The 72,089-nt window shown below is 35.4% G+C and overlaps 1 long non-coding RNA gene across 1 annotated transcript; it reads right to left on the bottom strand.

The window, feature by feature from the left end:
• Window positions 1-19,572: 19,572 nt before the first annotated feature.
• On the bottom strand, window positions 19,573-20,614 carry LOC142835913 (uncharacterized). Its single transcript, XR_012907956.1, has 2 exons — window positions 20,413-20,614; window positions 19,573-20,292 (listed from the first exon to the last, which is right to left on the bottom strand). It is a non-coding gene; the product is annotated as an uncharacterized LOC142835913 (long non-coding RNA).
• Between the last annotated feature and the right edge of the window lie 51,475 nt (window positions 20,615-72,089).

Genomic DNA, 72,089 nt, shown 5'->3' with positions numbered 1-72,089 from the left:
AGTAATAACCAGGTATGTCTTTTGGTTAAAAACTAGAAAAATCTTGTACTTTGATATACAATTTTTTTTATACTTTCAAATATATAGTCATTTCTATTATCAAAATAATTCGTTTTAAACATGTTTTGATACATGAGTTCATATGCTATTTATAAAATTATTGTTTTATGTTCTAATATTATTTTTATTCATTGACTTGAGTTTCTTTCTAATACATTTTAGGTCTGTTTCATGTTATTGAGGATTTAGATGAAGTTTAAAATGCAGGCCTATTCAAGATGTCATTATTTTTCTCACTGTTTAGTACTCTAATGTATAAATGTGCCATATTTTTTTAATTCATTCTTTGATTGAAGGACATCTAGGTTTTTTTTTTCGGGGTTCTGTTTATTACAAATAATGCTGCTATGAACATAGTTGAACAAATCCCTTTATAATATGATTGAACATCTTTTGGGTATATGCACAAGAGTGGTATTGCTGGATCCTGAGGTAGGTTGATTCACAATTTTCTGAGAAACTGTCATACATATTTCCAATGTGGTTGTACAAGTTTGCATTCCCAACAGCAATGGACATCTTGAATTTTTCATACAAATGGATGGAATTAGAAAATACTATCCTGAGTGAGGTAAATCAGACCCAAAAAGATTAATATGGTATATACTCACTCAGAAGTAGATACTGGCTATAAACAAAAGATTTTGAACCTGCTGCGCACCGCACCCCAGTGTCTGTGTTCGGTGCGCTTGAACACAGTTCGCGAGCTTCGGGCAAGAGGGCTCGAGGTTAAAATACACAAACACACAAAGACAGAGAGACAGAGACATGGGTCATCCTTAAATTCCCCTAGAATGCCCCCTTTATTGTGTGCAGAGGCAGATTATATAGGGATAGCCACGCCCCAGCCAAACCCACGAGAAACCACTCTCCTGCCATCAGGAACTCCTGAAGGTCTCGTGCTCAGAGCAGCTGTAGGCACTCAAGATCATGGGAAAACAAGTTGTTTACAAGAAATTCAGGATCTGGGGTCTGACTGCTCCCAACAGAACCCAAAGAACATAAATAATAAGGTAAACCCTAAGAAAAACATATATAGATTCACCTGGAAAATTGAAACAGACTTGATCGCCTGAAAAAATTGGGCATATGTGGATGGGGTAAGAACGGAGGGTGGAAGGGGAAGAGGAGGGGAGAAGGAGAGGAGTGATAAGAACATGAGGGAATGGGATAGTCGAGAAGGAGGGAGGACAGAGATGAGAGCAAAGAAAGAAATATCTTGATTGAGGGAGCCATTATAGAGCTAGACAGAAACCTGGCTCTAGAGAAATTCCCACAAATCCACAAGAATGAATCCAGCTAAGACCCTAAGCAATAGAGAAGAGGGGGCCTGATCTTGACTTACCCTATCTTCAGACTGATGAATATCTTAAATATCACCACAGAACCTTCATCCAGCAACTGATGGAAACAGAGACTGAGACCCGCATTGGAGTTCTGGATTGAGCTCCCAAAGTAAAGTTTAAGTGTGGAAGAAATGAGAATATAAGCAAAGAGGTCAAAACCATGATGGGTTTATCCACTGAAACAGTCTACCTGAGCTAATGGGAACTCACCGACTCCAGCTGGACTGGGAAGGAACAAGCGTAGGACCAATTAGCCCATCATTTTGTGGTTGACAGTTGCAAGGCTGGGGCAGACTGGGGGGGGAGGCACTCACAGTGGAACTAGGAATTATGCCTATAGCATGTACTGGCCTTTTGGGAACCTATTCTTTTAGGATGATACCTTGCTCAGCCTGTAAACATTAAGGAGGACCTTGGATCATCCCCAAAGCAATGTACCTTACCCTTCTGAGGATTGCGTGGGGTGTGGTGGGAGGGTATATGGAAGGAATGGAAGGAGGGGATGGAGTGGGAACTTGTATTGTTATGTATAATGAAAAAAGATAGTTTGTTTTTTTAAAAAATAAATATAAAAAACAATAAAATCATAAAATAAAAAGTGAGCTTAAATCCTTGAGTGATCTCTATACAGTAAATCTAGATTTAATAAGTTGCTAATATTTATTAACTAAATGACCCAAAAGATTCTTTAGATTTCAAACCTTAGATTATCGGATTATCTCACCAATAACATTTGCATTAGAAAGTACAAACTTTACAGAGGTTTATGAGGAAAACAATTTTCATTATGTTATCAAACGATAAATGTTATTCTGGGTTGTGAACATGCTGAATATTGCATTGACAAGTGGACAGTCATCAGAAAATTATATGTAAAATTTGATTTCTGACCATGGCCAACCATAGTTGCTCACTAAACCAATTGCTTGCCCAGAAGAAAAATTTTGCAAATCCACCGTAAAGTAAAAACCTGCATAAAGACAAATGCTTTCTCTAGTAATAGCACAAGATAAATGATTTTGGGGCATTTGATGTAAAGTAACCATGACTTGATTAGCAACTGACTGCTTTCCTAACATTTTCTCTTCTGGTTTCGTCAGCCTACTGCCAACCTCCCCCAGCAACCATCTCCACCTTAGCCACACCTTTACCCTCCATCTGTTCTCACTGTTCTGGACTCTCCCACTTGACTTTTTGAGTCTTTGCTACAACGCAGGTAAAAATGACTGGCTTGCTTTCAAACCAAATAAATCACCTTGACATTTTTTATTCATTTATTTTATTCATTTAGTTTATTTTATTCATTTGTGCTTTACACAATAGTAAACATTCTTGACCTTGTTGCTTTATGCAGCATATCACAAGGTGCAATGCACGTGTCAGGAAAAGAAACATTTTTGCATATGTAATTCAGTTCTGTGAAACATGCTTATTGCCTTACCAGCTTTTTTGTGTATAATTACCAGTACGTATCTTACATATCACAACACTTGACTCTAGATAAGCACCATATTGTCCTGCTCTTACCCTGTCTTATATTCAGAAGTTCAAGTTGATTCTTTTACTAGTACAAAACAATCAAATTTAAAGAAGTTGTACATGATTTCCTTATTTAGAATTCAGATCCAGAGGGATATATGCATGCATTCCCTCTACCTTTACTTCTATCTTTGAGTAAGTTCAATCGCACTTTTGAAAAATTTTTGCTATAGTGTTGTTAATCATTATCCTAGATACTTAGGATTGTCAAAAATACATAACAGATTTTAATGCTTTTGTAATTTATCTAAGGAAATGATACAAGTAATATTTAGTAAAAATAAAACATTTTAAATAAATTACTTAATGTAGCATAATAAGATATTGTTGTCCTATGAAAGGTCCTCAGAGTAAGGAATATAGACTATATCTAAGAAAGATGATGATGTTTTACCTAGAATAATCGGGCACATCTCGTACAGAAAGTGATATCTGAGCAACTACTGAACATATACTACACTCAGTCATACATCTGGCAAAAGATGATGCTTCAGAAGTTAAAAGCAAAACTCTGAGATGTGTATAGGCTGAACTGAGCACAATGGAATACAGAGGCCATCATGGCTGGAGTAAGAAGATTATGGTGAGAACAAACTCAAGAAAGTTTACATATATATGGCCAAACTAAATATTTTTAAAATAATTTTATAGAGGAAATATCTCATGTATCCAACAAGAATGATATCATTGTTCCAAAATGACATATGTTATTAAGTTAAAATCTCAGTGCTAGTTAACAGGTTACTTCTTTATGAGTTATTAGCTAGAGAGACCCCCAGGGATTCCTAACGAAACACAGGATTCTGCCCACCACAAGTAGATGTTAAGAACCTTTTGCAGCTGGGCCGTGGTGGCCCACAGCTTTAATCTCAGCACTCAGGAGACAGAGGCAGTCGAGACCAGCCTGGGTTACAAGAGCTAATTTTAGGACAGGCTCCAAAGCTATAGAAAAACCCTGTCTCAAAAACAACAACAACAACAAAAATATTTAGTTTATAAGCCAGGCAGTGGTGTTGTACGTGGTGGATCTATGTGAGTTTGAGGCCAGCCTGGTCTAAACCAGGACAGCTAGGACTGTTATACAGAGAAACCCTGTCAAAAAAAAAAAAAAGCAAAAAATTAGTTTGTCTTTTTATATAAAGTGTAAAATATAAAGTGTAAAATTTCATTACTTCAGATTTTTGGTTTGTCTTAAATTAAAATAGAATTATATCATTTTCCATCTGTATTCTCTCTCTATTCTCTCCCAGGTATCCTCTCTTCAAACCTTTGTTTTTCCTCCCAAATAACAAGTTGACAGCATCCATACCTTTGATTTTTATTTTTATGTGTGTACTAACAAATATGCAAATTTAGATTTGTTTTTGTTATCTGTGTATATTTATTTTCAGGGCTGATTACTCCCCATATAATAACAAGTAATATGGCTCATTCAGATAAAAATTAATCCTCCTCTAAGTAAGTCAAAAGTGTTTGTAGTTCTTTGCATAGGTGTTGGATCCTGCAAAAATTTTCTCTTTCTACCTTAATATATCCTCTGGTATTGCCATTGTTCTGTCCTTACTTATATAACAATTTCTAGGATATTTTATCACCACAGACTTCCTAGTATTTTGGCTTCTACAATCTATTGGTTCTGCCTAACACAATGCTTCTTACACATATACAAAGAAACTGTGAAACAGTTGTATCCTTTCAGGCTGGGCTTCCCAGAACCTGTTGTCATCATTTTGTCCAATTGTGGTTTTCTAGGATGGTCTTTGTTCTAAAGGACTTTTTTGATGTTGGATGATTGCTACACTTCTCTGTAGATATAACAATGATGTTTAAAAAATATTAAGGAATTATGAACTGGAAAATGTCAGTAATATATTCTTTTCTAATATCTATGATATCACTAGCTTGGGGAATCTGGATAAGATTTCAGTATCAGGAATGATTTCTCTCCTGTTGAGTGGGTCTTAAATTCTATTAGATATCCACTGGCCCGCATTAGCATGTTTGTGGATTTCCAAATATCTTGCTATGCTGATAATTGTTGTAGTTCATACATGTTGAGGTTTGTCAGAACTGTTTAAATGATTCCTTTCTTTGTTGTTTTACATAGTATTTTCTAGTAACATGGAAGCTACTATCCAGGCATGTCACTTTCAAGTCAGATCCATCTCAACATATGTAAGTCTTGTGTCCCAAGTGTTCTCTGTTATCAGCAATAACAGTCCACCATTGACTCCTGGTAAGAACTATTTGAAAAGAATCAGTGATGAGATTAGAGAGAAAAAAAACCAGTTGCAGTTGTGATGTATTGATAGTATCTGGCAGATATTGGCAGAGGTCAGAATTGATAGAGGTTTGAATATATAAAGAAAACAACCAAGGAAGAGACTTATGAGGAAAAAGAGAAATGCCAGGTGTGGGAAAGATTGGCAACATTTCAAATTCATGAAATGACTACATGATTATAAAGGGGTATCATTATATAATTTGTAAAAAATAATAATTGAATAATGATATTACAGTGGTCTACAGCTCTTATTATTCTGGTGACTAGAATTAACTGAATATTTCAGACACTTGTGAAATTATAAAACCATTTAAGAACTTTTTGCACAAGATAAATAATGATATTACATATAATTATATAAATGTATATGACTACTTTAATGTATATATATTCTATATCTATACTGATTACTGGAGCACTGTATATGGAACAGAAAATAAGATTCTAAAAAATCCTCCACATTTTTCCCCTGCAATAACAATAGTGGAGTTATAATCGCTGGTGTGCGGAAATATTAATTAAATAAATATAGAGTATCTAATGGAAGTTCAGGGACTGTTTATATTCAGTACTTAAGTATATGATTTAGAATATGTTATGAGCTTTTCAAAAATTCTCCTTGGTCATTGAAGTTATTATTGGTAGGAAACAAATAGCAACTCAACAGAAAAATAAATTTAGAAAAAAGAAAAGAGATTGAACACTGTCAGCTTAAGAAAGCTAGTGGTGTTACTTTTGACCTTGAAAAATAAGGGATCTTTTCACAAATTGACCTATATTAGGTAAGATTAACTTCACATATGTGGGATCACATTATATATTTATTAGTAGATACCTCAAAAGATGAGAAAATATGATATATTTTGATTGACTTTTTGTATCATTTTTCTATTGAATATCTTGTACAGATGGGTTGCATGAGAATACCCCCCACACACACACACATAGTGGGCTCATATTTCTTTATATTTGTTTATCCAGTTGTGAAACTGTTTAGAAAGATCTAGGAGGTGTGGAATTGAAAGAGACGTGACACTAGTGAAGGTTATGAGTTTTCAGAAGACTTTTGTCATTTTCAGTATGCTCTCTGCTTCCTGTTTGGGGATCAAATGTGAGCTCTCAGGTGTTTTTGCCTCCCTGTCTATCTTTGACCAGCAAGTACTGTGACCTTCTGAAACTGCAAGCACTATTGTACTCTTTTTTTGTTATAATAAATTGTCTTGGTAATGCTGTTTTGTCAAAGCAATTAAAAAGTAACTAATACAATTTCACACAAAAGCAGGCACATCTGTCTTCCAGATATAATGCATATTACACCAAATGGGATTTACTACTTGAGATATGGTTGATGACAAGATTGTGCTGTTTCTTGCTAGTGTACACTTGTGAACTTTCCAGATACTGAAGTAAAAATCTGCCAGCATCCCCCATAATTTGAAGAACAAAATGAAAGAGAGAAATAGGAGTCCTGACAGTTAATTACTGTCTTGGATCATGCATGTCACAACAACTGTGACATTTTCTCAGACTTACGCATGAAGAAGAGAGAAAATGATTTCCTGTGTCATAGAATATATTAGTTTTCTCCTTATTTTCCCACTTGAAGTGGAAACAGCTGGAGCAAACATAGGACTAAACCAAATATCATCTCTTTTACCACACAAGAGTAAAGAAAAGTAAATATTAGGAAGAAAATCTATGTTATCAGTGAAGTGAAGCATATATGTTGTTTAATTGGCCACAGAAGCAAGTCAGCAAAGGCAAAAGAATTGGGGAAAGCGATAGATATCGGGAAAAGGCACACATGGGGAACTTAAAATCAAATTCTGTTGTCTGTTTAAAAGAAGACATAGAGGAAGAATAATACATGAATAAATGTATGTTCAAAATAAACGTATTTTCAAAATGTCTGGAGGAATCTAGTATTTTTCAACACTTATTTACAAACTGACTCAGAAAGACAGAATTAATCTTGTATCTTTTAATTCTTGTGTTGATACTCCATTTAACACCACCAAAACTATTATTAATCAAGTTCATCCACAGTGATCCAAAACCGGTTCTTCCTCTGCTCACCAATAGAATTTATATTGTTCTTGAAATTCTTTCCAAGTAATTTGGCAAACTAAAATTCAAAGTACATTTATTTTAGTTTAGAAACACAAAGCTGAATAATTACATTTGAGCTTTATTGTTGTAGTATCTGAATTATCTTTGCAAAAACTTACAATAGCAAAGCTATTGATGTCATAAATTCTGCTCAGGCGTTGACTTTATTTACATTCCAGCTTAATAAAATCTACATTAAAATAAGAAAAAAATCATGAGAACATGTGCTTCCCTGCTAGGTTCCTCAAAACCTGAAAATCTATATAAAAATGTAATCCTATACCTCCAAGAAGCCAGTCAAATTCACACCTCCCAAACAATGGTAACCAACCAAGCAGGAAAATTAACTTTAAATCATAAACAAATGCACTTAATCAGTTCACTCTTCCAGAAGATACTTGGTTGGTTCCCTGCATCATTGCAAGGCCACTCAAAATAACCTGGCTCCACCCCAAATGAGAGGGCTCACTCTTCTGCCATCTATCGTTACTTCATTCTTTTACACAAACACACACAGCTGTACATATCCTTGTGATTAAAACTAAAATTAAATATTTAAAAAACTGTATATTGAAGAAATAAATGATACAGAACTATACTGATATTGATATACTTTTTAAAAATATTGCTTAAATAAGGAATACAAGCCTGTGCTTGAGCCTCTAGCCTCTTGATCACAGTATGGCTAGAAAAGAAGTTAAATGAAGTTAAATATTTCATTAACTTAGCATTTTATTAAATTGTTAGTTAAATAATGGAGATGAGTTTATAGAGATATTCTCATTATTTAGTCCAAATTATATATTAGTTCTCTACATATTATTGAAGAATACTGATTAGTCATTAAATTATTTAACAGTAGATGTAGTTGGTTTTGTCTGCCTCAAGGTGATTAAAACAAGGAGGAGGGCACCTGAAACTCCCTGGGAAGGGGAATAGAATAAAATTTTCAGGTGAACTGAGGATGGATAGAGATTAGAGCAGGAGGGGTCAGGTGTTGAGGGAAGGTATGGAGGGAGAGAATGGGAGCTGAGGCAGCTGGAACTGAGGTCTTCCAGTAGTAGGACTTAGTTGTTGGGTTATGTGGTCATATGTGGATCCATAGACAACCAAGACTGATTCTAGACATAAGGGTTCTCTCTGAAAACTGAACGGACAGCCCTATTTTGGAACATAACATCCACACAATTCCCTGAGTGTAAGGATGTTGAGTTGGTGTCTGCATGGATCTTTCACACCTACTATACCGTAGTCCCTTTGGTGTGGGAGGATACATTACAGGCTACAGGAAGAGAAATCTGGACAGCAACCCAGCCACAGAACTTTCAACCTACATACAGTCAGTCTTTCCTATAACATGTGGTGGGGCAACGGTTGCACAGAACTTGTGAGAGTGGCCAGCCACACTCTGTAGAAGTATCAAAGAGTTCCACAAGAGCCCAGAATGGAGTATAACAAAGGTTTACTTATTTGGGGATAAACTCAAGATATGGGTAGCAATCCTCTGTGCAAACTGGGAACTGGGAACTAAATCCAGCAGCAAAAAAAAAATGGGGAAGTGCATTTTAGCTTGCATTGTTAGTACAAGAGATCATGCCCAAAGTGGACTGATATCTTAAAGGTTATTGGTGAAGGATTTCCCACAAGACTCTGGCTTGAGTACAAATCTATAAAAAGTCCATGCCAGATACTGACTGAATGGTTAGGAACCAGAGACTGGATAGTTCAGAACCTAGAGTAGAATCAAACACAACTGGAAAAAAAAAAGATGGTGATAAACTTCAAAAACTGAACATAAAAGTGCAAGGGTTCACTAGCATTTATTCACATCACAAAATTGAAAGTTTTCTATTCAAATCAATGAAAATGTTTTTAATGATATTCTGTTATATTCATAGATGAATGTCTTGTTTATTCATCATCACAGAGGCTTTTTCCAGAAGCAGATGGAAATGGATGTAGAGAACCAATGCCAGGCATTATGTAGAGGAGAGTCTAAATTGTAGGTCTCGTGGGTGGAGAATGGGTTTCTGTTTCCCCTGAATTGTTCTTTTCTTTGTTGTTGTGAGGAGGAACCACTTTAGGAATCAATAAAAATTCCAGGAACGAAACACACCTTGCATGGAACTATAACAAAACTGATTAATTGATTAGGAATTCAACGACTGTACAGAGGTTATAAAGGTAACCTTATCCTTCTCATTCACCAGTCACTGCTCACTTCTACATTCAGTTGTGATTGGAAGGCAGAGAACATGCCTTTTTTGTTCAAACATGGAAACATTTCCTTCTGTTATTTCCTTTTATAAATAGTCCAGTTTATAAGACTACCTGGTATGCAATCAACTTTACAATGTTTAAGGGCAAAACTAACAGGTTTGAGATTAGACAGTATCATAATGATGCTTGCCTTGCCTATATTTGTCAGGGGCTGGAATTCACAAAACAGAATATTGAATTAACCTTTAAACATAGAAATAAAGAAAAGCTAGTTCTCCAGGGTTTCTCTCTGAGCTACTATATAACTATGAGATGTTGCTATCACATCTCCTACTGTGAGATATGTATGTGTGGTAGGAACAAGCAGTGTCCAGATTTTACTCTGTAAGTAAATCTACATGCTTCCATGCTTAAACATTCAAGGATTTTTTTTCTGTAAAACTAAAGTAAAAAATGTAACTTTGAGATTAAAGCAATAGAGACATGTCACTAATTGTACTCAGTGACGTTGTGATAAATCATATTTGAATAGGAGTATCTCTCATTAAAAAGTTCCAAGTAGGTTGTAACAGCTAAACTTTTTGAAAATTAAAATCCAAATATCAAAGGAAATGAACCTCAGAACCACTTTGTATAAAACTTGAGTTTTATTAAATAGAGTCCAAAAGAATACTACACAATTTCTTGATTAGCTTGTACCCAGTTGGAGGTTTCAGGAATCCTGAAAGGAACTGGAACTATCAACTGGTGCAGCTGGCCTGAATGCCACATTCTATCTTGCAAGCATTGTCTTTTAAAACTCGTGTGGATAATACAGTTGAATGGAATTTGCATTAATTTGATTTGAAATCCCTTAGTTGCCTCTATGTTATATAGTTCAAAACCTTAATAAGACATCATAACTTATCCCTTTAGGCAGAGAATGAAGATACCCTGAGGTTTCAAAGGAAATTCAAATTTCAATCCAATGATAATTATCTCACGTATCACTATACTTATAAATCTAGTATTTAGCATCTTTAGATCCCATAGAAGAAAATATATGCTATTAATTATACGAGGAAGCCAGATGGTCTGAACATACTTTGCAGAAATCAGGGCTTGTGTACTAAGATGAATTGAGATATCATTGAGCAAGATGCTAATTTTGGTATTTGAATATGTTTATTTAATTCATATTTTTACTACCCATTTGCTATAAGCTAATGTCTTAACACAACACATATTCATAATGATTCTGTGTTATCAGATTTAAGTGAAGCATAGTTCAAAATCAAAATATCTCAAATGAGAGAGAGGGGTGGAGAGCTGGAGTTTTTAAGTGAATATATTATTTTTCTAGATGAAAAGCTTCTCTATCTGTAAGCTTCTTTTGAATATTTCTTTCAGATTCTGATTGAACTGACCTTTTCTTTCATATATGAAGCTCATTGGGTTGCATAGTGCCTATTAGACAATCTTTTTTTTTACTGTTCCCACAAGAGAATACAATATAATAATATAATCAAAGTTGTTAACATATAGATGACATAGTATGCATTTCTAGCTTTGGGATGGGGGCTTCATTAGAGACTCTCATTGTATACACCTCTGTTTCATATGAGATGTATCTATGTACCCTCAGTACACATAAAACATACAAAGTAAAATGTAAATTGAAGTGGTTGTTAGAGGTACCAGGAATATGAGATATCTACAAAGAAAAATGTCAGCCCTGACTGTAGTAATCCCAATTTAAAAAAAAAAAGTGATCTGCAAATGATGAAAGGATGGGATAGATGAGATTGAGGAAGGTCAGATATGAGAACAAGGAAAGAGATATTTTCATTGAGGGAGCCATTATGAAGCTAGCAAAAAACTGGACACTAGAGAAATTCTCAGGAATCCACAAGGAAAACCAGCTATGACCCAAGCAATAGAAGAGAGTATGCCCGAACTGGCCTTACCCTTTAGTTAGATTGTATAGTATCTTAAATGTCACCATAAAACCTTCATCCAGCAACTAATATAAACAGCAGCAGAGACTGGCATCAGAGCACTGAGCTGAGCTCCCAAAGTACAGTTGAAGAATGAGAATATGAGCAAAGAGGTCAAGACCATGATGGGGACACCCACTGAAACAGTTTACCTGAGCTAATGGGAGCTCACCAACTCCAGCCTGACAGGGAAGGAACCAGCATAGGACCAAACTAGTCCCTCTTAATGGGGGTGACAATTGTATGGCTGGGCAGACCATTTCCCAGAGTTGGTAATATTGAAAACTTTGGGAGAAAAAGGTAACATTCCCCAATCAGGGCAGTAATAGATTTTCTTTTTGTTCACAACTCCATGTTCAGTGCTCTGAAACTGATTTCAGACACACTGGATGCACATAAATTGTATGAGAATCCCATATTATAGTCATACAGATTATGCTAGCCCAGAAACATACATACATACATGCACACATATATACATATTTTCATTCAAAAACAGAAGGAATTGAAACTAAGCAATAGTAAATCATTCATCACAACTCTGACCATGTTTTCTAGTCCTTAAGTAGGACTCTGAATTCCTTTCTTACCATATAAGTTTTGCTCTAAGCTGTCTAACCACTGACTCATTTATACTCTTGTGTAGTATTTTCTGTCTGTCCTTCTTGTAGAAGGGTGGCTCTTTTTATTTTTCTCTATCACTAAGCCCTTTTGGGGAAAACTGTTACACAGATGTGGCATAGTATTCATAAGAACCTTACTGGTTTTAGTCCATTAAACATAATCGTCACAAAATATATTTAATTACCTTTCATTGTGCTATTCAGACAGTCATTAGCTTTCAGGGAAACATGCTAAAAATTCTAAGAAAACTTTTTCTATTCTGTCCTTTCTAAGATGAAGTGTTAAATCTTTCCATAATTTAAGATAGTCTTTGAGCCGAAAATTAGAATCATTTGCCGAGAACTGTGTTGTCATTTTAAAAACATTTTTCTGTCAAAATATATGATGAGTAAGACATAATTTTGTTTTCAAATGCTTCATCCTTCATTCCATATTTCTTTTAAATTGTGCTTGAAAACTAGACACTCTCCTTCATAGCTCATTTCTCTGTCCATGTCTCATTATGTTGACTAAAGGAATTGGTCAGCACTTCTGAAGTTGTAACTGAAATGTCCTTAGGAAAATACATTGCATCCTGGTATGCTTACTATACTATCCTCTGGGAAAGGATAGGCCTAAGCACTGCTGACCAATGTGCCTCTTTACTGTTCTTCTTAGCATAGCATTCACAGGTTACTCGATCTCAGAACTCTGAGCCACACAGTATTCTAATGAGTCTATTTGAGGATGGACACCTTTATTCAATTAATCTAAAATTTCCCAAATAATCTTTCATCAATTAAATTTTAAACAAGTTAAATGCATAGTCAATGGAAGTACATTCATTGTCTGTTTAGTAAATGCTAAAGGAGTGGCTCAGAAGCTGGAGTACCTTTGCTTCTTTTTATCTGGGACCTTGTAACAAGCATGGTACCTGAAGCAGAGAATTCTGCACTTGTTCAGTGCAAGTCTTCAATAGCTCACATACATGAGTAATTCAGAGCTTCACAATTATGAAACCCACTTGTATCTCTGCAAAAGAAAAATTGGTGCTTCATTTATTTCCCTTAAGTCACAGAGGAGATTTTTGATACTCTTTGTCTAATTTTTTTTTTGTTTAATTTTTAGAGTACATGATCAAGTTTAGGTAGGGAAGGAAGGGCTAGGGTATATATCTTTATTTATGCAATTTAAACATTCTATTAGAAAAATTTCAAAGAAAATAAGTAAGCATTGGTATTCAACATGGATGGAATTTGTAGAGATAATATATATTTTTCAAAAACTAAATCTAGTCTTTTCTGGCTAGTACAATTATAAAATTTTACTTTTGTAAGAAAGTATATTTTTGAGTTATTATTTTCCTTTATCTGCTTCTTTACATAAATGTTATTTAGGCTTAAATTAATTATATATCCATCATGAAGTACTTATATATATCCAATTGCTCTTTAAGAAATTTTACAGTATCAATTTAAGTGCTGTTAACATACAAAGGGGGTAAAATAAGTGTATCCATGAGAAAGATAATGAAAATGAGGAACAAGTAGAGCTTGATAAACATTTTATATATGTGCAAAGATAATATGGGCTATATGGAAAATTTTATTAATCTTTGCACAGGCTGCAGTTTTTGCAGAGACCCCTCCCCCAATACCTAATCTCCTATGTTACGGAGACCCTATTCCATTCTGTGGAAGATTTTAGTTAGTTATATACAGAAGCAGAAATACTTTAGATTCATCTCAATTTAGAATAGCTTACATGATAGTGTATAAGACTCAGACAACATTACAAGTCATGAATAAATCTGTGATGCCTTGAATGGTTGAGTGTATTTGTTGTTGTTTGTTTGTTTGTTTGTTTGTTTCAAGACAAGGTTTCTTTGTAGCTTTGAAGCTTGTCCTGGAAACAAGCTCTTCTAGACCGGGTTGGCCTTGAATTCGTAGAGATCCACCTGCCTCTGCCTCCCAAGTACTGGGATTAAAGGCCCAGAGTGTGCCACCAATTGAATTCTTGCAGAAATGACAAGTACTATGGTCAAGTTAAGTGTGCTTGTTTTGTGAGACAGTTTAGAAAAAATGTTCACACAGAGAAGAGACTGGTGATCAGTATATATCAGTTTTACATTTTATGCAACATTCAGGCCCAAGACACTCTATTTAGTAGTAATTTTCTTTTAGATTTAATCCTAAATAAGGTAAGAATAAAAATTAATAGGTAGTTCCATTTCGTGGAAATGGCTTGTGTTTACAAACAGAATAAAATGACAGCAAATATATTATTATATACATAACATGGAAGAATAAAATATTTAAATAGACCATCTGAGACATTTATTTCTTTTATACAATATTTTCTAGCTTAATATGCTTTATTATATTGATAATAGAATTGTGTTACCAATTGTGTTACCAATTGTGTTAATCATTGCTATTTTTAAATGTATATGTATATATTCCTAATAAACTACATTTTTGTATGCAAGTATGTAAGTAGATCCAAGAATCTATTAGAACCATCAGTTCTTTCAGTGAGATTGCTTATTTTCATAATTATTTTGAATTTTTGAGGAAGTTAAGAAAAAGAGTATATTGCCAGGTGGTGGTTGTTCACGACATTTATCCCAGAACTTGGGAGGCAGAGTCAGGCAGATCTCTGTGAGTCTGAGGCCAGCCTGGTCTTCAAGAGCTAGTTCCAGGACAGTTCCAAAGCTACAGAGAAAGGCTGTCTCAAAAAAACAAACAAAGCAAAACAAAAAACAACAACAACCAAAAATGTTACCACTTACAGTAATTGATACTTATCCTAATCAAGATCCTACTACAAAAATATAGAGTACTACTTTAAAAATATGGCTCATACACACATATACACACACTCATACATTTTCACCAGCTCTGTTGTATATTACTTGAGAGTGTTTCCACAGAACATTCCTAACTACCAATGTCCTGATCTTAATCATTCCCCTTACATCTAAATAAGGATAATGGATTTTGAAGAAGTCATGGTGGTGAAGTAATAATGATGGATATATTTTGGAGGTAACTTTTAATGTATGAACACCTGAACAGTATGAAATCATACAGAGAGAGGGAGAGGGAGAGGGAGAGGCTTTAGAGAGTTGAATCCTTAGAAGACAGCAGACTGAGGCTCAAAGTCATGTAAGCAGGCTGCCTTTTTTATAGGAATACACTTAGTAATAATAACACCCATCTTTAGGGAAAAAATGTTAGGCCTTGACTGATAGGAAACAAAAATTGTGGCAGTTGCACAGGAAAATGTAAAGTAATAATCAGTTCTTAGTGGAAGTGATAATCCCTCCTCCTTTTCCCTTCTAAAACAATACTGATGAGGTACTTGCCACAGGGTACCCTCAGGCAATGTGCAAAAGCTTTCCCAAGAGGAAAGTTCTTAAGAAAAGGGAATTTATTTGGAGGGACTTACCTGGGACTTGTTAGAAAGCAATACAGAGGAGAAGTACATGTTGACACATTTAGATTCAGGGAAGGACCACCGCTTGTCAATTCGTGAAAGACATTTTGTGCTCCAGTTACTGTGAATGTTTTCAGTAGATAACCAGCCAGCATAAGCTCTTTCACAGCAACCCGTACAGTTCCAGAGGTCTCCAATAATTGAATGCTGGGAGAAGTGAAAATATTTCCAGTAAAAGATAGAAAACAGTCCATTTGGCTCTGGAACATTTTGTGCAGTAAACAAAGCCTCAGAGATTACTTTCCAAATTAATTTCTGCCTTTGCTCAACTGGGTGTTTTTCTCCCTTTTACTTTTGTATTGGCTAAAAGGTGTGTCCTTAGAAAACATCCTGTTTCTAAAAATACATATCAAACTTTGCTTTCTTAAAAATCCAGCAAAAGTCAAAATCAATGCCAAAAGATCAGGATTTTGAAAGAGATTGTGGCCCATCATATTTTGTTAGGTTATGTTGTACTGTGTTGTATTATATATACAAAAATCCCTTTTTAATAATGCTTTTAATCACAAGTTATCTCTGAGATTGAGGTACTAGTAACAGCTATCAAAGCATGAAGAGATGTTGGTATAGATATTTTGGCATACACATGCTCTAATGTTTCAATGCATTAAGTGTTTGAAAACTTTATAGTAAAGGGCAGTATGCAAACTGAAGTAGATAAAGTATTAAACTAGATCTGCACACTGTGTGCCTCAAATCCTTGCATTATCCTTGAATGTGAGTGAGACCTGCAATATGTTCTTAATCAGTAGAATGGAGTAAAGACATAATCTTTATGTTTACAAGCATGTCATAATGCTATGTTATTTTTTATTTTTTGTTTATTTTATTTTTTTTAGTTGTTGCAAAAAAAATTTCCCATTTCCCTCCACCTCCTCGCACATATCGCCCCCTCCCCCCTCTCCCTTCCCTCTCTCCCCGTCCCACCCACTCCATTCTCCCTGCCTCTCGAGAATGAAGAGCAGTTCAGATTCCCTGCCCTGCGGGAAGTCCAAGGTCCTCCCACTTCTATCCAGGACCAGGAAGGTGAGCATCCAAACAGGCTGGGCTCCCACAAAGCCAGTTCATGTATTAGGATCGAAACCTAGTGCCATTGTCCTTGGCTTCTCATCAGCCTTCATTGTCCGCCACATTCAGAAAATCCGGTTTCATCCCATGCTTATTCAGTCCCAGTCCCGCTGGCCTTGGTGAGCTCCCAATAGATCAGTTCCACTGTCACAGTGGGTGGGTGCACCCCTCGTGGTCCTGACTTTCTTGCTCATGTTTTCCCTCTTTCTGCTCCTCATTTGGATCTTAAAAGCTCAGTCCGGTGCTCCTATTTGGGTCTCTGTCTCTATCTCGATCCATCGCCAGATGAAGGTTCTAAGGTGATATGCAAGATATTCGTCAGTATGGCTATAGGATAGGGTCATTTCAGGTTCCCTCTCCTCAGTTGCTCAAGGTACTAGCTGGGGACATCTCCCTGGACACCTGCAAGCCCCTCTAGAGTCCAGTCTCTTGCCAATCCTAAGATGGCTCCCTTAATTAGGCTATATATTTCTCTGCTCCTGTGTCCACCCTTCCTTTATCCCAACCATCCCATTCCCCCAAGCTCCCCCCATTCTCCCCTTTTCACGTTTCTCACCCCATTTCCCCTTAGCCCCATGCCACCTCATCCCCAAGTTCCCAGGTTTTGCCCTGTAATCTTGTCTACTTCCCATATCCAGGCAGATGACTATATGTTTTTCTTTGGGTTTACCTTCTTATTTAGCTTCTCTAGGATCACAAATTATATCCTCAATGTCCTTTATTTATGGCTAGGAACCAATTATGAGTGAGTACATCCCATGTTCATCCTTTTGGCACTGGGATACCTCACTCAGGATAGTGTTTTCTATTTCCATCCATTTGCATGCAAAATTCGAGAAGTCATTGTTTTTTACCGCAGCATAGTACTCTAATGTGTAGATATTCCACACTTTCTTCATCCATTCTTCCATTGAAGGGCATCTAGGTTGTTTCCAGGTTCTGGCTATTACAAATAATGCTGCTATGAACATAGTTGAACAAATGATTTTGTCATATGATAGGGCATCTCTTGGGTATATTCCCAAGAGTAGTATTCCTGGATCTTGGGGTAGGTTGATCTCGAATTTCCTTAGAAACTGCCACACTGCTTTCCAAAGTGGTTGCACAAGTTTGCATTCCCACCAGCAATGGATATAATGCTATGTTATTAAGATTATACCTCTTTTGTTAGAGATTTCTAGATGAGGAAGAAAGAGCTTAGGTTAATAATCTCATATGACAAAGTGAACAGATGACTTTTAGGAACAGAAAATATCTTCCTCCCAGAAGATTAATATGTAACAGCGTTCAGCACTACAGATACAAAAATACCTGAATGTTAATAATTTACATGAAATTGGAGATGACAACATATAACTCAATCATCTAGTTGAGGATGGATATAGGACTGTACTCTGATTAGTATTCTTAAAATACACTAATGAGTTAGACAATGAAGATTTACTTGAACACCTGAGAGAAACAAACTGTAATGCCAGAAGGGTTTTTGGTTTAAATTGCTTGTTAAGTTTGTGCTCATATTGTTATAAAAAACAGTGACTAACATGGGATACATGATGAAAAGGCTATTGCAAAACTAGTTCTCCAACATAGGGAAAGACAACACAGGCCTGAAAGAGCTGAGCAGACAGAGACAAGTAAACCCACCCCTCTGTTGTTTAGAAGGACATTGGAAATGATGTGAAAATCAATTAAAAGAAACCATTATGCATAAAGAAAAATTTAGGAACCTAACTTAATATATCAAAGTCAAAGTTCTGGAATAGAAGGACTATTATCCTGAGAGCAGATGGACTCCTGCGATTCACAACTCAAAATTCTTACATATTTTTAAAACTTCCTTAAGTTTCTGAATCAGTTAACAAAGAATACCACTTAATAAGAAACAGAATTTTAACTTTACTTGAACCTAAGAGGAGTTGTGTAGAGCAACATCTAAAGATCAAAGACTTAGTACCTAATTATCTACTTAGAGAATAATGCAGACTGTGTCAGATAGCTCCATGAAACCTCCAGACACCAAATGTTCCATGTGCTTATCATGGTTAAAGTCTCAGAAATTCTGATAGTGTGAAATGAGATTAAAGACAAGGAGGCTAAAACTGTAATCCATATGAAAATGTGAAACACACCAGACATTTCCCTGGTAATGTGCTGAGGATTTCCTAAGACATCCTGCTTGTTTGGTGGGAGAAGTGTCAATCTTCAATGGTAAGTTCAGTGATTCTTTGGCTGTAAAGAAATCTGGCACAGTCCCCAACTCAAGAATTAAAGTAGAGATCTTGTTTCCTCCCTGTGTTTCCATTTCTCTAGAATTGATCACTGGAACCTTGGCAGAACGTACATTAATGTTTTATTTTCCGTTGCAGATTAAGGTTAGCCTCCACTGATGTTTCTCATTAGAAAATGTAATATTCTTATTAAGCTACTGACTTATGGGGGGTGGGTGAAATTATGGCATTTGCATTGTAAGAGTTTATAAATATATTTAATTCATACTTAAAGACCCACAGTTTTTCTGCCTTCTGTACATTTATTTTTTACATTCTATTTTCTGTTTTCTATTTCTTTACTGGTTTGCCTTCCTCATATTTTAAGCTTAAGTTTCATGAACTAAAATAGCGGCTTATACGGCACATATTCATGGTATTGCATCTCTGGCAAAGAACCCATGATTAGGGATTTTGCAAGCGTCAAGGATAAATCTGCCACTACTATTTTGCTAAAATGGACATAGAATCAAATCATTTTCTCAATTATTACCTTTCTACTAAAAAATTAATAAAGATTTTGTAGCCCATAAAAGAAGATACTTAGTGAAATGGATGGAGGTTTAAAACTCACATTTTCGTGGATGGCTTTCATCTGATTTTATTTTTCCTTATATTTCATTTTTTTCCTTTAGAATTATTTTATTAAATCATAAATGTACAACAGCTTCTTAACTCTACACACGCACTTAAATTTTTAAAAGGAAAAACGTTATGTCTTATTACACCATGATCCTGGCTAATAGCTTTTCAAAACTTTTGAGAAAAATCTTAAAAAAGGTTTCACATGTCACCTGAAACTTACAAATTTAACATTATCAAAGAAGGAATGCTTCTACACTCTTACAAAGACCACTAGAAAGAAACAACAATTAAAAAGCTAAGAAACTGTCTCAAAGGCATTTTTTACAATCCTTACTCCACAGTAAGGTAATGTTATTAAATAATCCAATCCATTCACAAAATGGCTCTCTGCATCTGCTCTGGTGTCTTCTGCCATATCACTGCATATTTATGCATGACTGAGATAAGAGTTTCCTTAACATTGTTATTTCGATAACCTGAAGCTGTTCTGTTACCTCTGGGCTCTCATCCTCTCCTATTTATACAGTGAAGCCCATGGTAAGAAGAAGCTCAGTATTGGCTCCTCCCACCATAGCCCCCACTTCCTCCACTTCCTCCAGGACCATAGTTTCCTCCACCATATGGTCCTCCCATGTTCCTGCTACCACCAAAGTTTCCACTCTTCATTGGGCCATAGTTAGAAGGTTGCTGGTTATAATTTCCGAAATCATTGTAATTTCCACTTCCATAATTTCCTCCTCCATAGTTGTCATAACCACCTCCGTAGCCCCCACCCTGGTTGCCATATCCAGGTCCTCCACCACCATATCCTCCTCTTCCTCCTCCATAACCAGGGCTACCTCCAAAATTGCCACCTCCAGGTCCTCCTCCATACCCATTATAGCCATCTCCAAATCCTCGTCCACTTCCATATCCATCAGATCCCCCCCTAAAGTTGCTTCCTGGTCCTGGTCCAAAATTGCCACCACCACCACCACGAGAATCTCCAAATCCGAAGTTTCCTCCTCTTCCACTCCTGGAACTTTGGACTTCTTGCATTTCTTGTCTAGACAATGCCTTTCATTTTTATCCATAGTATGTTACTCTATTTATTATCATTTTTGTACATTCTTACTTTATTTGTATGTATGTAAGTATATTGTGTGCATGTCAAGTGGTCACTGAGGCCCAAAAGCCTCCACATGGTTGATGGAAAATGGATCTTAAAAGCCTTACAAAAGCAGCAAGTTCACTTAAACATCGAGCCATCTCTTTATTCCAGGCTTTCACTCTTGTTTGATATGACATAAGATTCAATACTGAGCCGGGCGGTGTTGGCGCACGCCTTTAATCCCAGCACTCGGGAGGCAGAGGCAGGTGGATCTCTGTGAGTTCGAGACCAGCCTGGTCTACAAGAGCTAGTTCCAGGACAGGCTCCAAAACCACAGAGAAACCCTGTCTCGAAACCCCCCCCCAAAAAGGATTCAATACTGAGAGCTCTTAAAAGCACTTTTGAAAATTCTATTTTTGAAATATGGAGATAGTCTAAATAATCTCTATATAATATTTATTATTTGATGCATGATGTCCTATATTTATGTCATGTTTTTATCAAATCTTTAATCATTGTTTCTTTCCAACTTCATATCCTCTTTTAAAACCCACTGAGTCTCCCTAATTCTTCCAGTATGTATGTGAATATTGGGTCACATCTTGGAGTATGGGTTATTACTCCTTACAAATCTGTCTCTCTCTTCTGCAGTAGCCAAAGCTCTTCAAGTAGGGTAGGACTTCATGAATCCCTTCCTCATCCATGTTGGAATTATGATGTTTAGATTGTGGGCAGGTCTTGTACACAAAGACACGGTTCCTATGAAGCCTTGTTTGTATTACACATTTATGTCCAGAAAATTGTTTTGCAATAGTAATTCACTACCACTAGCTATTTGAATCAATTCACCTCTTCTTCTGTGATGGTCCTTAAGATTTAGAGAAGAATATTATTGATATCCTGCCCAGTCCCACAGCCATTCAGTCCTAAAGAAACACATAGCGGTCTACATTTATTATAATCTGGTTGGCCTATTAGTTCAGGCTTTTTATTAACTTTTCAACTTACCCTAACCCATAATTATTGTCTGTGTTAGCCACATGGCTTGGTAGGTTTATCAGTGAAGCGTTCTCTGCTTGTTTCCTCTGCCTCTGGGTAACAACTGCAGACTCAGCCTTTCCTCTTCCCAGAATTCTCCTGTTCTCCTCGCCCTGCCTATTTCTTCTGCCTAGTCACTCTGCCAATACTTCCTGCTTAGCTACTGGCTCACTGACAAACCTTTATAGGGTAAAGGACCATTGTCCCACATCAGAGCATGAAATAGATATTTTGTTTTTACAGCATGTTTAGACATTCTATACTAGAATCTGTTTCTGTGTATTTAGTCTTCCTTATAGGAACATTTAGTGGATCAATGAATGGCTACTATTTTTCATGTCCTGTACATTTCGTGATTTTTGGGGGGGCTGGGGAGTGATACTAGTTATTTTCTGTGCATACTCCATTATCAGAGCACTCTTCTCTTTATAATACCAAAGCTACATTACAGAGAAACACCTGAAAAGTTGTGGTTTCTGAAACAAATAATCATATCATGACTTCTTGTGTACCTTCGACTCTGTAAGATGTCTCAACTATACTCTTTTGTCCCTGGCTCCTGGAGATTATTTGGTGTCCTACCACATTTTCAGAAAATACCCATTTCGTTTTCCATGAATATTAAGTTCCTAGGTAGATGTAATGTAGAGGGTATAAGGTAATAAATATCAGATATAAATGTCAAGGAGGGTTGGATTAACAAACATACACAGACATACACATAAGACATAAAGTAAGCCTCTTCTGCTCTCTGAGAACGAGACAAAGAAGTTCTGCTCTGGGAATTGTAGCATATGTCAGCATGGCTGTAGATATGCCAGAAAGGAAACTCGGGTGAACCAAGAAACATTAAAGAAACAACTAGGTTCATGCTAATTTTCATCTTTTATTTTATTATTGATTTTGTGTTCATTTTCTTGCTGAAATGTGATGGCTGCTTTCCAGAATTCTGGAAATGTTGAAGGTGACAAATTTCTCTTTTAGTGTATATCTGGAATGTGGCGCTTCCAATTCTACCAATATGAATACACAATCAGTATATTTTCAAAAACAACAAAGATTGTTTATTTTTGCCAACATTAATTAAAGCTTTAGCTGTCAGCATTTTCCTACTTTCTTAAGCCATTTTCTATCATATTTTCAGACTTTACTTGCTGTTGATTGATTTCAAATTTTTTTCTAAAGTTAACTGACAGATGATTTTGCTAGTAGTATGCTGTTTTGATCTGATTTTGCAGTGCTAACGATCAAATCTGAGCTTGACATCTGCTGGCAAAATACTTTGGATTGATCCTCAGCCTGATGGCTTTACTAAAAGATTTTCTGTTACTTTTAAGTTCCTGTTCATAATTTATTAGCAAAGACGGCTCTGCATACTGTATGTTTTTCTAATGTTGATGCCCTGTGTATAGTACCAATATTTCTGCCTTTTAAAATCTAACATAGAACAAATAGTATTAAAACATTTGATCATTTAAAGACAAACCAAAGAATTAATCACAATACTGTATAATGTCAGTTAGTGTTGAGTTTAACAGGTGTATGATCTGTTGCCTCAGCTTGATCCTTTATCTTCCTATAGTTAAAATAATGTCTACTAGGTCACACCAATTCTGATGGCTTCAAGAGGAGGAATTTCAGCATTCTTAGAATTCCCTTATTTTTTTCCTTAGGATTACAATGGTTTAGTCAAGTGATTGATGTATTCCAAAAAATATAGAAAGAAAAGCACCAGAATCATTTTTATTCTTGGTATGCAACTACTTCAACTTCACTTTTATTTCATTTTTTTTCAAATTTAAGAATATTCAATCTACAAAAATAAATTATATTTTCCAGGAATAAATATAAAATGCTGGCTTTATTCATGTACACATTTCACAGTGAATGCTATGGTCGAAGTAATCGATGTATTCACTACCATTCATATTGCACACAAGATATCAGAACTTTATAATTTTTCAAACAGGATTTTTGGTTTCTGCACTATAACTGTTGCAACAACTTTGTAAATCTACTCTGCATTTCTTCTATACATATACAGGAATGGACAGCTGATTCCCACTTCCCCTGAATTTATTTATTTAGTATATTGGCTTCTACGTTCATTCATGTATTAATAAGTAAGGGAAAACTTTTTTCTGTTCCCTTCGGAATTTATCACATTTTTCTCATTCATCCTTGTGGACATGAAAATTGTTTTCATGGATTTCTTACAGGGACTAATACTGAAGTAAACATAATTGTTAACATTCTCCTTCAGGTGTCCATTTTATTTTTTTAGGTGTTTTTCCAGTAGTAGGATTGCTAATGTGATTGATATTATATATTGTTTTTGACTTATTAAATAATTTTTAGGGTAGTCTGAAATAATCATTCCATTTGATATCCCCATCAACATTATACAGGATTACATTTTTGTTTACATTCTTGTCAACATTCTTACTTTTATTTTTATTTATATTCATTCTGTCAGGTGTTAGATATTTAAAATTTTGTTCTTCTATGTCATTATTAATAACTGAGTTGGATACCTTTCATATATCTTCTCACTATTTATATTTATTTTATGGAAAAATATCTACTCAAGCCTAATATCAATTAGCTGAGTTGTTTGTGGTTCCCCTGCCACTTTATTTACTATTAAGTTATGTAAGGTGCTTAATTTTTTTGACAGTAGCCATTTATAAGTAAGTATATAACTTAAACTATTATCTAAAAATACATTGCTTAAATTTCTTATTTTGTTATTGCTTATAGTAAAAAAATTAATTTCACATTTTCCCCATCCTATTTTTGATTGTTTTGGGTAACCTACCGGTAACATATAAAAATGCTTATATTCAGGTACAGGCTGGGACAGATGATAGTGGTGAACTCCTTTAATCCCAGCACTCAGGAGGCAGAGGCAGGAGGATCTCCATGAGTTTAAGGTGGCCTGGTCTACAGTACTAGTCCCAGGACATCCAGAGATACACAGAAAATCCCTGTCTCCAGCAAACAAACAAAATCATATGTTCTAAAGATATTTTCTCCTCTCTTTTCACTTGTAATTTTACAAGTCTAATTTTTTGTATAGGATGAAAAAAAGCATCTAGTTTTATTCTTTGGCAGGTGGATATACATAATGTTTTCCCAACAAAATTTTTAAAAGAAAAATTTCTTTCCTTCAATAGACTTAATCACACAGAAAGCATTTTCAAATTCAAAGATAGATCAGTCAACTAAAGTAAAATGAAAGAGAACATATTTTAAAAACTTAAACATAAAGACCCTGTATGCCAATATCCCAAATGCACATACATGAATTATAGAGTCATATAAGGAAAGACAGATGGAAAGGGGGAAATACTTAAAGAAATACTGGATGAAACACCTTCTTAGGAGAGAAATTAGAAACAAATCAAGTAGTGAAATTCTTTAACATATATAATCTTGAAACAAGCAAAAGAAAAGAATTTTTTTATATTTAAGTGGACCCCTTTAGATTATCATGTCAGACTTTTTCAGCAACATAATCAAAGTGATAAAAATAACAAACCCTTGATAATGAAAATTACCCCCAGACATTATCTTGCTTTTGGTTGTTTTACTCTTTTGCTGTTTGCTCTTTGGGGGCTTACCACCCAGCTCCCAAATACATCACACATAGAGCATTATTATTAATTATGAATTCCCAGCCTTAGATTGGCTTGTTTATTGTCAGCCTTTCTTATCTGAAGTTATCCCATCTACCCCATCTACCGTTTGCCTTTGGGCTTTTACCTTTCTCTTACTCCATGGTTGACCTTGGCTTTGGTTAGCCTGCCCTGTCCTTCCCTCTCTCCATCTTAGATTTCTCCTCCCATTTATTCTCCCCACCTGATAGCCCTGCCTATTCTTTCTCTTGCCTCGCTATTGACCATTTAGCTCCTTATTAAACTATCAGGTGTTTTAGACAGGTGAAGAATTGAAGCTTCACAGAGTTAAATACAGCATAATAAAAAGTAACACATCTTTCTATCATTAGACAAATGTTCTACAAAATAAACAAAAGTAATACACCATAAAATAATAGTCTACAACAACATACTTCTAAGAATTTCAATTGTCTTCATTTGGGATTTATCTTTAATGACAATTTTAATATGAAATATTCCTTAAAGAACAACATTTTCTTACTCTCATTTCTAGATTTGTTTTATATATAGACAGAAACAATTTTACAAATTACATAAAGCTAAATTTCTAATGTAGTTTTCAGACATGAAAGCCAATGGCTTTCTGCTGAAATGCTTTTGTTTATTACTTCTTTTATCTGAGTCAAGTGTCTCTTTTTCACAATTGATCCTGCACTCACATAAGCATTGCAATTAGAATTAACATAAGCTTTTTAAAATAAGGTTTCCCTTTATTTTTAGAATTTATTCTTAGAATTCATACATATAGGGAATGTTTTTTTTATTTTCTTTAACTGTCTTTCCTTCCAACACAAAGCAAAGCCTAGGAAGCTGTTTCCCTCTTAAGTTCCTTTCCTCTTTTTTTTAAATTACTTTTTCCCCCATATTTGTTTTAATACTTTGTTATTCTTTTTTTAACAAGATACTTTGCATTTTCATTTCACACTGAATCCTACAAACTGTGGAGTCATTTTTTCAGAGAGTCTCCCACTGGCTGCACCATGAAGTTTTTGAATTCATTATAAGCCAGGAACTGCTCTTCTGTCTCCTGTTCTTTTTTTTTAATTAATTAATTTATTTATTTAAAATTTCCACCTCCTCCCATCCTCCCATTTCTCTCCCACTCCTCCCTTCCCCCTCCTCCTCGCTCTCCATTCCTAAGAGAAGTCAGGGTGCCCTGCCTTGTGAGAAGTCCAAGCCCCGCCCCCATCCTAGGAAGGTATGCATCCAAACAGACTAGGCTCCCAAAAATCCAGTACATGCAGTAGAATCAAAATCCAGTGTCATTATCATTGGCTTCTCAGTCTGCCCTCATTTTCAGCCACATTCAGAGAGTCCAGATTGATCACGTGCTCGTTCAGACCCTGTCCAGCTGGCCTTGGTGAGCTCTCACTAGATCAGTCCCACTGTCTCCGTGGGTGGAGACACCCCTCCTGATCCTGACTTCCTTTGTCATATTCTCCCTCCTTCTGCTCTTCATCTGGGCTTTGGGAGCTCATTCCAGTGCTCCAGCCTGGCCTTGAACTCACAAAGATCCACCTGCCTCTACCTTCCAAGTGCTGATATTAATGGTATGTGCCACCACTGCCTGGCTTGGTAAGTTATTCTTATTCTGAGAAGTTTAGCAACTGGTTCCTGAATTTAATATTGCCTTTTCAATTTTATCTTTCTGACTAGTATAACTGCCTAGTCACAAAAACTGAGCATAAAAATAAGTAGTTTTATCCCATGCTTTTTCTGGTAACAGTCCAGCTGGCCTTGGTGAGCTCGCAGTAGATCATCTCCACTGTCTCAGTGGGTGGGTGCACTCCTCGTGGTCCCGACATCTTTGCTCATGTTCTCACTCCTTCTGCTCCTCATTGGGACCTTGGGAGCTCAGTCCAGTGCTCCAGTGTGGGTCTCTGTCTCTATCTCCATCCATCGCCAGATGTAAGTTCTAGGATGGTATGCAATATATTCGTCAGTATTGCTCTAGGGTAGGGTCATTTCAGGTTCCCTATCCTCAGCTGCCCAGGGAACTAACTGGGGACCTCAGCTTGGGCAACTGGACTCTCGGAACATGGCGAACAATGAGGGCTGATGAGACGCCAAGGACAATGGCACGCGGTTTTGATCCTATGCCATGTGCTGGCTTGGTGGGAGCCTAGCCAGTCTGGATGTTCACCTTCCTAGATATGGATGGAGGGGGGAGGACCTAGGACGTACCACAGGGCAGGGAACCCTGACAGCTCTCTGGACTGGAAAGGGAGGGGGAGAGGAGTGGGGGGAAGGGGAGAGGGGTGGGAGGAGGGGGAGAAGAGTGGGAGGAGGGGGAGAAGAGTGGGAGGAGGGGGAGGGAAATGGGAGGCTGGTGGGAGGAGGTGGAAATTTGTTTTTTTTTTTTTTTTTTTTTGCTCTTTTCTTTATCCTCCTTTTATCAATAAAAAAAAAAATAAGTAGTTTTCATGATTGAAAGATTTTAATTATTAAAAAAATGTTTGTTTCATGGATATTTTATTCAAGGGCATATTTGAATTTGTTAAAATCTTAACAATTGCCAAGCATGATCACACAAACTGCATAACCATGGAAGTACTAGAATACATTATTAAAACATGTCATTATAGTCAAGCAAAGCATATCTTTAAAATGTTAAACACTTATGAACCTTAGTAAAAGCTGTTTATAAGCCCTTAAATGCTACAGAATTTGGATAAAACTACCACAATGAAACAAGTGAAGAAAGTACTATTAGAGACTGCACAGACCTATGAGTTTAAATGTGAGTTAATGATCTTTGCTTTTGCTTACAAGATCTATAGAATTAAGAGAAAACACAGATTTTGACCGAATCCAGACATTTGAGGACATTTGTGAACAAAAAGAAAATGGGGCTAGTTCAATATTCAGAACCTCCCTCAGTTACAAAAGTTGTCTATCTGATCTTTAAATAAAAATATCACAGTGATTTAAATACATTCTCATAATAAAAATTCTGCAAAAAAATGAACTACAAAAACTCAACAACTTTCTCAGCCTAGCAAAACCATTTGAGTTTTCATTTAAGAAAAAAAATTGTACCTTATACTAATGTATACTGATATACATATATAAATACATGCATACCTACACACACACAAACACACACACACAAATACACACACACGTGCAAATTTTTTTCATGAGGCCAAAACGATTATAAAGAAAAAGTCAGCCACTGGTTGCATTTGTCCAAATGTCTAATGTTTTGATGTAATTTTATTTATATGCCAAAAGGATATTTCTTAGTGAAGAAACTGGAAGACCAAGACAAAATGAGTAATTCATTATTTCATGTTGATTGTAAAAATGCTACTTGTATGAAGTACAAATCTTAACATCTTCACTAGATATGTGTGCCAACATTGCTTTCATTTTCTATACATTACAACTGAACACTCACTGCAATGCTGATATTTTTGATGAGGATATTCTAGTTAACACATCTTGAAATTTTCACATATTGAGAAAAATGTTCTAGTCAAATTACTGAATGATACGTGTTTATGTTGGCTTCTTTTGCTTTATAAATATGCATGATTGGTAAGCCATAGTGTGAATTCACATTTGATACAGCAATGAAGGGGTTACATATGTGCTTTATGTAACAGACTCTTGTTCAGTTAGTTTTATTTCCTCTGTGATACTTTTATTCCCAACGAAGTTCTTTATTGAGTATCAGAGGTTTAGTGGTTGGTGAGCATTCCATTCCCCTCTAAAGGTTTTAAATTTCTAAACACAATCTCTTTCCAGAGGAAAAGGATATTAGGAGTAAATGTATTTTTTGAACAGAGAGGAATGTTCATGTGGTTGTCAACTCCTCAGTTTTTCCAATGGAAGGAAATGATGAGGAGAGAGAGAGAGAGAGAGAGAGAGAGAGAGAGAGAGAGAGGAGAGGGAGAGGGAGAGGGAGAGGGAGAGGGAGAGGGAGAGGGAGAGGGAGAGGGAGAGGGAGAGGGAGAGGGAGAGAGGGAGAGGGAGAGAGTCAAGGAAATATACATTTGCTTTCATTAAGTATGGATTGTATCGGTACTACAATTAAGTCAGCAAAGGGAGCTATGTGAGAGCCCAGTAGGGTTGTGCGAAAAAAAGTAGTACATTCTGATTCCCTGTTTTGGCATTCTCCTTTGATTGAAATCATTGGAATAATTCATCAAAAATTTTTCTTAATATTGCTAGCTCAGCTAATAATAATATTCCAGATAAAATATAAAATTCTATTTATTTATTTTTATTTTCATGCATGTTTTCTGCAAACAGGAAGTTGGATTTTTAAGTGAACTATGTTTTGAATTAAAATTCTACTTCTTTTAATAATTGTGCTGAACATGATCTTTTATCAGTCTTTACACATGGCTTAGACCTGTTAGAGAGGCTATAACAAAATATCTTAAGGTGGGATTTTTTTTTTTTTGAGACAAGGTTTTTCTATAGCTTTGGTGCCTGTCCCGGAACTAGCTCTTATAGACCAGAGTGGCCTCGAACTCCCAGAGATTTGCCTGCCTCTGCCTCCCGAGTGCTGGGATTAAAGGCGTGCGTCACCACCGCCCAGCTTTGAGCGTTGGATTCTTAAAAAAAAAAAAAAAGAAAAAGATTAAGTTTCTGAAAACAAGTCCTTTTAAAGTGTATTATAGCATATCTAAGACCATACATAATGTTCTGGATTTCACTCATTGGCTTGGGGATAGCATCTTCATAAATGCTTTTCTTTCTAAGGAAACCAGTCACATTAGAAAGCAGTTTACTGAGGGTATCACTCAAACTTAATAGCCTCCTGTTAGCTATTACTCTTTGTGACCAAACACATGATTTTATGAAGCAAAAGTTTCTTTCATTTTATGGTTTGTGTGAGTAGTCCATCAAAGTGTGAGAAACTAAGCCACCAGGGACTTCTCACATGTTTTCCTCTGTTCTTACTCTGAGGATCCAGCCCAAGGCACTGTGATGTCCACATCAGGGTGGATCTTCTTTTATTAGCCTGGTTGCTATGGAAACATTCTTACAAAGATTTGCTTACCAGGCAATTCTAAATCCAGGTAAGTATACCACAATCTTCTTTACAATCCTATGCCCCAAATACACTCACTTTCTGACACTTAAATAAGTTTTTTTAAAATATTTATTTATTTATTATGTATACAATGTTATATCTGTGTGTATCCCTGCAGGCCAGAAGAGGGCACCAGACCTCATTACATATGGTTGTGAGCCACCATGTGGTTGCTGGGAATTGAACTCAGGACCTTTGGAAGAGCAGGCAATGCTCTTAACCGCTGAGCCATCTCTCCAGCCCCCATTAGAGAACATAACATGCTCATTAAAATTATAAAATATTATATTTAATACCATTGAATTGTTTTTATTAAAGTCCAGACTCACTATCAGTCTTCGTGCTTCTTCAATTAATACAGAGTGTCATAATTTTCTTTATAAAAATATTAATCAAGGTTATTACTAGAATAATTATTTTTTATGTGGCAGATCTGTCATAAAAAGAGTGGGGATTCCTATTTATTAGCAAAGCTCCAATAACTAACCCAATTATATTATGACAATTATCAGCATATATTCCTACAATATATAATACATACTTTGTTATAATCCTTATTTGATACATATCCACTTTCTTACAGTATCTCTTATAAGAATGCTATTATATTTACATATAATTTAAAAATATTAGATGAAACAGTTAAATGAATAAAAGCCTTATTTATGTGATGAACATGAAAATCTATACCCTACTAGTGTATCATGAACTCCAGCACTAAAAGGCACTAAAACTTTGCAAAATACATGATACACTCAGCAACTATTTTAGGCTTTATGTCTAACTCTATGATGGTTTTTTGACATTGTAACTACTGGCTTTGCAGAACATGTTGCCTGATATTCAGCTTGCAGGCTGCTGTCATTGCTGTCAGATTTAAATTAGAAATCTATTGTGTGATACTCTCACTGGTACCTAAGGATAGTTCCAATGTAACAATGGAAAAGAGCCACCAAGAGCAAGACACAGGAGATTGTATCTACAAAGACCTTGTTCTACACCATAAATGTCCTTTTAGATGAACAATTTTATATACCTAGAAATAAGCTGAAGAGACTTTAAAATAAGTATATACAAAACGTAGTATTAAAGTTATTGTATCAGATATCATTTTAGAGAGATAAAGATACTGATTTTACCATCATCTTGACATTTATCAATTCAATATGAGGTTTGAAATGAGAAGTGAATTTTCTTCAAATATCATGAATTTAAAATGAATAGTAGAACATATTACAAAGATAAAATGCAAATTTCCAATAAGAATAAATTTTCTATTTAAATTGACAGAGGTTTTTTTTCTGAGGGATATGATAAAATCTATTTCCTTTGGCTGTTCAGTTACACTTAGTTGCTTCAGTCATCACAGATTTATGAGCATCATACATAATCATAAAACAAGAGGAAGAGGTGGAATAAGCAGTCAATGCACTCCCATGACTTTTACAAAGAACTCAGAACATCCCATACCAAAATTATCAAATCTCTTAAACACTGAAACAAAGAAACAAACTCTATTGCCTCCACTTTCACGTAAACAAAAATGCAAATAAGGGAGTCAGTCAAATGGGATCATGATGAACATGATTGCATGAGGAAAAAAAATCAGTGTAGGAATGATGAATTTCATAGCTGGGCTATTATGACAAGTGTGCATTTATAATACACTTATTTATACAAAATAATACACATTAAGGGAGCTAAAATGGTGAGTTTTATGTTTTATTCAATTGGGATATATCTGACACAGTACAATCTTAAGCATTCTCTATAACATACCTTGTTTCATGATTTAATTTCTTTGACTGCTTGATATGTTTTTAACTGGTAGCCCTTTTATTTAGAATTAATATATTAGTGACATAATTTTTGATGGCCTAAACTGAGCCCTAATTCTAACTAATCAGAAGAAGCCATTAACTGGATCTCAGAATGTTATCGTTCCACACCAAGGGTTCAAGTGTATACTTATTCTCCCATTCAATTTTATTCCTTGTGATGGTCTCTCAGATAAGAAACCATAGAGTTTTGATGGTCCATTTTGCTTAAATCAATGAAGCACTTATTTGTGACTTCCAAAATATTTCACAGAATTACAGACTACTTCTGTAAATCCCATTTCTTTATATTTTATATTTTGGCTTATAAGATAATTAAGAGGTTTAATATTATGTTTTATATTAGATAGTAAGGAATGCTGTTAAATTTTTTGAGTTTCGGAGATACATTTCTGTTATTTTTTCAGTCCCTGCCCTAGCCATGCCCACTCCTTTTTTACCTCTGACCTCCACTCGCCATCGCTCTCTCTACCTGTTTTCTCTCCCGGTGTACACACGGCTTTGCCTCCTCTCTTTTCTCCTCTCTCTCTCTCTCTCTCTCTCTCTCTCTCTCTCTCTCTCTCTCTCTCTCTCTCTCTCTCTCTCCCGGTGTACACACGGCTTTGCCTCCTCTCTTTTCTCCTCTCTCTCTTTCTCTCTCTCTCTCTCTCTCTCTCTCTCTCTCTCTCTCTTTCTCTTTTCTATAATAAATATGTTACCTTTATGCCTATCTTTTGTGTCTATGTGTCTGTTACCGCCGCCACCACCTGTGCGCCTGTGCTGCACATGCCCTCCCGCTGGTGGGAAACTGTAGCTGCTTATTGCATGGCGGCTCTGCCAGCCAGCCCCCGGACAGAAGACCGACCGTCTCTTCGGGGCTAGCAGCTGCTTTTATGGCTACTTTTCTGTGTCCATGGTTCTGCTCACAACTACCGGGCATTGAGAATTCTGCCGGTGGCTTCAGCTTGCTGCTGCTCCTGAGCCTGCCGGGCGAGGGGAACCCCCCTATTTTTTAGGAATAAGAATTTCATCTTAGTAGTGTATCATCTTTTTGTGGAAAACTGTGGTAACTCTTTCATCTCTAGTAATTCAGTCTTCATCAATCATGGTTTAATTAATTAATTACTGCAATACTTTTATCTCTACACACATGATGACTATTCTCTGAGAAAGATCACCATGGATGTGAAATTAATAGTTAATCTTTAAATAGCTGGATACCCTTTCATATGTGAAACTACTGACGACTCTTTCTGCTACCAACAGTCTGTCTTACCTATGGAATGTGTTGGGATAAGGGTGGCCTAAAAAACGAAGTAATGGCAACCAATGCCTGCTCTTATCTTCAAATCCATGCCAGGAGAATGAGTTCACCTCTGGCACTGCCTGGAGCACCAGGATCCAGGGTGACCCAGAGACCTAATGTAGAACCAAACAATACTGGAGGATGAAAGGTCAATATGATGATGCCTAGTGATATTGTTGCCTACCCCTGATGTCGTGAGAGGCGTCATCCAGCAATTGATGGAAACAGATACAGATCCACAGTCAAATAATAGGCAGAGCTCAGGAAATCCTGCAGAAAGCATGGAGAACGGATTGTTAGATCTGGAGGAGTCAAGGATAACAAAAGGAAACTCCTAGAATCAACTAAGCTGGGCTGTTGGGGGCTCATAGTGATTGATCCAACAACCAGTGAATCTGCAGAAATTCACCTAATTGCTTCATATACAATGCAGTTGTATGACTTGATCCATTTGAGGGAATCCTAACAGTGAGTACAGAAATCTACAGTTGAGACACTTTAAATTTTAAAGAGAACTTGGAGTTTTGTAGAGACTTTGGAGTTTTAGAGAGATGATAAATAAATTATAAGACAAATGATAGGTTAGAAACTTTTTTACCTTTTATTTTCCCTGCAAAGGCATTCTTATTTTACATACCAATCCCAGTTACCTCTCTCTGCTATCCTCTCTGTCTGCCCATGTTCTTGGCATGCTACCCCCTGTCCACTCCTCAAAGAGGATGAGGCCTCCCATGGTGAGTCAACAAATCTGCCACAGCACTTGAGGCAGGACCAAGATCTTCCCCCCTGTAATTAAACTGAGCAAAGTATCCCTCCACAGGGACTGATAAATTTAACAAGAGGCCTGGGTTTCAGTAGTTTACCCTGGAGCAGTGCCTGTTTCAGGAAAAACCACAAACTGAGATTACCTGAGCACCAACGAAAAACAGACCATCCAAAGAAAATGCCTAACATTCCAACCACTCTAGATAGGACAGCCTGCCAGTACACACTCACCAGTACACCCCTAGACAAATGTCAGCTAATCAGGAGTCCTAAACCTCAAAAATAACCTCACCCCCACCTTTACTACTATAAAACCCTATTCTAACTGAGCTTGGGGCTCTCCATTTATTTTAATACATTAGACATGCAGAGAGTTCGAGTTTGCAAACTTGCATAAAATAAAGGCTCTTTGCTTTTACATAAGGGACTCCTTGTTGGCTTTGGCGGGGACTTCGAGGATTTGGGCATAACAAACTGAATATGTTAAAAAGACTAAACTTTTAAACAGCACAAAATTGTAAAACCTGGCCTGAGTTCCTATTCTGAATTCACTCATTGTTGGATTGGTACCTGAGAGTGTAAGTTGACATAGATTCTTTCCGCCAATGTTTCTTTGCTAAAACCATGGATGGTTTATTTAGATATGGCTAACTTTCAAAGAACTAATATCAACAAATAAAATTCATTTTTTACTGACCATTCTACATGTTTAAAATGACATATGACATTCGGGCATGGTGGCATTTGCCTTTAATTACAGCACTCATGCAGCAGAGGCAGAATGATCTCTGAATAGCCTGAAGCTAGATTGGTGAGTTCCAGGATAGCCATGACTACACAGACAAAGCTTGTCTATAAAAAAAAAAAAGAAACAATAATGGCACATGTTTGTTTCGCTTTCACTCCCAGTTCCCTAATAAAAAATGAAGTTATTTCAGTCCTGTGCTCCAATTTGGGTCTCTGTCTCTGTCTCCTTTCATCGCTTGCTGAAGGTTAATATTCAGGAGGATGCCTATGTGTTTTTCTTTGGGTTCTCCTTATTTAGCTTCTCTAGGATCACTAATTATAAGCTCAATGTCCTTGGTTTATGGCTAGAAACCAAATATGAGTGAGTACATTCCATGTTCCTCTTTTTGGGTCTGGCTTACCTCACTCAGGATAGTGTTTTCTATTTCCATCCATTTGTATGCAAAATTCATGAAGTCCTTGTTTTTTATTGCTGAGTAGTACTCTAATATGTATAAATTCCATACTTTCTTCATCCATTCTTCCATTGAAGGGCATCTAGGTTGTTTCCAGGTTCTGGCTATCACAAACAATGCTGCTATGAACATTGTAGAGCATATACTTTTGTTGTATGATAAGGCCTCTCTTGGGTATATTCCCAAGAGTGGTATTGCTGGGTCCAGGGGTAAGTTGATCCCGAATTTCCTGAGAAACCGCCATACTGAGAGAGAGCACGAGCATGGAACTCAGGACCGCGAGGGGTTCACCCACACACTGAGACAATGGGGATGTTCTATTGGGAACTCACCAAGGCCAGCTGGCCTGGGTCTGGAAAAGCCTGGGATAAAACCGGACTCTCTGAACATAGCGGACAATGAGGACTACTGAGAACTCAAGAACAATGGCAATGGGTTTCTGATCCTACTGCACGCACTGGCTTTGTGGGAGCCTAGGCAGTTTGGATGCTCAACTTACTAGACCTGGATGGAGGTGGGGGTTCCTTGGACTTCCCACAGGACAGGGAACCCTGATTGCTTTTCGGGCTGGGGGGAGACTTAATTGGGGGAGGGGGAGGGAAATGGGAGGCGGTGGCGGGGAAGAGACAGAAATCTTTAATAAATAAATAAATTTAAAAAAAAATAAAAAAAAATGAAGTTAAACACATTTTCACATATTTAATAGATAAAAGCATTTATTATTTGTAAATTATATAAAATAATAAAATATTTCCCAAATAAATTTTTAAAAATATTTATTATTTAATTATAATGTGGTAGTTTGAATGAATACCAAAAAAATTCTCAGATGTCTGAACACAGTCTCAACTTGGTGACAGGTTTGAAATGTGATACAACATTGCGGGAGGAAGTGTGTCACTGGTAGAGGGCTTTGAACTAAGAAAGCCTTTAATACTACAGGTATTTTGTGCTGCTTTGTGCTTACGGTTCAGGATATGCTCCCAGACTTCTGATTTTGCTGCCATGCCTACCAGCTGCTGCCATGCTGGTCCTCAACATAAAGGGCTCAAAATCTCTGAAACCATAAAGAGAATAAACCCTCCCTCACTTAAGTTGTCTTTGGGCATGACGTTTTCTCATTAGAACAAAAATAACTACTACTTATAACCGTGAACATTGTTATCAGTATCTGCTAATGAATTTTAATAAAATACCATTGATTTATCCTTTCTATGTGTCTAGGTTCAGACATTTGTGTAAATATATTAAAAATAATAATACTTTAATATAAAATAATTCAGTATTATGACCATCAGATCATTATAATTGATGCTATAAAATGTATGAATAAGGTAAAGTTATGTGACATAATGTAATTTCTTCTTATTGTTATTATAATTTCATTCATATTTTGAAAATTCCAAAACTGAGATTAAAATTTTCAGAAATATAAGAAGCATCTAAAATTATTCACAAGTAGCAAAAAAAAAAGAATATTTTTGGATAGAAGTAAGCACTTTCTTGATATTTCAAATAACTTATAAAATCTAAAAAGGACTTCAATTCTTTAATCACTTCTGAAAGATTTTAGAAATGTAAACTGCTTCCAGTTAGCTGTATCTCCAAATCAAATGGTGAAAAGAATAAATATTTACAAATCAAATTATTCTGTAAATTTTTGAAAAAGAAGATTGATTTCAATGAAGTCTTTTAATTCCATTTTTTAAACTTTTCTGCTTCAATGACAGTAACTACCAGAACAGTACATTTTATTTTGGAGTCATTTTTATAAGATGTAATTCTTTTTTCATAGATTTAAAATTAACCTCACAGAACCCTGTTAGGAATGAATATAATTCTTCCCTATGGAATCATGATTTTTAAAGGCATGGACAATTCAAATAAAAGTTGTTCTGAAATGTAAGCCAATGATATAATTTCTCTCTTTAAATGACCAATTGGTGACTTGTAATAGATCAGTATGATAACTAAAGCAGATTTTGCTGTGAAATTTTCAAATCTATGCCTTGAATGTTCCAGGACTGCTAACATTATAGAACAATATCTTCAGATAAAAGTCATTGTTTCTGAGAGTTTTCGGAAAATGCTGAGTTACTCCAGCCTACCTGATTACCCAAAGACCCTGATGCTTCCTCCTTAGTGTCGAGAAGCTATTCATCATTGCACTTGCTTTGACAGCTGCACTAAGACTCATCAAAGTCTTGCTAAATAGCAAGGACACGAAAATGCATCCCACACACATGTGTGTAACACTACTCTTTCTAAACAATAAAATCTGCTCTTGTTGGTTCAATTTAAGGAATTCATCAAAATTGAGTCAGCTATAATAGGAACCTTATGCTAATGAGCTTGCAAAGGATTCGTAGCTTTAGACTCTAAAGTTATAACCTTTTCTATTTTTTGTTATCACAATAAAATACTTCCCAAAAGCAACTGGGGAAGGAAAAGGTTTATTATATAGCTTAGTTATTATAGCCCATCATCAGGGAAATCAAGGCAAGAACCGAGAGTGGTATGTTGAAACAGAAACATCAGAAAACTGCTTACTAGCTTGCTCCCTGCTCTTTTCAGCTCCTTTTCTCTTGGCGCCAAGGTCCACAAGCCTAGTGATGTTACAACCCACAGCAGGCTCAGATATCCAATATTAGTTAGCAATTAACCAAAATGCCTCATAGACGGAGCATTAGGTTAACGTGATCTGGACAATTTTTCACCTGAGTTTCCTTTTTCCTAGATGTTTCATGCTGACAACTGAGATTAGGTACCCCACAATATTTTATATTTTTAACACAATAAAAGAGCCATGGGATTCCAATAGAAATTAGGAGTAGTCGTTTCATTAATTTCTCACCTTTTAACTGATGTGGGAGTGTCATATCAATCTGTTGATTTCATTAGCTAAGCAATAAAGAAACTGCTAGGCCCATTGGATAGGCCCACCCTTAGGTGGGTGGAGTAAACAGAACAGAATGCCGGGAGGAAGAGGAAGTGAGGTCAGACTCCACAGCTCTGCTCTCCGGAGCAGACGCAGGAGAGACGCCATGCTACCTGCTCCAGGGAAGACGCACGCTATGAAGCTCCGACCCAGGATGGACTTAGGCTAGAATCTTCCCGGTAAGCGCACCTAGGGGCGCTACACAGATGATTAGAAATGGGCTAAATTAATATGTGAGAATTAGCCAGTAAGGGCTAGAGCTAAGGGCCAGAGCAGTGTTTAAATGAATACAGTGTCTGTGTAATTATTTCGGGGCATAAGCTAGCCGGAGCAGGCGGCTGGGGTTTTGGGGACGCAGTCCTGCCGCCGCTCATACTACTACATTTAACCTTAAGAGAACATACCATTTTATTAAAAGCTTATCTGAATAATGATTTCTTTAAGATTTTCATGTTTTATATTACATTTTTAAAATTTATAAATTAAATTCTTTATTTATTTTACATACTGATGACAGTTTCCCCTCCTTACTCTCTTCTGTTCCTTTCCTCTCTCTCAATGCCCCTCCTTTTTCCCTTCTATGACCATATCCACTCTTCCTTCATCTCATTTCAAAAACGGGCAAGCCTCCCATGGGCTTCAACAAAGGTGAGTAGGACCAAGCTTCTCCCCCTGCATTAAGACAGGGCAAGGCAACCCAACATGGGGAATAGGTTTCTAAAAGCCAGCTCAAGTACCAGGGACAGGGCCTGATCCCACTGCTTGAAGCTACATTATTTGAAGTCAAAATTTCATGAAGATTTTGGTTTATAAGTACAAAAGTATTTATTTTTATCTCTGTAGCAAAAACCACTTTAGTTTTAATTATCTATTCGTTATTTTTGTAACAATTGTAATTCACTAACCACAAATTTAATGATTCTTTTCACTGTTTATCTATGCTTACTGTTCTTTTTTTTTAATGAATTATTTATTTGTTGTGTTACACTCTTCTGTCTGCATACCAAAAGAGGGCATCATATCTCACTACAGATTGTTGTGAGACACCATGTGGTTGCTGGGATTTGAATCCAGGACTTCTGGAAGAGCAGTCAATGCTCTTTAAACTCGGTCATCTTTCCTGTCCATGCTTAATAGTCTTATTTAGTACCACATTATTTCCCAGATGTCCAACTGTTACATTTGATGTGTTCATGAAATACACAAACAAGAAATTATAAAAATCATGAAAATTTAAGAGAGGCATCACCATCCATCTTGTGGGAAAGCTGTTAGTGCTCCATTGAATAATATTCTGTAATTTTAGCTTGTCACTTTAGAGTAGTAAACACATATATGATAATAAATAATAATCATAGGTGTTCAAAGAATCCAAGCAGAACAGTATAATTATTATTATAATTAGAATTCAAGACAGACACATGAAGATAAAAGGATGAAGATGGATGCTAAAAAAACACCCACACTAGCTCAGAATTGAGTATAATAAATGGTTATTTATTTAGGAGTGGACTCACAGATCTCAGTCCTCTGCTCAAACAGGGAACAGCGGGACTGGTACTGAATAAGCATGGGATGAAACCGGACTTCCTGAACATGGCGGACAATGAAGGCTGATGAGAAGCCAAGGACAATGGCACTAGGTTTCGATCCTAATACATGAACTGGCTTTGTGGGAGCCTAGCCTGTTTGGATGCTCACCCTCCTGGACCTGGATAGAAGTGGGAGGACCTTGGACTTCCCGCAGGGCAGGGAATCTGGACTGCTCTTCATTCTCCAGAGGGAGGAGGAATGGAGTGGGGAGGAGGGGGAAGAGGGAGGAGAATGGAGGGAGGGGCGATGTGTGGGAGGTGGGGAAGGGAAATGGGAAATGGGGAGGAGGCGGAAATTTTTTTCAACAACTAAAAAAATAAACAAAAATAATAATAAAAAATTAATAAATCTATTAATTTATTCACAGTAGATGAAAGTTTAGGAATAAAGCTGATACCTGTCTGGTAGTGTAACAACTTCTCATAAAACCCTCAAAATAAAAGTGACAAAACAGAAAAAAAAAACAACAACAACAGGGAACAGCAACTGAATCCCACAGCCAGAAGAGAGAGGGAATGCATACTTTACATCAGCATTTATAGTATAAGAGGCCATGCCAAAGTGGGTGGGTAACATAAAGACTACTGGCTGTAGGAATTCAAACAGCACCTCCCCCTTTTGTTTAAATAAGAGAGTTCTAATCCTAATACAAAATTATATACAATAAAAGAAAATACCTAGTATATAAATTAGAATTACAACCAGAATAATCAATATCAAGCAAAAAAAAACATGCGATGAATGCTTCAATAATTATTCTAGCATAAGGAGTTTGCCTTTTTATAAATAACTTGGCCAAGACATGAGAGAAAAGTAACTACAACTCCCTAGTCTTCAACCCCATAGAAGACCTGAGAAGGGAAATAATATAACTAGAGTAAACAAAAAGTGCAATCAAGCAACTTCTAAAATGTACAACAAATGACAGAGACAACTGGCTACCTGGGCAATCACCCAAAGTCTAATTTGCAACATTGGAGCAACCAACTTTGGCTAAAGCTGACAGACCATTTTCAGAGGCAGTAAATTTTTCAAAACTGTCTTTCCTTGTCTTGGCAAGATTTGACAGTCTTTTTTCTTGTACCCTGCTTGTCCTGTCTGGACATCATGTATTATGTCATTGGTTGATGCATGGGCAGTTCATTGCCCAAAGGACAGTTTTGTCAAGAAGAAAACAAGCTCCCAGTGGAGTGTCTTCAGTGCTCAACATTCTCTCAGGAATAGATCGGTGCTGTCAGAAGCAATTGTGTCTCATGTCAAGAGAACTCAAATGAACTCACTTATTCAAATGCCATTTTTGACAGCTCTTTGAAGTGGTTGCAGATTACTTATCTATGTAGAATACAATCTCTACATATCTAAAGAACCTGATTAGTCTAATTATAAGTATGACAAACATGGATGACTGTTGACCTATAATTCTTAATACCTATATAACTTAAAGACTAAGACTTCATATTAGAATATTAAACAATCTTTAAACAATTGTGCAACAAATGAGGACAATAAACTAAAAATGTAAACAGTATATAAATATCTTGATCAGAGGTAGAAATGCATATTGAACTTAAGCAGAGGTAGAAACGTGTATGCATAGGATATGACAAAATAACTTTGCCTAGGTATAAAAATATTATAGAGGAAAATAGGAACATATTCAATAAAACTTAAGATGGCCAGAGCATTATAAAAAAGTCACTATTTCAGCAAACCAAGTTGGAACCATCTTGAGAAGCTGGTACCCAAAACAGGTCTTATATTAAAGTTATCAGGATCATGACATCATCGTAATTAGGTGGAGTTGTTGTTGTTGTTGTTGTGGGACCCCATCTTTTTCCTGGAAACTTCAAAGATTACTGTAGAAAAATTTATTGTTCATTGTGGAAAACTTAAACATTATTTATACAGACTGTATTCAATGAAAGGTACAATAGAGACGAAAATAGGTATGAAGAAAAGTAATTCTTTTTCTAAATTCTTTCTTTTTTCAGTCCAATAACATGGCTTCTGAAATGAGACAGAAACTCTGAATTTTTGTTTCAACAACATGCTTTGATTTAGAGGCAGAGCCATTATCCAACTCCAAAGACAGATTTAATTTTTAAGTGAGTCATGACTATTATTCTAGTTTATGTTTAGAGATTCTTAACCTAGATTGCTTGCCCTTGTAGTAATAAGAAGTGGTGGGCCACTTCCCGCCACCCGGCTAGCTTTATATTTTACCTTTATATAACTACAATTTTCAGCTTGCATCAGTTTTTAAGTGATAATAACTTATATAAAATGTGTGTTTGTGTGTAGTTTCTGATTTGGTGTAGCAAATTCAAGTTTTTTCAGCTAATAGTTTGATATTTATGTGCTAAAAGAAATATAAAATACATAAAAAGTCTATTAAAATATTCTGTTAAATTTATTTCAAAGCTCATCAAGTTTTGTAATAATTTGAGAAAACGCATCCTAAATTTTTGTATATTATACTCCCCTAGAGTTGAGTAATAATCTCTATGTATTATCTTTAGCCTATATAACTGGTTACTAAACAGAAGAGACTACAAAGGTGCTTTGTAAGATTCCTTTCCTACAATGTACAACCTGAGTGTGCATGACTTGTGGAATATGATTAAAATTTCTGCAGCTTGATTTGGTTGTGTTATTTAAGACCAAATTAGTCACTCTTATGTTCTGTTCCTATAAGATTTGAAGACTGGAACTGCGAAATTATAAAATTCATATGTAGGAAATCTGAGGAAGTCTGCTAGAATTGCAAAGGATCTTGAGTAAAAAAATCTTCCTTTATAACTCATGAACTGGAATCTTCTAAAAAATCTAGTAAGTGTGGAAAATGGATCCATTTTCAGAGTTAATAATATATCTTTGGCTTTCTGCTTCACATCACCGTGAAGGGAGGTTATGCAGAGGATTTAGTTACCCTGTGCTTTAACCCATGACTCATAAGGTGATAACAGGAGCATGTATTGTAGAGCTATCAATTATTGCTGACTTGTTTTACAGCAACATAAAAAGCATTCTAAGCATTCTATGTTGGCTCTTTTATTAGGAAATCAGTTTTTTCGTTTAATTATATTTATTCAATATTTTATGAGGTGATCTGTATTGGCTTTCAAGAAACTCAGGTGATTTTGACAAATATATCTTTGCATTATGATTTTAATAAAATCATATATAAAAAGTGAACAGCATGGTTTGAAACCAAGTTAATTTTTACCATTATATGTGCTCAGGTATTGTATCATGAGGATTTATTACTATTTACAAGTTTTTTCAAACATCTTAATTAATTTACAATGAAAATAGTGTATAGCAGTATGAATGTTTCGAAGTAATTAAAATATTCACCATTGATAGCATTTATTTGTTAAAAAATTATATTGTGTACTTGCATGTATGATTTATTTTATATATTTAATTTGTGAGAAATATTGATTTGAATTTGACAACACTTTGCATAAACTGCCCAGATATTATTTAAATAATATATTACATTAAAGCTGCTAAGTTCCTAATATACAACTGAATTTGCATGTAATATATCACTCTGTTTACTTGAATTTTTAACAATCTCTAAAATCTTTATTTTGTAGGACATTTTATCTAGCCATTCGCTGACCTTCTGTTTTCTCTACATTATTAATATAGACAGAGACAAGGAAAAGTTGGATATTAAATTTCTCTTTGAAAATACTTAACAAGATACACAAAAAACAAGTAGGAAACTATAATATATTGAAATAGAATGTAGAACAATATAGCTCCTAAACTTGTTTTCATTTTTCTTTTTTGTTATAGCGAACAATTTTATTTGTAAAAATAATTTGAATACTTAATAATAATTAACATTATCATAGAACTTTGGCACTTTTTTTGTTTGGAACTTTATTATTTTATATAGTCTCTACTCAGTAAACAGTGTGTATATAAATATGTTAAAATAAGTAATTATATGTTTCACAATGTGTTTCTTTTCAACTAAAATTAGCAGCAGTCCTGTAGAGCCTTTGAATGAAATTATACTTATTATATTACTTAATTATTATATATATTAATTAATTATATATAATTAGGTTTTCTAATTAGCTATATGATGTGTGTGTATGTGTGTGTTATGGCAACTTTAACTTGCAGTTAAAAAACCTATATGGCTCAGGTTATTTTTATAGTGCATAGTCTGTGCATAAAGTCATAGACATGTAAAGCAGCACTTTAAAACTCCAGAGTTAAAAACAGCAATATTAAAAAGGAAGTGGGTACCAAAATCTTCTGTATTTCTGTGACAGGTCAGATTATGTTTTTGTTTGGAAGATTTTGGAACACTTCAGGACTTTTTACTAGGAAAGCAATTGACTGTATTAAGTGGAGCTTAATGAGTCATTCTAGTAGGGGCATAAACAGCACTGGTATTGAGGGTGAATAGAACTGAGGGGGCTGACTGAACATGTTTCCGAGGAAAAGAATTATTACTATGCAGCCTAGATACCATTCTTGTAATATATTGGAGAAAAATGACTGCTTTCTTCCCTTGTGCAAAAACTCTGCCTAAGGTTTGAAGAATTATATATTAGCAGCTTGGGCAAAAGAGATTTTATCATTTATTTGTTTTTGTTTTTGTTTGTGTTTTTGTTTCATCTTATAGCTTAGAAGCCTGTTCTGGAGCTCTTGTAGACAAGGCTGGCCACAAACTCACAGATATCCACCCGCCTCTGCCTCCTTAAGTACTGGAATTAAAGGTGTGCACCATCACCACCATGGCTAAGCAAAAAAGATTTTAAAACTGTCTAATGTTGACTATGTCATATGGTTATCAGTAGTCACTGATGCATATCGACCATGAAAAGTAGCCAGCTCAACAGGAAAAAGTACAAAATATACTGTTTGAGGAGAAAAGAAGCACTAGGAAAAAAGTTTAAAGAAAAAAAAATCATCCTAAGTGAAATAAAGGCAGTGTTGACTAAGGGTAAGACTTCACCCATTGAGCTTTCAATGTATGAAAAGGAATTAAAGAAAGTTTAGGGCTGGGCATGGTGCCTTGTGGATTCATCATGCATTAGGAAGGCAGGGTCAAATAGATCTCTGCGTTTGAGGCCAGTGTGGTCTAGAGAGTCAGTTCCAGGATGCCAAACTTAGACAAGGACGAAAACAAATGAAATGAAGAAACCAGTGAAAATGTACCTGGTGAGAGAGGTCCATTTCCAGTTTCACAATGCAGAAATTGGCAGTCTGATCTACATATGTCTAGATTCAGAGTCAAGTGTACAAGAACGAGATAATGGAATCTCTTTCTATGACAAAGGAAAGCTGTTGAGTCCAGACATGTATCAGGGGTGTTCCTACGTTGAGGCCTATAATGACCATTGAATGAAGCTGAAAAGTAAACGCTTTTACCTTGAAGATTCCCAGACATTGGAGATGCCAGGGCCCAGGAATATTTGTCATAGAAATCTTCTAACAAGGAATTATGTTGTAGGGAGCTGCTTGTTTGGTTCCTGGCAGCCTGGCTACCTTAGACTCGATGTAACCACATAGAAACTGTATTAATTAAATCACTGTTTGGTCCGTTAGCTCTAGCTTCTTATTGGCTAACTCTTATATCTTAATTTAATCAATAAATAATCAATAATTTAATTAATAAATCTGTATATCGCCATGTGGTGGTGGCTTACCCGGCAAAGATTCAGCTCCATAGCATCTCCTTGAATCTGACCTTCATTCTCCCAGCATTCAGTCCAGGTCTCCCTGCCTACCTAAGTTCTGCACTATCAACAGGCCAAGGTAGTTTCTTTAAACATTAATGGTAATCACAGCAAACAAAGGGGACTCCCACATCAGAATGGAAACAGTCAAAGAGAAAGAAGTGTGTTCTATTCAACAAAACTGAAGGAAGTTGAATATCTGAAGAGCATCTCAACAGTAGACATAGATATACAGAGTTTGGAGCTTGCCCAGATGATTTTCGGTCTGTCCACTCTTTCCTCAGTATGGTCTCTTTCTTCCCTTTAAATGGTAATGTATATCCTGTGCCACTGTATGCTGGAAGTATGTGATCTTCCTTTTTATTTTGATCTTTTTTCAGGGGGTTGCAGTTAAAAGATTGGCACAAGTCTCAGAAGAGACTTTGAACTTTGGACATTTAAACAGAGTTGAGACTGTGACAGAATCTGGATGGGAACTTTTCAAGTTAAACAGAATGCTGTTATTCATTCAATATGGCTACAAGCCTATGGGGTAAGGAGTTTAATGTGATGGTCTGAATAAAAATGGCCCCTTTAGATCCATTAAGAGTGGCACTATTAGGAGAAGTGACTTTGTTGGAGTAGCCATGGCCTTGTTGGAAGAAGTGTGTCACTGTGGTGGTGGGCTTTGCACTTTTGTATACTCAAGTTACACCCAATAACACAGTTCACGTCTATTTGCCTTCAGATCAAGATGAAGAACTCTCAGCTCTTTCTCCAGCCTCATAACTGCCTGCAATCTACCATGTTTCCTTCCATCATTATAATGGACTGAACTCAGAAATTGTAAGTCACCAACATTAAATGTTTTCCTTTTAACAGTTGTCATGGCCATGGTGTTTCTTCACAGCAATAAAAGCCCTACCTAAGGCATCATCCTCTCTCTCTTTCTGAGATCCTCCTAATCAGTCTGTTTGTATCTTCACTATCAGAGAACATGACATTTCCTCCTCAAGCAAACATTGAGAGGTTTTAGTTCCTAAAAAAGGGATAGGATATCGTATGTACCTCCTTTGTGCATGATGGAAAATTGAGCAGTCAACCCTTGTGCAAGCATCCATATTTTCTCACTGTAAATGGTTGCTTAGTAACATCATAGCCGAATGCCAGCTTTCATGGTCAACAAAATCCATCATTATTAGCAAAATTCTTTGCTGCAAGAGTTGTTTTACAGACCATACAACAAGAATAGCCGTACTCTATTTTTAGTGATGGAGACAAAAACGCTAAAATAAAGCAATTCCATATTAACATGTATCTATAAAGCAACAAGTAACTATCCAGTTTTTCACTGAAAGTTAATTAAAATGACTCCAATTTAATGCCATTATATTAATTCTGAAAATCAAAACTTTAAATCCATATCTTATTTAAGGAAACTATAGCATAATATATGATTTGTAAAACACTATGAAGTGTTATATGTGGAACAAAGTATTATAATGAATAGTTTTTTTTCTAGAAACTAGTAATCCAGAGCTGCAGTTATTTTTAAATGAAATAAAGTAGTTTTAAGATTTGTTAAAAAATCCATAAATTTCTTCATTAATTCTAATCAGAATTAAGTTTGTAAATTGTAATCTTTAGAAAGAAGTGTTCTCATGTCCTAATTCTACAGTACTTTTCCAAATACAATACAAGTTACAATATTGAACTGGATATGTAATGAAATGTATCACCCATTTATAAGTGACTTCATTGAGAGTAGAGAATTATGAACCCAAAGTCTAAAAATTAAATATTCCCAGAAAATTCTACTGAATTTAAGAATAATGGCAACATTATATCACACAACGTTGGAGGAACGGAAGAGGACAGGCAAGGAGGGGAAGAGTGATATATTTATGGTGAGTTAATTTTCATTCTCTTTTAAACTTCAGTTTACAACTGAAATATCTAATCTCTGAAATTAATGTACTAGAGCACCTCTAAACAGAATCGTTCTCAATTTATGCAGCTTGAAACTTCAAACAATTGATAGCTATTTCGTGATAAAATCTGTTCCTGAACAAACTACTTACTTACTTACTAGAAATGATGGTAGACAGAGTATCAAAGTGATTGTTAAAGGCTTATGTATTACAATAATGGTTTTTCAATTGGATTATTTGGCGATGCTTCCACACCAAATTTAATTTGGCCTTTTGCTCATAGCCATTTGATTCACTAATAGTTAATTAAAACACTGAAATGTTTCATTTGCAGTTTTTTGTTATTATGAAATGCTCAGAGAAGTATGTGGAAAGGATATGGCCATTGCCCCTATCACCCCCTCTATGCGGACAAATTGTGTCTCTGCTTTGTAGTACCAGTAACAGTGTAAAACTTTAGTTCCAAGTAGCTACTGTAAAACAAGGAAGATGTGTGGAAATCTAGCTAAATATTGCTGGCAAAGCATTAACCTGTCAATCTTTCAATTGAGGTTTTACCCTAAATCCAAAATCTCCCCCAGCAAAACACAGATTTTCCACTTAATTTATTTATCATGTGTAGCTTATCTGTGAGAATTATATCTAAGACTCTTTCTCTGAAGGAACTATATACTAAAATTGGATAAGAAATTTTAAACATGGCTACTAAAGATAACACACCAAAATTAGAAAACAGAAAAAACAAACAAAAAAAAATACCAAATGCATTCACTTGGAAATCAGGAAACCTGCCTGCACCTCAGTACCTGCTAAAGCTGGCTTTTTAAATTTTATCCTAGCCTTCAGGTCTTTAGCCCTGTGATTTCCATCGCCAGAATGCTGTAATACTTGAAGTTACTTTCAGACTCAAAAAATGTGGGAATTGATAGTGTAACAAGAGCTGTTTTCTAGAGTTCATGTTGTAGCCTGGGGAGTTGCTGATTTTCTACGTGTTAGAAGATTTTTTCCACACTGGTTTTAAGGATTTGCAGGTTTCAGGGAACATGAGATCCTCAGTAGATTCACAGAAGCCACGGGGCTGTCCTTTTATAGCAGTAATGGTCTTCGGAACTGGCAGAAAATAACACTCTCAGCAAGAAAAAGAAAATGATGTAGTCACATTCTCATCTCATTTGTATAGGATTGCTTCATCATTTTCACAGTGCCGTTCCATGCATTGCTATTTCTTTCACTGATGCCAGGTGCTGGGCATGTAAGGCTATTATTAATACTTAATATTAAGGAGGTAAAATAAGGAGAAAAAGACTACATAAACCTCTGCGGGACTCCAGGGAAAGATATTCATTATAATATCCTTAACTAATTCATTCTAAGATCATTAAACTCAACCAAAATCAAGCATTCTTTTGTTTCATATAATATTGTTCTAACTCACCTTCATAAATCTATACAAACACATAATAAAACCATGTTTTTCATTTAAAATGATGAAAATGATAGGATATGTGGCACAATTTTATGAACACAATCATTGTGTATTTTAACTCTCAGAAGAATTTTAGCTATAAATTGCTGATATTTTCAGCTTATCATTTAAACTATAACTGCATTCCATTTCGATTAGGATTACAAAACTCATTAGGTCAAATACATCATCATTCATGTCTAGTGACACATATACTAAGGGTCATCACCCACCATTTCTTGATGAAGATACTACTATGAATCCGAAAAAAAAAAGCAAGATTTGTTTGTCCTGATGTGTTTCATGGTCTGTGATATCAATTTGTCTCATTGCAAGTGGACTTGATTTTTTTTTTCACCACATTTAGTGATACAAAACTGTGGTCACATATGGTACTCTGACACCACCAGCTTCATTCTATTGTGACAGCTACAAAATTTCATACATTTCACTTTCCTTTCGGAAAAAGAGGTACTATTTTAATGCAAGTATTGTGATTTACAAAAATGAAATATACATAATATCTAATGGGATATTCACTAATAATAGGTTTTATTTATGTGTATATTCTATATTTTTCTAAATATATATTTTCTTGGAAGCCAGAATCTGTGAATTTTCTTGCTGCAAAGTTTGGAACAAAATACTTTATCTAGTAAAATCAAGAAAAAATTAGTCTATAAAATTCCATATGTATTGCCCACAGGTCCTAATAGAATTAATATTAAGTTTATGATGTTTTACATTGGTTGATCGGCTACACTGTATTGCATAAAATTTATCTGCAGAAAATCTGAAATGATAACTTATTACAGTGTGTTTTTAAAGCTGTAAGCATAATCACTTAGTATTTTAGTTCTTTAAAGATTTTACAGAACATTTTTACAGAGACCATTGGGAAAATTAGCTATAATGATTTGATCTAAACTACTTTTCTGTGAGAAGAATCTTTCCTATCAGTTATGAAATTATAGCCCAAATTCATTTTTCTTTTTCAATTTTAGTTTTAGCCTTCATGTAATCGGACATCTAAGTCAACTTGAGCTTTTGCCCTATAAACAGTTTTTAATCGTCTGTGTGATTGCAGTACTTCCTGGAGTTCACGGTGGCAATTGAGCTATGATTGCAAGAGTAGGAGATATATTTAGTACCTGTCTCATTGTGAAAAGAAAATGCCTACCTGTATGGAGGTTCAAGAAGATCTAGGAAATTATAGTGAAACCATCACAAATAATTATAAAAAAGCATGATTCAAAGTAGAAATCAAAGTAGCTTCATATTTTATTACTTTGAATTTTCAGAAAGTTAACTTTAGTCACTGAAGTAATGTAAAATAGAGTGGTCAAAAACCTCCTTCTGTATACATCACTATAATTACAAAACATTAATAAGTATGCTGATATATTTGTTGCAATTTTATTACTAATTGTGCATTGTTTTATCCAACGTGTTTAATTGTGTTAACTGGCAATCATTTCTTTATTTGCAAAATTGCATTCCCATTAGATTTTGATTTAATTGAGATCATTTAATATTTAGGTAGGTTCACACATGTTTAAGCTACTGAAAACTGTATTTTTAAATCATTTTTTCATGTCATGTATTTTGATGACATTTGTTCTGCTCTATCAGTTACTTCCAGATCGCCCCCACTTCTGTTCACACCAAACCTCACATTCTCTTTTCTTGCTCTCTCTCTTATCTTTAATCAAGAAAATCAAAACAAAAACAAAAAATAGGTCTATAAAAACCATGGTGACAATTGTGTGTTTACCAACTAATCCTTAGCATTGGGCCTGCCCTTGGTTGTAGTTGCTATATCTAGTGCCAGGGATTTGAGGAAAAAAGATTGTTTCCCCCCCCACCATGAGTCAATTGCAAATAACTTCTTGGTTAGATATAATTTTTCATTCAACACATTCTCAGAAGACATTTTATGCTAATTTTTCTTTTTTCTTCTTCATCCTGCCCTTTCATTTCTCTCTCCATTTAATCCTTCTATTCCAGTATCTTGTTTATCTCTTTAAAATACTATTTATATTTTTACTTATTCATTTCTTATTTTATCCACTTCATCTTTGTCAGCTGTTTCATTTCCATTTCTAAGACATCAAATGTGATATGGAATAGGTATGAAAAATATATACATCAGTGTCTTGTTATCAATTATAGTGGAAATAATGACTATTGACTTACTGTCTTTCAGTTTATTTATATAAGTGGATTATATTTCTCTATTTACATGTGTCGAAGCAACACTACTCCTCGGGGACAAAGCTTATGTAATCATTTTGGATAATCTTTGGATGCGTTTTTAAATTGAGTTTGCATGTATTTTATTGTGAACTTTCATCTCTGTTGGATAAGAGATATCGGTACAAAATCCTTTTCTATTTTTTGTAAGATCTATGTATATGTTTGGCAACATATAATAGTATCTCAATATAAAGGAATAAAAATTTTCTGAATTTTCTATTTTTCAGAATAATTTGAGGTACATATTCTTTGTAGATTGGGTAAGAATTTTGAAGTGAATACCTCTGAACCTAAAATTTTTGGTTGTAATATTTTTAGTTACTCTTATTTAACTAGGAGTTACTAGTCTGTCTAAATCATTTATTTCATCATGATTTTACTTGGTAGATTTTTACAATTAGAACTTCATCCAATTCTTTTACTGCATTGGTTTTGGTCCAATTCTCTCTCTCTCTCTCTCTCTCTCTCTCTCTCTCTCTCTCTCTCTCTCTCTCTCTCTCTCTCTCTCTCTCTCCATATCTACTGTCTTTTTTCCCCGTAGCGATATCAAGTATGTTGTTATTAACATGAGATCTCTGGCATTTTGTTGGGGATGGTGGTTTTTATTTTGGGTAGTTAGTGCTTTGAATTTCTTCATATCCTTTAGTTTCGTGTGTGTTGTCTTGTGATTTTATTATCAATCAATTCTTAAAAGTATTTTTTTAAGGTGTACAGTGCAGTCTGACTTTGAACTTATGATTCTCCTCCCTCTGCCACCTTTAGCAGATCTTACTGGCATGCACCACCACAAATGGCATTAGAAGTTTTTAATTTCCTCTTTTTTATGTGTTGACCCAATTGTCATTCAGCAGAGAGTTATTCAATATCCATTGATTTGTGTATTTTCTTGATTTTCTATTTCTCTTTGATATACAGCTTTAATCCATGGTGATCAAATAGCAAGCAACATGCTATGTCAATTTTCTTCTATCTGCTGATAGACTTCTAGCTGATGATCTGACTCCTAATATGTGGTCAGTTTTGGAGGAAGCTCCATGGGCTACTGAGAAGAATGTACATTCCTTCATGTTTGAATTGAATGTAATGAAGACATCTTTTGTATCCATTTGATTTATGATATTCTTTAACTCCAGTTTTTCCTGTTTTGCTTTATTTCATGGATGATCTGTCTTTTGATAAGAGTGAGGTATCTCACGGTGTTAGAGTCAAGAAGTAATTTTAGCTATGTAGTGTTTCTTTAATGAACTTGGGTACTATTGAGTTTCTACCTACAAGTAATCATGTTCCATTTACTTTTACAATTAGAAAAGCCTAAGTTCAAGTTAAATTTCTTAATTACTACTGCTGTCATCATTTTCTTAAATAAAAATATGGACATTTTATTCATATTTATTGTGTACCCTTCATCACCATAGTGCAAGTTCCACAATTATGCTCATTTAACTCTCTTTCCTACCATTTAATTCTTAATATAAAAATACATATATTTAATTGATTGTATTTGCATTGTGAATACACATTGCCTGTATACTTACCCATGTGAACGCAGTTACCTTTAGAGGCCAGAGGACCGTAATGGCTGTCCAGAACTTGGGTTTACATGTGGTTGTGAACAGTCATCCATAGGTGTTGAGAAAGGAGCTTTCTTCCTATTCAAGGTCAGCAACATTACTTTAAAAGAAATTCCATACAATACATTCTGATTACACATTCTTCTTCACTAATACTGATGTCCATCTTTTCATCCCCTTTGATTTTTCTCTTTTTCATGTAACCTGAAATAGTTGTTTGATAACGTACATTTCTCCCTGTAGATCTCTGCTATGCCAGAGTATTAAGATGTTCAAATTAAAGGTTTTGTTTCTTTGCATTTTCAGCCCTCATTGACTTGGTTTTTCTGCAGATAAATGCTTTTATATTACTAAAAGGAGAATACTGAAGCAACTTGTGCTAAGTACTGTCACTTTGACTTTAGACTCCATATTACATGTAGGTTGAAACAAAGTTCAAGTTCCCAATGCTTGGGCGATGAAGAAATTTCAAGTGACTGATTAACCTCCTCTTTAGATGTATAGAAATGGTCTCTTATGACACATAGATAGGGATGTACCTAACAACAACAACAAATGTGTCTAACTGGTAAAAAAACATTCTATGTCTGTTGACAATGATGGAACACATAAGGAAAGAACCTACTCCCCAAATCCTGAGTGGTGACTAATTGTAACTGAGCAACAAAGTATTTTTAAATTTTATGCTTATAATCCCCAGTTCTGTCCGTGTTCAGGGCTGCCAGGAGAAACAGGGTTCTTAATTTCTTGTTTTGTGGTCCTGATGGATAAGAATCCCACTTATGTGGTGATTTACTAATGGTATTGGAACATGCAAGTGTTTTCTCTCTCCCTCCTAGAGGAGCACAATATACACAAGTGTAACATTACTATCCTTAGAATCCAAATTCAAAATATTTGATTTTCTTAGGGTGCAACTATACTTTATGATTAGATTTATAACTATAAACTCAACATCAGGTACAGTGTTTTTGTCAACATCATTGTAGTTTTTGTTAACATCACAAAATCACAAGAGACACCTGGGCAGAGGAAACGTTACTTGAGGAATCGCATCCATCAGACTGGCCTTGTGGGCAAGTCTGTGCATGCATTGTATTGATATGTGATTAATGTGGGAGGGACAAACCCGCTGTGAGTTGTGTCAAAGCAAGGAATGTGAACTTTGTTTATATAAGGAAACATCCGGAGCAAATTGTGAGGAGCAAAACAGGAATGAGCATTCCTCCATGGTTCCCATGTCTATTTTTGCTTGAGTTCCTGACCGACTTCCCTCAATGACTTTCTACAATCAGAATGTATTAGTCAAACAATCCCTTTCGTAATTGAGCCAGTCAGTGTGTCAGAAACTGTTTTATTGCAACATGAAGGAATAAAATAAACACTTATTTAGAGAAGCTTAGTGTAAGACAGAAAATAATAAATAGCTTTGCTTCTGTATATCTAAGTGCACACATTCTTGCAGAGGTAAAAATGTCTAGTTTTATATTACAGATTTTAGCATAAAATAATAAGCATTCAAGTCAATAAACAAATAATTATTAAACAACTATTTAACTCAATTTAATGAAAAAATATAAAGCTTAAATTCCTCCCTTTCTTCTGACAGATTTCTGGAAAAGAAATTATAGCCAGTTTGTCCTCTAGTTCCTTTGTGATCTGAGCATGAGTCACCATTTACAGGAAGCTATGAGTAATTATTAAAAGAAGACATGACAATATTTCATCTTATAGAATAGTATTTTTAAATGAGTGGAAGCATATTAGTAAAATACAGCATCTAAATTGCTCTCCTTTTCTATTTTTAGAATAGAAGGGAGCTTGCTTGGGAACAATTATAAAATTCTCAAAATTCCCCATCCATATATTTTGGGGTATCTCTGGAATCATCTCTCATGTATCCATTACAATTACTCATTTGAAAATAAAAATACACAGGAAATCTGAATTATGTACAATGAATTAATATATGTAAAACAATTTTCTCCCAAAAATCTATGAAATATGTTATATTAACCATGGAAAAGATATCATGTATGGAATAGATATCTGTGGTCCTTTAAAAGAAAGGCTGTAGTAAGAAAATAGCGTTTGTATAAAAGCACAAAGACAGGCCCTCTACTATACACATCTGTATATAATGAGATACGGAGATACGTACATAGATAGGCCCTCTCCTATACATACCTGCATATATAGAGATGAGCTGTAGTGACTTCCATACCCAATGCACTTGGGAGACATCCACTTGCTAAACTCAGAGTCACTTCCTCTTTTGCAATCTGGGAAATCCTGCCATAGTGTCAGAATACAATATTAACATGGCCACCAGAGGCTCCTACAATGCTAAGAACAGTACCTTTGAAGATAGTCGAGTATGCACCAGACTCCTGTGCTACAGGGACGCAGCAAGAGCATAATGGAAAGACATGTCCAGACAGTAAACTGGCTCCCCAGACCGTGAAAAAAAGGTGAGAAAGGCACTGGGGCGTGTTTCTACTGCATGTACTGAGTTTGTTTATACAAATGTTTATAGGACGCAAAATACAAGAGTGATAAATGGCAGCATATGACAGATGATTAATAGATAACAGGTGTCACTATAGTATTTGACTCTAAGAATCTGAAGAACGTTATATGATAAATCTATACTGTTTAATAATTTTTAATGGAGTATGAAAAGAAGTATACTAAGAATTAAAAAATTTAACAAAGATTTGTGCATTTTATGTTGTAGGACATTCATTGTTAATCAAGGATGATTATGGATATGTATCATGGTGCTTATTGAGTGTGTAAAGAGAAATAATTAAAAAGTAAAGATGAATATTTAAAATGTTTTGACTAGTTACAAGCATACCAATTAAATAAATCAGTGGACAGCAATATATTTCTATCAAATTAAATCATAAAGCTCTACACCATATTTGATGGCTAAGAAAAGCTGTTTAAACATAATGAATTTTAACTTCTTAAATATCATGTAAAAGTGTCAAATTAACTTTGATAATGTAATTACTAAGGGATATAAAACTGTACCTCCTGCTTTAGAGCATAATACTAACAGCGCTCTCCCCCACAACCAAACACACACATGCACATATACATACATACACACTCACACAAACACACACATAGATTCAAGCACACACACATCCAGAAAACTTACATATATGTGTACATATACACAGACACTTTAAAAAAGACATTGAATCTACAACGAGGAAAAATCAATATAAAATAGTATTTTTAGTTCAGACTATGGTTTTAGGGATTAAAATACTGATATTTACAAACCAGCACACCACACGTTTGCCAATGAGTGCAAAATTTATGAACTTAGTTAGTTCTAAAAAGGTATAATATCACCATTATCCACAATGAAGAGAAGAGTTAATTTCAATTAGAATTACTCACTTATACTAAAGGATCATTTAAATTCTAAAGGTAGATTTTTTTTTCAAAATATTATATTTGCTAACAGTCCAGCTGGCCTTGGTGAGCTCCCAGTAGATCAGCTCCACTGTCTCAGTGGGTGGGTGCACCCCTCGTGGTCCCGACTTCTTTGCTCATGTTCTCCCTCCTTCTGCTCCTCCTTGGGACCTTGGGAGCTCTATCCAGTGTTCCAGTGTGGGTCTCTGTCTCTATCTCCATCCGTCGCCAGATGAAAGTTCTAGGATGATATGCATGATATTCGTCAGTATTGCTCTAGGATAGGGTCATTTCAGGTTCCCTATCCTCAGCTGCCCAAGGAACTAACTGGGGGCCTCAGCTTGGGCACCTGGAATCCCCTCTAGGGTCAAGTCTCCTGCCCATCCTAAAGTGGGTCCTTTAACTAAGAAATGGGGTTCCGTGCTCCCCTATCCAACCTTCCTTTATCCCGATCCTCCTGTTTCCCCAAGTCCCCCCTCCTTTCCTTCTACCTTTTCTCTCCCCATCCCCCTTACCCCCATCCCACCCCACCCCCAACATCCCACTTTTCTCCCCGGCAATTTTGTATACTTCCCTTATCCAAGAGGATAACTATATGTTTTTCCTTGGGTTCACCTTCTTACTTAGCTTCTTTAGGTTCGCCTATTGTAGACTCCGTGAACCCTATTTATGGCTAGAAACCAATTATGAGTGAGTACATCCCATGTTCATCTTTTTGGGTCTGGGATACCTCACTCAGGATAGTGTTTTCTATTTCCATCCATTTGCATGCAAAATTCGAGAAGTCATTGTTTTTTACCGCAGCGTAGTACTCTAATGTGTATATATTCCATACTTTCTTCATCCATTCTTCCATTGAAGGGCATCTAGGTTGTTTCCAGGTTCTGGCTATTACAAATAATACTGCTATGAACATAGTTGAACAAATGCTTTTGACATATGATAGAGCATCTCTTGGGTAAATTCCCAAGAGTGGTATTGCTGGGTCGAGGGGTAGGTTGATCCCGAATTTCCTGAGAAACCGAAACACTGACTTCCACAGTGGTTGCACAAGATTGCATTCCCACCAGCAATGGATGAGTGTACCCCTTCCTCCACAGCCTCTCCAGCAAAGGCTATCCTTGGTGTTTTTGACTTTAGCCATTCTGACAGGTGTAAGATGATATCTCAAAGTTGTTTTGATTTGCATTTCCCTGATCGCTAAGGAGGTTGAACATGACCTTAAGTGTCTTTTGGCCATTTGAACTTCTTCTGTTGAGAATTCTCTGTTCAGTTCAGTGCCCCATTTTTTAATTGGGTTAATTAGCCTTTTAAAGTCTAGTTTCTTGAGTTCTTTATATATTTTGGAGATCAGACCTTTGTCTGTTGTGGGGTTAGTGAAGATCTTCTCCCAGTCAGTAGGTTGCCTTTGTGCCTTAGTGACAGTGTCCTTTGCTTTACAGAAGCTTCTCAGTTTTAGTAGGTCCCATTTATTCAATGTTGAAAAGCATGGGATAAAACTGGACTCTCTGAACATGACGAACAATGAGGGCTGATGAGACGCCAAGGACAATGGCACACGGTTTTGATCCAACGCAATGTGCTGGCTTGGTGGGAGCCTAGCCAGTTTGGATGTTCACCTTCCTAGATATGGACGGAGGGGGGAGGACCTAGGACTTACCACAGGGCAGGGAACCCTGACTGCTCTTTGGACTGGAGAGGGAGGGGGAGAAAAGTGGGGGGAAGGGGAGAGGGGTGGGAGGAGGGGGAGAAGAATGGGAGGAGAGGGAGGGAAATGGGAGGCTGGGAGGAGGTGGAAATTTGTTTTTTTTTCTTTCTTTTCTTTATTCTCCTTTTATCAATAAAAAAATACATAAAAAATATTATATTTGCTTGAGAGTTATAATACATATTTATGAATTCAGATTTGTGTCATTTTGTATGACAGATCTGATGTGCGATTCTGAAAAATTCGCCATTAATGTCACACTTCTTGGGTCTATTTTTATACTTGTAATACAAATGCTGAATTTCCAAATACAAAACTGTGAACTCTAAATTTCCACAGGTAGAAATGCCAGTTTCACAGTATTTGGCACACTCTGGTATTAGACACACCATGGAGATGTAGTTCTATTTTGACTCGTGCTTTATACCAAATACACATTTTCTTGAAAATCCCCACAGACTGCAAATAAATATTCAATAAATCCCTTTTATCTACCTCTGGTCAAAAGTACTTTGTAAAACATGGGAGTCCTCATCAAATATTGATATAAAACAAAAGAGTTCATGGTTTCACAATCCTCTAAGGAGTGATATCTGTAGGCTGGCAGAAAAGATAAAATCTACTGAATAGTACCAAACCTAAATGACACAATATACAAGAACAGGACTTTAGATTGACATCACATCAAGAACTATATACACAAACATATGGTGGAGAGAAACTTTCATCAGGTACTGTGCACTGAATTGTTTTTAACTCCTTAGTTCATATATAAATCTCTAATGACTTTATGAAGTTAAGTTCTTCCCTCATTATCCATCAATTTCTCTCCTTGATTTAGATACAAAGGAGTAAGACTATACTCACATGCATGTAATACTAGCTTAATGATGACTGCTCAAACTTGAAAGAGAAGTAAAATATATAGAGCATTCAAACTCCAGAACATTTATCAGTACAAAGAAATTATTTACTAATGCTGCATAAGAATTGGCAAAGTTAAATACATCTTGCTAGATGAGAGAAGCAAATTTGGATAGGCAAAACAATTGTATTATTCTATGTGGAATTTAGCAAAATGATAGAAATAAAGTGTAATTGTCACCAGGGCCAAAAGACAGAAAAATGTGTGGGTTATCCACCCAGTTCTTTGAAGCTATGAATATATCATATATGATACTATCAATGATAGAGACGCATGCAATAATTTATATGTCTTCCCAAGAGGAGTACCATCACCTAACACTGTAGGTGCAACTTATGTATAGTTGTATATTCATTTATTGCAAAAATGCAAGTTTATGTAAAGGATTTCTGATAATATATAGGCTGTGCAAGTGTAAAAGTGATAAAAGGAATCTTCGAAAATTTATTGTCACAGTCTTAGGTTCTTTTTAGTCTATGAAGAGACACCATGAGCAAGGCAATTATGTAGGGAAGCATTTTATAGAGGGCTTGTATACAGTTTCAGAGGGTTAACCCATGGCCATCATGGCAGGGAGCATGGTAGTAGGCAGGTAAGCTTGTCCTGAAGCAGTACCTGAGAAATAATATATGATCCAAGCAAAGGCAGAAAGAGAGAGAGAGAGGGAGAGAGAGAGAGAGAGAGAGAGAGAGAGAGAGAGAGAGAGAGAGAGAGAGAGAGAGAGAGAGAAACATTAGGTCCACCATGGCCTTTTGAAATATAACACCTCACCACAACAAAAAGCCAGTGCTTGAATGCAGAATTTTATTTTAAGACTCTGTTAACATACATGTAGAATTTTATTTTTGAAGTTTTAAAAAACTGACTAATACTTTATTTTATGTATAGGGGACTGTTTACCTACATCATGTATTGACTGTGTATTACGTGTGTATCTGGACCCTGAGGAGGCCAGGAGAAGTCACTGGGTCATGTAGAACTCAAGTTAGAGACAATTGTGTGCCGATATGAGAGTGCTGGGAAAGAAATCCAACTTCTTTGATTGAACAACCAGTTTTCTTAATCTGACTCATCTCTATATTCCCCAATTTTAATATTTTAGGTTAATAGGAAGCACTTAAATTTTGAACACTCTGAAATATACATGACAGAGTGATTAAAGCAAATATTTTAAAGTCAAAGCAGTTTATGAGTTGTACCATACAAACGATACCACATTTAGAAAAAAATTAATAAAATTATGCTATATAAAATTTAAGTAAAATAGCACTCATCCAACTTATACCAATATTATTAAAGATAATTGATAATAGTATTAACCACTAAATACATAACTGATATTTGAAAAAAAATTAAAGACTTTTTGTGAGTACCTGCTGCAAGGCTGTTGAGTTGAAGGCAAAAGTTGATTCTTAAAAACCATATTACTAAATCCTGAATAAATAAATTAATTCTGAAATGGAAAACTGTAGACCAGTCTAATGGGATGTTTTATTCCCATTTTCATGAAAGGAACATAAAAAATGAAAGAAATCTCTTTGCAATCTAACTATATGTTGGCAAAAAAACGCTGGATGTATGAACTCAAGTCATTTTGAGGTAAAATAGCTAGGTTTTTGTTACAGAAAGACAATTTAAGAGATTTGATTTGCCCTCAGAGACAACACAAGCTGATGACATAGACAGTCTTTGAATTATTTAAAATACAGAGTGCAAAACAAATTATGTGCTAAAGAAAGTACATGGCTCAGATTTAAAGCCAGCCAATGAGTTTGTGTGAGCCTGGAATGCAGAATAAAACTTAGTCGCATAATAAGCAATCAAACAAAGTAATAAACAAAAACCAGTAGGTGTCTGCATTAAATGTGCAAAATATCTTTTATAGATACATTTAAACAATAAAGCATGATTGTTAATTATTGTTTCAGTATTCAATGCCTATGTGGTGGTGTCTGCCCCATTATGTTCTCAAACTGGAACATGGAGTGGATTCACAGTGTACTTTGAAATGCTTGCCAGAGTCAAAAATTAGTAATTGTGAATTTACCTTATGGAAGACTCTTTGGTCAAAGTATGTTTGCCGAAAGAATAAGCAAATGAATAAAGAGATGGTGTTTTATCTACTAATCTGGATTCTTATGTTCTTATTAATCCCTATACCATTTCTCCTTTTGCAGAATAAACATAATCTTGTTTGTTTTAGTTATCCCTCATTTTTTTCTTACAGAAGACAGAAAAGTCTCAATATATTGTAAGGATAAAGCTACTGTGTGTGGTGTCAATATCAGTAATCACTAATACTCTATGCACATATTAAAGGTTCATTTAAGCAATTTAGCATTTTCAAGTTTCATGATAAAATAAATGAAATCATAAAACCATCCTATTACCTGGCTCTTCCTCTGTGGAGCATTCATTCCCTTTGCAGTCTGAGAAACAAAACCTCTCCTTGTTGTATATCTCTTGAAAATTAGTAGAGAGGGCTTTGTAGAGAATAATGGCACTACTGTTGATTTTATACTTATTCAATACATTAAAAGAGAGATAACGTGACTAATTTCAATTGGCGAAATATTTAGGGTATTATCTGATAAACAATATATAATCTGATACTTGATTCAATAAGAAAATAATTATCTTGATCATCTAATTCAAACTGTTCCATATCTCCTATTCCGAAATTGAATTAGAAAAAAACAATGTTAATGGGTTTGTAAATATAATCAACCTTAGAGATTAAAATAGTATCAATTCAATATTCCAATATAAATATAAAATCAGAATTGCTCACAACAATCAGAAAATATATTTTATACTGTCAAGTGACTAAAAATGGGAAATAATTATTTGGTATTGTCATTTACCAGCAAAGATTAAAAAATGAAGTTCTAGTGAAATCTTGTGTGAAAGGGTAAGGTATTCAGTGTTCAACAACACCAAGAAAGCAGGAAGAATCTAGAGGAGAGCAACTACAAACAGGTTACAAAATACCTCTGCACAGCTGAAAAGAGATGACAGTTGTTCATTTGATCCCAGACTGCTAGTGAAGTAATTTGTGGAGAAAGTGAATGGGTGTTTATGTTTTAAGCCCAGTAACACAGACAGCAGCATTATTTGTTTCAAGTGGAAAGGAAAATGAATAAAAAGAATGGTACTTTCATATAGCACCTATAGGTTTTAATGTCCTGAATATCCGTAGTGTTATTTTACCTTTGTGTTAATATGACCATAGTCAATGTTTGCATTCACACATTCCCTAATATCATATTATCCATTAACTGCCATAGAATCCATTCACCATCTCATAAAACCTTTCCTAGTATGGAAAATGACACTATTGAATGAGAATTTAGAAACAAAACAATTATAGATAAAGCATGTTTTGAACATCACTAAACATTCTTCGTTGTTCTAGTTTAAGACAGACAATTTAAAATTGGGTGTGGTGATTAATTGCTGCATTACAAGCCCTTAAGAGACAGAAACCGAATTAATCAAGACTGGCCTACAGTGAATAGTCCTGTCCCCCACGAAGAAAGTAACAACAGCAATATATATATATATATATATATATATATACAGGTTTATTATTATGGTTTTTATTTTGTTTTATAAATTAGTAGTTTAGAAAGCATATCTGAAAGTAACTTTGTATATGTCAATGCCACTGTAACCAGTTTTTTTGAGGGGGTTTGTTGCTATTGTATTATTTTTTCTAAAATATTATGATGGAGGTTTTCATGGTATATAATTGGCATTTGGGATGTAGAAGAGGAAACTTGCTTGAGTCTGAGCCAGCCTTGCCTACTTTGTGAGAGCTTACTTCAAATCCCAACTAGACCAACTCAGTCTGAAACAAAGAACATTACAGAGGAGTTTGGTTTTAAAGTTGAAATTTTATTTTTTAAAAAATTATTTTAATACTTATGTTAACAAACAGTATAGATGAGAGAAATATTTAAGAACATTTTAGCATTCATAAAATTAAATAAAATTTATTCCCACCCAATTATCTCTGTTTTTTTGTTTTTGTTTTTTTCTCATTTATTCATGATGAGGGATTTCCCTCTGTATTCTGTGAATATGTTTTATTACCATTGCTTAAGAAAGAAGCTACTTTGGGTCTATGGCAGGGCAGAATATAGTTAGGTGGGAAATTTGAACAGAGAGAAGCAAAGAAGGTGGATTCAAAGCATCCATATAGCTGCCAAAGGAGACAGATGCCTCAGAACCTTACCAGTAGGCCACAGTTTTATCTCTCTGGCTCTTCCAGTTTAGTGGAGTGAGAAAGTCATTAAATATAAAATAGTCAGTTGGAAATTAAGGATTTAGTGGATTTTCTGGAAAAGAATAAGTAAAAGAGCTGATAATATTGGATTAAACAGTGAGAGTAATTTTGTATAAATAAATGCACATTAGCATTTTATGTTTGATGTGTAAGTTAGGAAGAGGAATGTACTTAAATAAAAATTGAATATTAAGTATAAAACCACAGGTGAGGTGAGGTCTACAAAAGTGACAAAGGAAGATAAAGGCAACTATGTGCAGAGTGGAGAAAAGCAGAAAGTTTACAAATGAAGTTTTGTTGATAAATTTTGGTTGTGTCATACAGACAACGGTTGGCCCAAGCTATTTTATTTAAGATGAGAAATAAATTAAACTTGTTCCTTGATTTTTTTTAATCACAAGAAAAAATGGAATGCTTTTGTCTATGTTTGATTATAAGGTAAAATTATTGGCAACAGTAAATAAAAGAATCCTGTTTTCCAATAAATTCTGATAGTCTATGTCTTTTGTTTCAGAAATTTCTAACATTAATATACAAAATTATTTGTGCAATATTTACATTAATTCTGATCATTTTTGTTTTGCAGTTTTTGATTTTTATAGTCCTCATGTACTTAACTAATAATCTTTTTCAGTTTCTTTTGTGAAATTATCTTTATGATCATATATTTTCTCGACCTGATTTAACCAGGATAAGTTTTTCTTTCTCTATCAATCATGTCGGATGTTTGGCTGTGGATAGTTGTCTACATTAGCTACTCTGTATAGCATTGTAAATCCTTCTCACTTTTAAAGTTTCTGCAAAAATAGACAGATATTTCTCTAATAAGCCTACTTTTATATGTGATTTTGTATTTCTGACTTGCAGTTTTAAATACACTATCTTTTTTCTTTCTATTTTTTTTACTTAAATATATAGTTACTTTCATAAAATGATTTCTGATGCAAGGTATAAAGTAGAAAATAATATGTGTGGGAGAAGAAACCTGGGTAGAAATGTAAGATATGAGAAATGCTTTGTCTGATTTTTTTTTGTTATTATTATTTCACCTGGGGTCTATCTCAATATAAAAGCTGTTTTACTACTGGGAGCTACCCTGTGGTAAGTGGTCCTATTCCTACATAAATTATTTTCGAGATTATTCTGAAACACAGTCTTACTCAGGCACCAGTTTGGGCTCTGATTTCTTAGATATAGTAAAGAATCAGTACAAAGTAATTGCATCCTTTTGGTGTCAAGCTCTGGCAAACCTGCCTAAAATGAGCACTGGGTGACTGGTATTCTTTTGGCTTAGATTAGATTGTCTTAGCTCAATTTGGTGTTGTGTGGTGGAAGAAGAAGAGTTAGAGCAGATAAAGAAAATGTGGTACATTTATACAATGAATACCACTCTGCTGTGAAAACAATGACATGATGAAATTTGAGAGAATATGGAACAAACTAAAAAAGAAACACGATTCCTAGTGTGGTGACCCAGACCCAGAAGGACAGACATGGTATGTATTCACATGTGAGTAAATATTAGATGTAAAGAAAAGTATAACAATGCTACAATCCACAGATCTAGAGAGAGTAGGTAACAAGGACATCCCAAGGGGACATTGGGTTCTCCCTGGGAAGGTGAAATATGAAATTTTATGAGTAAAATTGTGGGCAGCGATGGAGTATTAGGAATTAGGTGGAAGTGTCTCTGAGAATACTGAGTCAATTGGAAAGGGGGTTGCATTTGGGGTCAGGTAGAGACTTTGTGCAAGGGAAACTACCAGGAATCTACAAGGATGGCCCCTGCTAAGACTCTTTGAAATTACAGATATGTAGTCTGAACTGGTCATTTCCTATGATCAGGCAAGACTTGTAGTGGGGCAAGGCAGCCACATAAACTTCAACCTACAGTCTGTCCTTCCTATGGGATGTGCTTGAGTAAGGATGACACAGAGATTGTAGCAGTGGTCGACCAATGATTGGTCCATCCTGAGACCAATGCTATGAGGGTTAGCCCACAGCTGGAGAAAAAAAAATGTCAGTGTAATGATGCCTAATGATATTCTGCTATACTCATTGATTGGTGCCTAGCCCATTAGCTATCAGAGAGGCTTCATCCAGCAATTGGTAGAAACAGATGAAGAGACCCACAGTCAAACATTAGGACTAGCTCAGGTAATCTTGCGGAACAAAAAGAGAAAGAAATGTAGAAGTCAGAGGGGTCAAGGACATCACAGGAAAAAATCACAAGGACGTCACAGCATCAACTAATGTGGGAACATAGGAGCTTGCAACACTAAACCGACAAACGGAGCTTGCATGGGACTGAACTTGACCCTATGCATTCATGTGACAGTCGTATAGCTTGGTCTTCTTGTTGAACTCCTAACCCTGGGAGCAGATACTGTTTCTGAATCTTTTACTGGCTTTTGTCCTAATGCTTTGGCTGGCTCTTAGGACCTATTCCTTATACTCTGCTTCCTTGCCAAGCCTCAATGCAAGGGCATGTGTTTAGTCTTACTACAGCTTGACATGGTGTGTTTTGTGGATACCCATGGGAGGCCTGCGTTTTTCTGAATAGAAAAGTAGGAGGAGTGAATGGGGTAAGGCAGAGGGGAGGTGGAGTCAGGGACTGGGAATAATAAATAAGAAAACAAGATTCTTTTCATTAATTACTCATGTATCTTTGGTTAAAGTGATCTGCAATTTCATTACTTTTTCCTTAAACAACATATCTTTTTCTTCTTTAAGGTTAAATTAATCTCCATATATTTACATCAAACATTTCTAGTAGACATCTAGACTTGATTTCAGGTATTGTCTAAAACTAATAATGTCATAACAAACACTTACAGGCAGCCTTGTATTTCTGTGCTCCTGTCAGGGTACACTGTAGAAGAGCTGTTATGTACATTGTGTTTTTCACTTCTGTTTCCTGAGGCCTTCCATACTGACTTCTGTAGTGACTGCCAAAACAATCCTGGGCAAAATGAGAATACTGGAGATCCCCACAATACCTGCTTTTGAATTTGATTACTGAATCATAGTAATAAAGTCAACATGCTGCTTCCTAATGAGGCACATAAACAATAAAAGAAATTGTGTGAGCAACAATAAATTCATGCATGCATCTATCCATTGTTTTTAATAAGTGTGCCAAACCCCATATTTTATGATATTTTTCAGAGAAAAGAAAAACAATATAGAATTACTGGAAAAATAATATATGCATATAGAAAAGCATAACTTGTATTTCATTGTTTGTAAAATGATATAACCAAAGTTGATTTCTATTCATCGACAATTTGGTATGATTCCATACCTAACAAAATGATGAAGATGTATCTTCAACATACTGATTTTATTCTTTTAATGTGCACTAATAAATAGATGTACCTTCTCATTTTATGGTTTTATTCTTGACTTTTGAGGACACTCATGCAATGTTTTAGAATGACACTACTAATTTACATTCCTTAGCACATTTCACAATGATTTTCCCTTTTTATTTGTATTCAGGTAATGGTTTATAATATTTATTCTTATTTTTATATTTTGTTGTTCATTTGCATATCTTGTTTTAGAAATGTGTACTGAGGGGCAGAGATGTTGGCTCAATGGCTAAAGGATACTTTTCATGCAAGTCTGATGATCTAAGTTCAGATCCTTGGAACCCACATAAAACGTAAGAGCTGAACATAGCAGGGCGATGGTGGCGCACGCCTTTAATCACAGCACTCGGGAGGCAGAGGCAGGAGGATCTCTGTGAGTTCGAGACAAGCCTGGTCTATAGAGCTAGTTCCAGGACAGGCTCCTAAGCCACAGAGAAACCCTGTCTTGAAAAAAAAAGCTGAACATAGTCATACTGGTACCTGCAATCCCATCACAACCTCACAGGGACATGAGAAGCAGGGGAGAGGTGAAATTCCCAGGTGTACCAAGAGTAAACAGGATACTGTTTCATGGATTAACAAGAAGGTTAACTCCTGAAGTATTTTTCTATATTGTATCTATTCATGGCAAACATTCAGCTGTTCTCACAATATATAAATACACACACATACGCTCACATAAAACAAGAAATATGTATTTGATTGGGCCTCATTCTTAGAACTTAATAATATTTTTCTTTGTCAGTTCACCTGAACAGTTATTCTTGCTTGTTTTTCTGTTTCTGGCACATATGCTTATTTTATCCATATTTTAATTAGCCATATTACTTTATTTAAGGAGAAGAAAGTTGAATATTTGTTTTTTAATGATTCTTCTGACTCACTTAAGTATGCAGATTTTTGTCTTGGCTCATTTTCTCAATGAAGTCACAATTATTTTTTTATGATATGCTATATTATCGATATTTAATAGATGTTGTTGTACAAACTAAGTACCTAAACTTCTCTGAAATAACTTTTCTGATTGTGCTGATGTATAAGTTGTAGCTTGTATTTAATTTTTGCTTGGTCCCTACTTCCGCAAATAGTAATTAGGGAAAAATCCCACAGGCATTTTTGCATGCCGATCTTATAGAGGCAACTATTCAACTGACATTATTTCTTCTAGGGTGTGTCAAACTGACAATAAAATTTTACCAAAATACTATGAGTACAATCAAATTCAGTGAAATTTAGATCCATATGATCTTATGTTTTGTTTTGATTAACATGTACTAATTATAAATTATTATGGCATATAGTGTGATATTCCAACCCATCTATGCACTGTCTAACTAAAATCATTGTAAATAGAATACATATTTTAAACATTTGAGGTTTACTATTCTAGCTATTCATAACTATCTGTTTATAAACTATAAATAACTCACTGATGCTCCTGAATGAAAATATTTATTCTAAATATGCTTAGATAGCTGTTATCTAACTTCTATATATTCTCTTCCTTCTACTGGGCCTATTACTGCTGCTATTTTGCTTTCAATTTGCTGAAAGAGTCAAGTACAAGTCTTTAGTTTTTCTGCGTTTTTTTTCCTTTTGGTGTTTGTGTCAGTGTGCATGTATGTGTGTGTGAATGTGTGTGTGTGTGTGTGCATGTGTGTGTGTGCATATATGTGTGCATATGTATGTGAAGGCCCACATTCACAAGCAAAGATTTGTTTCTAAAGATCCCATCTATCAGAGTTGAGCTCATTGAAAAGGCAGGTTTCTCACTTCACTTGGAACATTGTGAATTAGGTAGGCTGTGAAGTCAGCAGGTGCAGTAGGACTTGTTGCTGCTCTCTGTCCCCAGTGTGATGATCACAGGCAAGCAAGCCTTATACCCACTGCTTCATTAAAATTCTCAGTTGCTAGTGAGGAAGAAACTGGAGCCCTCCAGTTCATGTAACAATTTGATTGCTAGTTAATCCATCAGCCCCATCCGATTTTCCCTGTTTTACAGTCTTTCCTTGGACTTTTATTAAACTTTCACTGTTATAAACCACAAACTTAAAGAACATTAAGCATTTTATATAAGACTCAAGGTAACTATTTTGTGAAAATAATCTGAAGTTTATAAATATTATCAAAATTAGGGGAAAATGCATATGAATTAGGTATGAGGAGAATAAAACTCTTGATCAAATAGAAGGGGTAAATTTTTACTATCAACTCAATTGAAACAGTGAATAAAATGTCTAAAATATCATTCCGCAATATGACTCAGCTATAGAAAAGCCATTTGTTATTTTCTGATTAAAAAACAAATTATAATTCTTTGATTTACAAAAATGACTTTTCATGATGGTAATGGAAAGGCTAGTGTAATTTGGCCTTCTTTTCCAAATATGAAAATTCTAGTCAAACCAATCCTATAACATTTCTTTGTGAGAAAGGTATTAAAACCTAGAAAGCCATGTTAATATCAAATGAAATGTAAGTACCCTGCTATAGAGGATGCCTAGAATAATTATGTGCCCATTTTCTCATTTGAATCCTGGCTCTATTTCTCCTGGCAACTCTGTATAAATGCTGAAGTATCCTAAGTAGTTAATGTCTTCCTAGCTGTGACAGCTAACATCCATTAAATTCCAATTACTCGGGCTTTAGATCTCTAAATTACAATCACTGACACCTTGAAATTAGTTACAATACACCAGCTAAAATTACAAATGTTTTTATTTATCTAATTTTTTTAAAAAGAAAAAAAACTTTATTTTAATTATACATACCAATTCAAGTTCTCACTCCCTTCCCCCTTCCCATTCCCTCTAGATAACACCCACTCCACCCCCATACATTCTTCTGATAGGGCAAGACACATTACTTCGGGGAATGTTTAAGGCCCTCCATAGTATATCTAGGCAGAGCAAGATATCCCTCCAAAGAGACTAGGTTCCCAGAAAGCCATTACAAGAAGTAGGAATAAATCCTGGTGCTATTGCCAGTGGTCTCACAGTCTGCCCTAGTCGTGCAACTGTCACCAACATTCAGAGCGTCTAGTTTGGTCCTATGCTTGTTCCTTCCCAGTCTGGCTGATGTTGGTGAGCTACGATTAGCTCAGGTAGACTAATTCAGAGGGTGTACCCATCACAGTTTGGACTTCTTTGCTCATATTCTCATTTCTCTCACTCTTCAACTGGAATGTGTTCTTGGGGTCATTTTTCCAGTATTTTACTGAGTACTTTTGCATCCATGTTCATGAGTGATATTGGTCTGTCATTCTCTTTTTTGGCTGAGTTTTTGTGTGGTTTTTGTTTTTATCTCCATTTATAGTACATGGGACTACGCCCAATGTGGCCAGTATCTTAAAGGCTATTGGCTGAAGGAATTCCTACATCACCTCCCCCTTTTGTCTACATAAGAGAGTTCTAAGCTTGATACAAAACTATATAAAATAAGAACAAATATCAAGTATTGTCAAAGTAAAAGAAGAGACAAACCATATCTAAAATTAGAATTATAACTAGCATGAACAACAAACATGAAACTTATGCCAAATGTTTCAATGATTAGCCTATCCTAAGAAGTGTAAGTCTTATATTCAAAATGGCTTGGCTACTTCATGAGAGGAAAGTAACTATGACTATCTAGACTTCAAACCCATCAAAGGCCTAAGAAGGGAAATAATGCTACTTAAATAAACAGAAAGTGCAATCAAGCAACTTCTAAAATGTGTAAGAACTGACAGAGATGACTGGCTACCTTGGCAACTACCCAAAGTCTAATTTGCAATGTTGGGGAAACCAGCTTTTTCTAAGGTCTGGAGTAACTGACAGACTATTTCCAGAGGCAGGAAAATTTGAAAAACCATCTTACCCTGTCTTTGCAAGGTTTGGCTATCTTTTTGCTTGTATTCTGCTTGTCCAGTCTGGACACCATGCATTTTTGTCAGTAGTGGAGGCAGGAGCAGTTCTTTGCCCCAAAATTAGTTTTGCTAAAAAGAAAACAAGCTCCAAGTGGAGTGTCCTCAGTGCCCAACATTCTCTCTGAAATAGGCTGATACTGCAAGAAGCAATTGTGTCTCATGTCAACATAATTCTAAATTGTTTAAATGTCATATTCTACAGTTCTTGAAATGTTTTAAGATTAACTGTCTATTCAGAATATAATCTTGAGGCAATTAAAGAGTCTAATTAGGTTAACTATGAGAAACATGAATAACGATTAACCTGTAATTATTAATAACTGTATAGCTTAAAGAATAAGGATTCATACTAAAAAATTAAACTATCTTTAAACAAACATACAGCAAATGAAGACAAATGACCTCAAAATGTAAATAATCTATAAATATCTTAATCACAGATAGAAATGTATAGTGAAATATAATAAATATATCCTAAAGTTGCATCAATATACAAAATATCTTAAGAAGTAGAAATATCCATGCAATCAATATGACAAAATTAACTCTGCATAGGTGTAAGAATATAGAAATATGAGTATATTCAATATAACAAATATATTTGAATTTGTATCAATATACAAGAATGTATACCAATTTAAATTGCCTATAAATAATAACTCACAAGTGTCACTATTACTCAGTATTATTATTAATGTGAGTAAGCTCACACTAATCTACCTATTATCCCATCTCATCCATTCCCTTTTTTTTTTAAAGAGAGAACACTGAGCTTTCTACCCTCAACCATATACCAGTTATCACCACTAATAATATCCCTAGCCCTGAGGACAAACTTTGTTGGTAGAGGGGATGTATTTTTCTAGAATTACTTCCAGCTTTCTTTGGGGTGATGTTATTATGTAAAAACTAAAATAATGGTTAAGTTTCAAGATTACTGTTTGGTATAATAGCAGATAGTCTCTGAGTAGTTGATATAGTTTTTTTCTGACGTTCTTATTTGAAGTTCTGGCCAGAACATTGTAAGAACGTGAACCATCTCAGCTGACCTTTGCCTTTAAGCACATCGTCAATAACTTTTAAGATACCAGCCACTTTGGAATTTTAATAAATGTGAGTCTACTGTTCTTGTAAATTACAAAAACTAAATATTGAAATGGCTAAATTGGTACAAAATGGCTTTCAGGTAGATAATAATCTATCATGAGAGTTTGAAATCATTGTATTTTTCTTAGCAGACTGATTGATTCCAATAAGGGTAAGGGCCAGTGACAGTGTCTAATGTGTACAACCTAACAGGAGTGTTACACTGTTTTGTTGATGGGAGAGAACAGGGAACATCTCATGTTGGCTTTATCATCTAAAGCACTAAAATGTACTCAGCTATGGTTAATGTCTGTGGACAGATGATGTGAGTTTATTCCTTATACTACGATTTCATAGCCATGCCTCTGTCAACCTTAGGAACAAGTTAACTTCCACTGGGCTAATCCAACTACTACAGTTTCACT

This window comes from Microtus pennsylvanicus, chromosome 15 (assembly GCF_037038515.1).
Source record: "Microtus pennsylvanicus isolate mMicPen1 chromosome 15, mMicPen1.hap1, whole genome shotgun sequence".
In the NCBI taxonomy this organism is placed as follows: Eukaryota; Metazoa; Chordata; class Mammalia; order Rodentia; family Cricetidae; genus Microtus; species Microtus pennsylvanicus.
The sequence above is the reverse complement of the archived record's forward strand: the minus strand, read 5'-3'. Positions and strand labels throughout refer to the sequence as shown.